The following is a 68193-nucleotide window of genomic DNA, read 5'->3' as shown; positions in this document are numbered from 1 at the left end:
TTAGGGTCCAGGTGAGGGTACGACAACGCTTTAGGGGGAGCGTACGTGTGAGGGCGCGGTTTAGCGTCAGCGTACGGGTTAGGATTAGGGGACGGGTGAGGGTCAGGCTTCGGGGAAGGATTAGGGTTAGGGTTCGGGCTAGGGTTAGGGGACGGGGACGGGGACGGTTTAGGGTCCAGCTGAGGGTACGACAACGCTTTAGGGGGAGCGTACGTGTGAGGGCGCGGGTTAGCGTCAGCGTACGGGTTAGGATTAGGGGACGGGTGAGGGTCAGGCTTCGGGGAAGGGTTAGGGTTAGGGTTCGGGCTAGGGTTAGGGTTAGGGGACGGGGAAGGTTTAGGGTCCAGGTGAGGGTACGACAACGCTTTAGGGGGAGCGTACGTGTGAGGGCGCGGGTTAGTGTCAGCGTACGGGTTAGGATTAGGGGACGGGTGAGGGTCAGGCTTCGGGGAAGTGTTAGGGTTAGGGTTCGGGCTAGGGTTAGGGTTAGGGGACGGGGACGGTTTAGGGTCCAGGTGAGGGTACGACAACGCTTTAGGGGGAGCGTACGTGTGAGGGCGTGGGTTAGTGTCAGTGTACGGGTTAGGATTAGGGGACGGGTGAGGGTCAGGCTTCGGGGAAGGGTTAGGGTTAGGGTTCGGGCTAGGGTTAGGGTTAGGGGACGGGGACGGTTTAGGGTCCAGGTGAGGGTACGACAACGATTTAGGGGGAGCATACGTGTGAGGGCGCGGGTTAGTGTCAGCGTACGGGTTAGGATTAGGGGACGGGTGAGGGTCAGGCTTCGGGGAAGTGTTAGGGATAGGGTTCGGGCTAGGGTTAGGGTTAGGGGACGGGGACGGTTTAGGGTCCAGGTGAGGGTACGACAACGATTTAGGGGGAGCGTACGTGTGAGGGCGCGGGTTAGTGTCAGCGTACGGGTTAGGATTAGGGGACGGGTGAGGGTCAGGCTTCGGGGAAGGGTTAGGGTTAGGGTTCGGCCTAGGGTTAGGGTTAGGGGACGGGGACGGTTTAGGGTCCAGGTGAGGGTACGACATCGCTTTAGGGGGAGCGTACGTGTGAGGGCGCGGGTTAGTGTCAGCGTACGGGTTTTGATTAGGGGACGGGTGAGGGTCAGGCTTCGGGGAAGGGTTAGGGTTAGGGTTCGGGCTAGGGTTAGGGTTAGGGGACGGGGACGGTTTAGGGTCCAGGTGAGGGTACGACAACGCTTTAGGGGGAGCGTACGTGTGAGGGCGCGGGTTAGTGTCAGCGTACGGGTTAGGATTAGGGGACGGGTGAGGGTCAGGCTTCGGGGAAGGGTTAGGGTTAGGGTTCGGGCTAGGGTTAGGGTTAGGGGACGGGGACGGTTTAGGGTCCAGGTGAGGGTACGACAACGCTTTAGGGGGAGCGTACGTGTGAGGGCGCGGGTTAGTGTCAGCGTACGGGTTAGGATTAGGGGACGGGTGAGGGTCAGGCTTCGGGGAAGGGTTAGGGCTAGGGTTCGGGCTAGGGTTAGGGTTAGGGGACGGGGACGGTTTAGGGTCCAGGTGAGGGTACGACAACGCTTTAGGGGGAGCGTACGTGTGAGGGCGCGGGTTAGTGTCAGCGTACGGGTTAGGATTAGGGGACGGGTCAGGGTCAGGCTTCGGGGAAGGGTTAGGTTTAGGGTTCAGGCTAGGGTTAGGGTTAGGGGACGGGGACGGTTTAGGGTCCAGGTGAGGGTACGACAACGCTTTAGGGGGAGCGTACGTGTGAGGGCGCGTGTTAGTCTCACCGTACGGGTTAGGATTAGGGGACGGGTGAGGGTCAGGCTTCGGGGAAGGGTTAGGGTTAGGGTTCGGGCTAGGGTTAGGGTTAGGGGACGGGGACGGTTTAGGGTCCAGGTGAGGGTATGACAACGCTTTAGGGGGAGCGTACGTGTGAGGGCGCGGGTTAGTGTCAGCGTACGGGTTAGGATTAGGGGACGGGTGAGGGTCAGGCTTCGGGGAAGCTTTAGGGTTAGGGTTCGGGCTAGGGTTAGGGTTAGGGGACGGGGACGGTTTAGGGTCCAGGTGAGGGTACGACAACGCTTTAGGGGGAGCGTACGTGTGAGGGCGCGGTTTAACGTCAGCGTACGGGTTAGGATTAGGGGACGGGTGAGGGTCAGGCTTCGGGGAAGGGTTAGGGTTAGGGTTCGGGCTAGGGTTAGGGTTAGGGGACGGGGACGGTTTAGGGTTCAGCTGAGGGTACGACAACGCTTTAGGGGGAGCGTACGTGTGAGGGCGCGGGTTAGCGTCAGCGTACGGGTTAGGATTAGGGGACGGGTGAGGGTCAGGCTTCGGGGAAGGGTTAGGGTTAGGGTTCGGGCTAGGGTTAGGGTTAGGGGACGGGGAAGGTTTAGGGTCCAGGTGAGGGTACGATAACGCTTTAGGGGGAGCGTACGTGTGAGGGCGCGGGTTAGTGTCAGCGTACGGGTTAGGATTAGGGGACGGGTGAGGGTCAGGCTTCGGGGAAGGGTTAGGGTTAGGGTTTGGGCTAGGGTTAGGGTTAGGGGACGGGGACGGTTTAGGGTCCAGGTGAGGGTACGACAACGCTTTAGGGGGAGCGTACGTGTGAGGGCGCGGTTTAGCGTCAGCGTACGGGTTAGGATTAGGGGACGGGTGAGGGTCAGGCTTCGGGGAAGGATTAGGGTTAGGGTTCGGGCTAGGGTTAGGGTTAGGGGACGGGGACGGTTTAGGGTCCAGCTGAGGGTACGACAACGCTTTAGGGGGAGCGTACGTGTGAGGGCGCGGGTTAGCGTCAGCGTACGGGTTAGGATTAGGGGATGGGTGAGGGTCAGGCTTCGGGGAAGTGTTAGGGTTAGGGTTCGGGCTAGGGTTAGGGTTAGGGGACGGGGACGGTTTAGGGTCCAGGTGAGGGTACGACAACGCTTTAGGGAGAGCGTACGTGTGAGGGCGTGGGTTAGTGTCAGTGTACGGGTTAGGATTAGGGGACGGGTGAGGGTCAGGCTTCGGGGAAGCGTTAGGGTTAGGGTTCGGGCTAGGGTTAGGGTTAGGGGACGGGGACGGTTTAGGGTCCAGGTGAGGGTACGACAACGATTTAGGGGGAGCATACGTGTGAGGGCGCGGGTTAGTGTCAGCGTACGGGTTAGGATTAGGGGACGGGTGAGGGTCAGGCTTCGGGGAAGGGTTAGGGTTAGGGTTCGGGCTAGGGTTAGGGTTAGGGGACGGGGACGGTTTAGGGTCCAGGTGAGGGTACGACAACGCTTTAGGGGGAGCGTACGTGTGAGGGCGCGTGTTAGTCTCAGCGTACGGGTTAGGATTAGGGGACGGGTGAGGGTCAGGCTTCGGGGAAGGGTTAGGGTTAGGGTTCGGGCTAGGGTTAGGGTTAGGGGACGGGGACGGTTTAGGGTCCAGGTGAGGGTATGACAACGCTTTAGGGGGAGCGTACGTGTGAGGGCGCGGGTTAGTGTCAGCGTACGGGTTAGGATTAGGGGACGGGTGAGGGTCAGGCTTCGGGGAAGCTTTAGGGTTAGGGTTCGGGCTAGGGTTAGGGTTAGGGGACGGGGACGGTTTAGGGTCCAGGTGAGGGTACGACAACGCTTTAGGGGGAGCGTACGTGTGAGGGCGCGGGTTAGTCTCAGCTTACGGGTTAGGATTAGGGGACGGGTGAGGGTCAGGGTTCGGGGAAGGGTTAGGGTTAGGGTTCGGGCTAGGGTTAGGGTTAGGGGACGGGGACGGTTTAGGGTCCAGGTGAGGGTACGACAACGCTTTAGGGGGAGCGTACGTGTGAGGGCGCGGTTTAGCGTCAGCGTACGGGTTAGGATTAGGGGACGGGTGAGGGTCAGGCTTCGGGGAAGGGTTAGGGTTAGGGTTCGGGCTAGGGTTAGGGTTAGGGGACGGGGACGGTTTAGGGTCCAGCTGAGGGTACGACAACGCTTTAGGGGGAGCGTACGTGTGAGGGCGCGGGTTAGCGTCAGCGTACGGGTTAGGATTAGGGGACGGGTGAGGGTCAGGCTTCGGGGAAGGGTTAGGGTTAGGGTTCGGGCTAGGGTTAGGGTTAGGGGACGGGGACGGTTTAGGGTCCAGGTGAGGGTACGACAACGATTTAGGGGGAGCGTACGTGTGAGGGCGCGGGTTAGTGTCAGCGTACGGGTTAGGATTAGGGGACGGGTGAGGGTCAGGCTTCGGGGAAGGTTTAGGGTTAGGGTTCGGGCTAGGGTTAGGGTTAGGGGACGGGGACGGTTTAGGGTCCAGGTGAGGGTACGACAACGCTTTAGGGGGAGCGTACGTGTGAGGGCGCGGGTTAGTGTCAGCGTACGGGTTAGGATTAGGGGACGGGTGAGGGTCAGGCTTCGGGGAAGGGTTAGGGTTAGGGTTCGGGCTAGGGTTAGGGTTAGGGGACGGGGACGGTTTAGGGTCCAGGTGAGGGTATGACAACGCTTTAGGGGGAGCGTACGTGTGAGGGCGCATGTTAGTCTCAGCATACGGGTTACGATTAGGGGACGGGTGAGGGTCAGGCTTCGGGGAAGGGTTAGGGTTAGGGTTCGGGCTAGGGTTAGGGTTAGGGTACGGGGACGGTTTAGGGTCCAGGTGAGGGTACGACAACGCTTTAGGGGGAGCGTACGTGTGAGGGCGCGAGTTAGTGTCAGCGTACGGGTTAGGATTAGGTGACGGGTGAGGGTCAGGCTTCGGGGAAGGGTTAGGGTTAGGGTTCGGGCTAGGGTTAGGGTTAGGGGACGGGGACGGTTTAGGGTCCAGGTGAGGGTACGACAGTGCTTTAGGGGGAGTGTACGTGTGAGGGCGTGGGTTAGCGTCAGCGTACGGGTTAGGATTAGGGGACGGGTGAGGGTCAGGCTTCGGGGAAGGGTTAGGTTTAGGTTTCGGGCTAGGGTTAGGGTTAGGGGACGGGGACGGTTTAGGGTCCAGGTGAGGGTACGACATCGCTTTAGGTGGAGCGTACGTGTGAGGGCGCGGGTTAGTGTCAGCGTACGGGTTAGGATTAGGGGACGGGTGAGGGTCAGGCTTCGGGGAAGGGTTAGGGTTAGGGTTCGGGCTAGGGTTAGGCTTAGGGGACGGGGACGGTTTAGGGTCCAGGTGAGGGTACGACAACGCTTTAGGGGGAGCGTACGTGTGAGGGCGTGGGTTAGTGTCAGTGTACGGGTTAGGATTAGGGGACGGGTGAGGGTCAGGCTTCGGGGAAGGGTTAGGGTTAGGGTTCGGGCTAGGGTTAGGGTTAGGGGACGGGGACGGTTTAGGGTCCAGGTGAGGGTACGACAACGCTTTAGGGGGAGCGTAAGTGTGAGGGCGCGGGTTAGTGTCAGCGTACGGGTTAGGATTAGGGGATGGGTGAGGGTCAGGCTTCGGGGAAGGTTTAGGGTTAGGGTTCGGGCTAGGGTTAGGGTCAGGGGACGGGGACGGTTTAGGGTCCAGGTGAGGGTACGACAACGCTTTAGGGGGAGCGTACGTGTGAGGGCGCGGGTTAGTGTCAGCGTACGGGTTAGGATTAGGGGACGGGTCAGGGTCAGGCTTCGGGGAAGGGTTAGGGTTAGGGTTCGGGCTAGGGTTAGAGTTAGGGGACGGGGACGGTTTAGGGTCCAGGTGAGGGTACGACAACGCTTTAGGGGGAGTGTACGTGTGAGTGCGCGTGTTAGTCTCAGCGTACGGGTTAGGATTAGGGGACGGGTGAGGGTCAGGCTTCGGGAAAGGGTTAGGGTTAGGGTTCGGGCTAGGGTTAGGGTTAGGGGACGGGGACAGTTTAGGGTCCAGGTGAGGGTACGACAACGGTTAAGGCGGAGCGTACGTGTGAGGGCGCGGATTAGCGTCAGCGTACGGGTTAGGATTAGGGGACGGGTGAGGGTCAGGCTTCGGGGAAGGGTTAGGGTTAGGGTTCGGGCTAGGGTTAGGGTTAGGGTACGGGGACGGTTTGGGTCCAGGTGAGGGTACGACAACGCTTTAGGGGGAGCGTACGTGTGAGGGCGCGAGTTAGCGTAAGCGTACGGGTTAGGATTAGGGGACGAGTGAGGGTCAGGCTTCGGGGAAGGGTTAGGGTTAGGGTTCAGGCTAGGGTTAGGGTTAGGTGACGGGGACGGTTTAGGGTCCAGGTGAGGGTACGACATCGCTTTAGGGGGAGCATACGTGTGAGGGCGCGGGTTAGTGTCAGCGTACGGGTTAGGATTAGGGGACGGGTGAGGGTCAGGCTTCGGGGAAGGGTTAGGGTTAGGGTTCGGGCTAGGGTTAGGGTTAGGGGACGGGGACGGTTTCGGGTCCAGGTGAGGGTACGACAACGCTTTAGGGGGAGCGTACGTGTGAGGGCGCGTGTTAGTCTCAGCGTAAGGGTTAGGATTAGGGGACGGGTGAGGGTCAGGCTTCGGGGAAGGGTTAGGGTTAGGGTTCGGGCTAGGGTTAGGGTTAGGGGACGGGGACGGTTTAGGGTCGAGGGGAGGGTACGACAACGCTTTTGGGGGAGCGTACGTGTGAGGGCGCGGGTTAGTGTCAGCGTACGGGTTAGGATTAGGGGACGGGTGAGGGTCAGGCTTCGGGAAAGGGTTAGGGTTAGGGTTCGGGCTAGGGTTAGGGTTAGGGGACGGGGACGGTTTAGGGTCCAGGTGAGGGTACGACAACGCTTTAGGGGGAGCGTACGTGTGAGGGCGCGGGTTAGTGTCAGCGTACGGGTTAGGATTAGGGGACGGGTGAGGTTCAGGCTTCGGGGAAGGGTTAGGTTTAGGGTTCGGGCTAGGGTTAGGGTTAGGGGACGGGGACGGTTTAGGGTCCAGGTGAGGGTACGACAACGTTTTAGGGGGAGCGTACCTGTGAGGGCGTGGGTTAGTGTCAGCGTACGGGTTAGGATTAGGGGACGGGTGAGGGTCAGGCTTCGGGGAAGGGTTAGGGTTAGGGTTCGGGCTAGGGTTAGGGTTAGGGGACGGGGACGCTTTAGGGTCCAGGTGAGGGTACGACAACACTTTAGGGGGAGCGTACGTGTGAGGGCGCGGGTTAGCGTCAGCGTACGGGTTAGGATTAGGGGACGGGTGAGGGTCAGGCTTCGGGGAAGGGTTAGGGTTAGGGTTCGGGCTAGGGTTAGGGTTAGGGGACGGGGACGGTTTAGGGTCCAGGTGAGGGTACGACAACGATTTAGGGGGAGCGTACGTGTGAGGGCGCGGGTTAGTGTCAGCGTACGGGTTAGGATTAGGGGACGGGTGAGGGTCAGGCTTCGGGGAAGGTTTAGGGTTAGGGTTCGGGCTAGGGTTAGGGTTAGGGGACGGGGACGGTTTAGGGTCCAGGTGAGGGTACGACAACGCTTTAGGGGGAGCGTACGTGTGAGGGCGCGGGTTAGTGTCAGCGTACGGGTTAGGATTAGGGGACGGGTGAGGGTCAGGCTTCGGGGAAGGGTTAGGGTTAGGGTTCGGGCTAGGGTTAGGGTTAGGGGACGGGGACGGTTTAGGGTCCAGGTGAGGGTACGACAACGCTTTAGGGGGAGCGTACGTGTGAGGGCGCATGTTAGTCTCAGCATACGGGTTACGATTAGGGGACGGGTGAGGGTCAGGCTTCGGGGAAGGGTTAGGGTTAGGGTTCGGGCTAGGGTTAGGGTTAGGGTACGGGGACGGTTTAGGGTCCAGGTGAGGGTACGACAACGCTTTAGGGGGAGCGTACGTGTGAGGGCGCGAGTTAGTGTCAGCGTACGGGTTAGGATTAGGTGACGGGTGAGGGTCAGGCTTCGGGGAAGGGTTAGGGTTAGGGTTCGGGCTAGGGTTAGGGTTAGGGGACGGGGACGGTTTAGGGTCCAGGTGAGGGTACGACAGTGCTTTAGGGGGAGTGTACGTGTGAGGGCGTGGGTTAGCGTCAGCGTACGGGTTAGGATTAGGGGACGGGTGAGGGTCAGGCTTCGGGGAAGGGTTAGGTTTAGGTTTCGGGCTAGGGTTAGGGTTAGGGGACGGGGACGGTTTAGGGTCCAGGTGAGGGTACGACATCGCTTTAGGGGGAGCGTACGTGTGAGGGCGCGGGTTAGTGTCAGCGTACGGGTTAGGATTAGGGGACGGGTGAGGGTCAGGCTTCGGGGAAGGGTTAGGGTTAGGGTTCGGGCTAGGGTTAGGCTTAGGGGACGGGGACGGTTTAGGGTCCAGGTGAGGGTACGACAACGCTTTAGGGGGAGCGTACGTGTGAGGGCGTGGGTTAGTGTCAGTGTACGGGTTAGGATTAGGGGACGGGTGAGGGTCAGGCTTCGGGGAAGGGTTAGGGTTAGGGTTCGGGCTAGGGTTAGGGTTAGGGGACGGGGACGGTTTAGGGTCCAGGTGAGGGTACGACAACGCTTTAGGGGGAGCGTAAGTGTGAGGGCGCGGGTTAGTGTCAGCGTACGGGTTAGGATTAGGGGATGGGTGAGGGTCAGGCTTCGGGGAAGGTTTAGGGTTAGGGTTCGGGCTAGGGTTAGGGTTAGGGGACGGGGACGGTTTAGGGTCCAGGTGAGGGTACGACAGCGCTTTAGGGGAGCGTACGTGTGAGGGCGCGGGTTAGTGTCAGCGTACGGGTTAGGATTAGGGGACGGGTGAGGGTCAGGCTTCGGGGAAGGGTTAGGGTTAGGGTTCGGGCTAGGGTTAGGGTTAGGGGACGGGGACGGTTTAGGGTCTAGGTGAGGGTACGACAACGCTTTAGGGGGAGCGTACGTGTGAGGGCGCGGTTTAGCGTCAGCGAACGGGTTAGGATTAGGGGACGGGTGAGGGTCAGGCTTCGGGGAAGGGTTAGGGTTAGGGTTCGGGCTAGGGTTAGGGTTAGGGGACGGGGACGGTTTAGGGTCCAGGTGAGGGTACGACAACGCTTTAGGGGGAGCGTACGTGTGAGGGCGTGGGTTAGCTTCAGCGTACGGGTTAGGATTAGGGGACGGGTGAGGGTCAGGCTTCGGGGAAGGGTTAGGGTTAGGGTTCGGGCTAGGGTTAGGGTTAGGGGACGGGGAAGGTTTAGGGTCCAGGTGAGGGTACGACAACGCTTTATGGGGAGCGTACGTGTGAGGGCGCGGGTTAGCGTCAGCGTACGGGTTAGGATTAGGGGACGGGTGAGGGTCAGGCTTCGGGGAAGGGTTAGGGTTAGGGTTCGGGCTAGGGTTAGGGTTAGGGCTAGGGTTAGGTTTAGGGGACGGGGACGGTTTAGGGTCCAGGTGAGGGTACGACAACGCTTTAGGGGGAGCGTACGTGTGAGGGCGCGGGTTAGTGTCAGCGTACGGGTTAGGATTAGGGGATCGGTGAGTGTCAGGCTTTGGGGAAGGTTTAGGGTTAGGGTTAGGGCTAGGGTTAGGGTTAGGGGACGGGGACGGTTTAGGGGCCAGGTGAGGGTACGACAACGCTTTAGGGGGAGCGTACGTGTGAGGGCGCGGGTTAGTCTCAGCGTACGGGTTAGGATTAGGGGACGGGTGAGGGTCAGGCTTCGGGGAAGGGTTAGGGTTAGGGTTCGGGCTAGGGTTAGGGGACGGGGACGGTTTAGGGTCCAGGTGAGGGTACCGCAGCGCTTTAGGGGGAGCGTACGTGTGAAGGCGCGGGTTAGTGTCAGCGTACGGGTTAGGATTAGGGGACGGGTGAGGGTCAGGCTTCGGGGAAGGGTTAGGGTTAGGGTTCGGGCTAGGGTTAGGGTTAGGGGACGGGGACGGTTTAGGGTCCAGGTGAGGGTACGACAACGCTTTAGGGGGAGCGTACGTGTGAGGGCGCGGGTTAGTGTCAGCGTACGGGTTAGAATTAGTGGACGGGTGAGGGTCAGGCTTCGGGGAAGGGTTAGGGTTAGTGTTCTGGCTAGGGTTAGGGTTAGGGGACGGGGACGGTTTAGAGTCCAGGTGAGGGTACGACAGCGCTTTAGGGGGAGCGTACGTGTGAGGGCGCGGGTTAGTGTCAGCGTACGGGTTAGGATTAGGGGACGGGTGAGGGTCAGGCTTCGGGGAAGGTTTAGGGTTAGGCTTCGGGCTAGGGTTAGGGTTAGGGGACGGGGACGGTTTAGGGTCCAGGTGAGGGTACGACAGCGCTTTAGGGGAGCGTACGTGTGAGGGCGCGGGTTAGTGTCAGCGTACGGGTTAGGATTAGGGGACGGGTGAGGGTCAGGCTTCGGGGAAGGGTTAGGGTTAGGGTTCGGGCTAGGGTTAGGGTTAGGGGACGGGGACGGTTTAGGGTCTAGGTGAGGGTACGACAACGCTTTAGGGGGAGCGTACGTGTGAGGGCGCGGTTTAGCGTCAGCGAACGGGTTAGGATTAGGGGACGGGTGAGGGTCAGGCTTCGGGGAAGGGTTAGGGTTAGGGTTCGGGCTAGGGTTAGGGTTAGGGGACGGGGACGGTTTAGGGTCCAGGTGAGGGTACGACAACGCTTTAGGGGGAGCGTACGTGTGAGGGCGTGGGTTAGCTTCAGCGTACGGGTTAGGATTAGGGGACGGGTGAGGGTCAGGCTTCGGGGAAGGGTTAGGGTTAGGGTTCGGGCTAGGGTTAGGGTTAGGGGACGGGGAAGGTTTAGGGTCCAGGTGAGGGTACGACAACGCTTTATGGGGAGCGTACGTGTGAGGGCGCGGGTTAGCGTCAGCGTTCGGGTTAGGATTAGGGGACGGGTGAGGGTCAGGCTTCGGGGAAGGGTTAGGGTTAGGGTTCGGGCTAGGGTTAGGGTTAGGGCTAGGGTTAGGGTTAGGGGACGGGGACAGTTTAGGGTCCAGGTGAGTGTACGACAACGCTTTAGGGGGAGCGTACGTGTGAGGGCGTGGGTTAGTGTCAGTGTACGGGTTAGGATTAGGGGACGGGTGAGGGTCAGGCTTCGGGGAAGTGTTAGGGTTAGGGTTCGGGCTAGGGTTAGGGTTAGGGGACGGGGACGGTTTAGGGTCCAGCTGAGGGTACGACAACTCTTTAGGTGGAGCGTACGTGTGAGGGCGCGGGTTAGCGTCAGCGTACGGGTTAGGATTAGGGGACGGGTGAGGGTCAGGCTTCGGGGAAGGGTTAGGGTTAGGGTTCGGGCTAGGGTTAGGGTTAGGGGACGGGGACGGTTTAGGGTCCAGGTGAGTGTACGACAACGCTTTAGGGGGAGCGTACGTGTGAGGGCGTGGGTTAGTGTCAGTGTACGGGTTAGGATTAGGGGACGGGTGAGGGTCAGGCTTCGGGGAAGGGTTAGGGTTAGGGTTCGGGCTAGGGTTAGGGTTAGGGGACGGGGACGGTTTAGGGTCCAGGTGAGGGTACGACAACGATTTAGGGGGAGCGTACGTGTGAGGGCGCGGGTTAGTGTCAGCGTACGGGTTAGGATTAGGGGACGGGTGAGGGTCAGGTTCGGTGAAGGTTTAGGGTTAGGGTTCGGGCTAGGGATAGGGTTAGGGGACGGGGACAGTTTAGGGTCCAGGTGAGGGTACGACCACGCATTAGGGGGAGCGTACGTGTGAGGGCGCGGATTAGCGTCAGCGTACGGGTTAGGATTAGGGGACGGGTGAGGGTCAGGCTTCGGGGAAGGGTTAGGGTTAGGGTTCGGGCTAGGGTTAGGGTTAGGGGACGGGGACGGTTTAGGGTCCAGGTGAGGGTACGACATCGCTTTAGGGGGAGCGTACGTGTGAGGGCGCGGGTTAGTGTCAGCGTACGGGTTTTGATTAGGGGACGGGTGAGGGTCAGGCTTCGGGGAAGGGTTAGGGTTAGGGTTCGGGCTAGGGTTAGGGTTAGGGGACGGGGACGGTTTAGGGTCCAGGTGAGGGTACGACAACGCTTTAGGGGGAGCGTACGTGTGAGGGCGCGGGTTAGTGTCAGCGTACGGGTTAGGATTAGGGGACGGGTGAGGGTCAGGCTTCGGGGAAGGGTTAGGGTTAGGGTTCGGGCTAGGGTTATGGTTAGGGGACGGGGACGGTTTAGGGTCCAGGTGAGGGTACGACAACGCTTTAGGGGGAGCGTACGTGTGAGGGCGCGGGTTAGTGTCAGCGTACGGGTTAGGATTAGGGGACGGGTGAGGGTCAGGCTTCGGGGAAGTGTTAGGGTTAGGGTTCGGGCTAGGGTTAGGGTTAGGGGACGGGGACGGTTTAGGGTCCAGGTGAGGGTACGACATCGCTTTAGGGGGAGCGTACGTGTGAGGGCGCGGGTTAGTGTCAGCGTACGGGTTTTGATTAGGGGACGGGTGAGGGTCAGGCTTCGGGGAAGGGTTAGGGTTAGGGTTCGGGCTAGGGTTAGGGTTAGGGGACGGGGACGGTTTAGGGTCCAGGTGAGGGTACGACAACGCTTTAGGGGGAGCGTACGTGTGAGGGCGCGGGTTAGTGTCAGCGTACGGGTTAGGATTAGGGGACGGGTGAGGGTCAGGCTTCGGGGAAGGGTTAGGGTTAGGGTTCGGGCTAGGGTTAGGGTTAGGGGACGGGGACGGTTTAGGGTCCAGGTGAGGGTACGACAACGCTTTAGGGGGAGCGTACGTGTGAGGGCGCGGGTTAGTGTCAGCGTACGGGTTAGGATTAGGGGACGGGTGAGGGTCAGGCTTCGGGGAAGGGTTAGGGTTAGGGTTCGGGCTAGGGTTAGGGTTAGGGGACGGGGACGGTTTAGGGTCCAGGTGAGGGTACGACAACGCTTTAGGGGGAGCGTACGTGTGAGGGCGCGGGTTAGTGTCAGCGTACGGGTTAGGATTAGGGGACGGGTCAGGGTCAGGCTTCGGGGAAGGGTTAGGTTTAGGGTTCAGGCTAGGGTTAGGGTTAGGGGACGGGGACGGTTTAGGGTCCAGGTGAGGGTACGACAACGCTTTAGGGGGAGCGTACGTGTGAGGGCGCGGGTTAGTCTCACCGTACGGGTTAGGATTAGGGGACGGGTGAGGGTCAGGCTTCGGGGAAGGGTTAGGGTTAGGGTTTGGGCAAGGGTTAGGGTTAGGGGACGGGGACGGTTTAGGGTCCAGGTGAGGGTATGACAACGCTTTAGGGGGAGCGTACGTGTGAGGGCGCGGGTTAGTGTCAGCGTACGGGTTAGGATTAGGGGACGGGTGAGGGTCAGGCTTCGGGGAAGCTTTAGGGTTAGGGTTCGGGCTAGGGTTAGGGTTAGGGGACGGGGACGGTTTAGGGTCCAGGTGAGGGTACGACAACGCTTTAGGGGGAGCGTACGTGTGAGGGCGCGGGTTAGTCTCAGCGTACGGGTTAGGATTAGGGGACGGGTGAGGGTCAGGGTTCGGGGAAGGGTTAGGGTTAGGGTTCGGGCTAGGGTTAGGGTTAGGGGACGGGGACGGTTTAGGGTCCAGGTGAGGGTACGACAACGCTTTAGGGGGAGCGTACGTGTGAGGGCGCGTTTTAACGTCAGCGTACGGGTTAGGATTAGGGGACGGGTGAGGGTCAGGCTTCGGGGAAGGGTTAGGGTTAGGGTTCGGGCTAGGGTTAGGGTTAGGGGACGGGGACGGTTTAGGGTTCAGCTGAGGGTACGACAACGCTTTAGGGGGAGCGTACGTGTGAGGGCGCGGGTTAGCGTCAGCGTACGGGTTAGGATTAGGGGACGGGTGAGGGTCAGGCTTCGGGGAAGGGTTAGGGTTAGGGTTCGGGCTAGGGTTAGGGTTAGGGGACGGGGAAGGTTTAGGGTCCAGGTGAGGGTACGACAACGCTTTAGGGGGAGCGTACGTGTGAGGGCGCGGGTTAGTGTCAGCGTACGGGTTAGGATTAGGGGACGGGTGAGGGTCAGGCTTCGGGGAAGGGTTAGGGTTAGGGTTTGGGCTAGGGTTAGGGTTAGGGGACGGGGACGGTTTAGGGTCCAGGTGAGGGTACGACAACGCTTTAGGGGGAGCGTACGTGTGAGGGCGCGGTTTAGCGTCAGCGTACGGGTTAGGATTAGGGGACGGGTGAGGGTCAGGCTTCGGGGAAGGGTTAGGGTTAGGGTTCGGGCTAGGGTTAGGGGACGGGGACGGGGACGGTTTAGGGTCCAGCTGAGGGTACGACAACGCTTTAGGGGGAGCGTACGTGTGAGGGCGCGGGTTAGCGTCAGCGTACGGGTTAGGATTAGGGGACGGGTGAGGGTCAGGCTTCGGGGAAGGGTTAGGGTTAGGGTTCGGGCTAGGGTTAGGGTTAGGGGACGGGGAAGGTTTAGGGTCCAGGTGAGGGTACGACAACGCTTTAGGGGGAGCGTACGTGTGAGGGCGCGGGTTAGCATCAGCGTACGGGTTAGGATTAGGGGACGGGTGAGGGTCAGGCTTCGGGGAAGTGTTAGGGTTAGGGTTCGGGCTAGGGTTAGGGTTAGGGGACGGGGACGGTTTAGGGTCCAGGTGAGGGTACGACAACGCTTTACGGGGAGCGTACGTGTGAGGGCATGGGTTAGTGTCAGTGTACGGGTTAGTATTAGGGGACGGGTGAGGGTCAGGCTTCGGGGAAGGGTTAGGGTTAGGGTTCGGGCTAGGGTTAGGGTTAGGGGACGGGGACGGTTTAGGGTCCAGGTGAGGGTACGACAACGATTTAGGGGGAGCATACGTGTGAGGGCGCGGGTTAGTGTCAGCGTACGGGTTAGGATTAGGGGACGGGTGAGGGTCAGGCTTCGGGGAAGGTTTAGGGTTAGGGTTCGGGCTAGGGTTAGGGTTAGGGGACGGGGACGGTTTAGGGTCCAGGTGAGGGTACGACAACGCTTTAGGGGGAGCGTACGTGTGAGGGCGCGTGTTAGTCTCAGCGTACGGGTTAGGATTAGGGGACGGGTGAGGGTCAGGCTTCGGGGAAGGGTTAGGGTTAGGGTTCGGGCTAGGGTTAGGGTTAGGGGACGGGGACGGTTTAGGGTCCAGGTGAGGGTATGACAACGCTTTAGGGGGAGCGTACGTGTGAGGGCGCGGGTTAGTGTCAGCGTACGGGTTAGGATTAGGGGACGGGTGAGGGTCAGGCTTCGGGGAAGCTTTAGGGTTAGGGTTCGGGCTAGGGTTAGGGTTAGGGGACGGGGACGGTTTAGGGTCCAGGTGAGGGTACGACAACGCTTTAGGGGGAGCGTACGTGTGAGGGCGCGGGTTAGTCTCAGCGTACGGGTTAGGATTAGGGGACGGGTGAGGGTCAGGGTTCGGGGAAGGGTTAGGGTTAGGGTTCGGGCTAGGGTTAGGGTTAGGGGACGGGGACGGTTTAGGGTCCAGGTGAGGGTACGACAACGCTTTAGGGGGAGCGTACGTGTGAGGGCGCGGTTTAGCGTCAGCGTACGGGTTAGGATTAGGGGACGGGTGAGGGTCAGGCTTCGGGGAAGGGTTAGGGTTAGGGTTCGGGCTAGGGTTAGGGTTAGGGGACGGGGACGGTTTAGGGTCCAGCTGAGGGTACGACAACGCTTTAGGGGGAGCGTACGTGTGAGGGCGCGGGTTAGCGTCAGCGTACGGGTTAGGATTAGGGGATGGGTGAGGGTCAGGCTTCGGGGAAGGGTTAGGGATAGGGTTCGGGCTAGGGTTAGGGTTAGGGGACGGGGACGGTTTAGGGTCCAGGTGAGGGTACGACAACGATTTAGGGGGAGCGTACGTGTGAGGGCGCGGGTTAGTGTCAGCGTACGGGTTAGGATTAGGGGACGGGTGAGGGTCAGGCTTCGGGGAAGGGTTAGGGTTAGGGTTCGGCCTAGGGTTAGGGTTAGGGGACGGGGACGGTTTAGGGTCCAGGTGAGGGTACGACATCGCTTTAGGGGGAGCGTACGTGTGAGGGCGCGGGTTAGTGTCAGCGTACGGGTTTTGATTAGGGGACGGGTGAGGGTCAGGCTTCGGGGAAGGGTTAGGGTTAGGGTTCGGGCTAGGGTTAGGGTTAGGGGACGGGGACGGTTTAGGGTCCAGGTGATGGTACGACAACGCTTTAGGGGGAGCGTACGTGTGAGGGCGCGGGTTAGTGTCAGCGTACGGGTTAGGATTAGGGGACGGGTGAGGGTCAGGCTTCGGGGAAGGGTTAGGGTTAGGGTTCGGGCTAGGGTTAGGGTTAGGGGACGGGGACGGTTTAGGGTCCAGGTGAGGGTACGACAACGCTTTAGGGGGAGCGTACGTGTGAGGGCGCGGGTTAGTGTCAGCGTACGGGTTAGGATTAGGGGACGGGTGAGGGTCAGGCTTCGGGGAAGGGTTAGGGCTAGGGTTCGGGCTAGGGTTAGGGTTAGGGGACGGGGACGGTTTAGGGTCCAGGTGAGGGTACGACAACGCTTTAGGGGGAGCGTACGTGTGAGGGCGCGGGTTAGTGTCAGCGTACGGGTTAGGATTAGGGGACGGGTCAGGGTCAGGCTTCGGGGAAGGGTTAGGTTTAGGGTTCAGGCTAGGGTTAGGGTTAGGGGACGGGGACGGTTTAGGGTCCAGGTGAGGGTACGACAACGCTTTAGGGGGAGCGTACGTGTGAGGGCGCGTGTTAGTCTCACCGTACGGGTTAGGATTAGGGGACGGGTGAGGGTCAGGCTTCGGGGAAGGGTTAGGGTTAGGGTTCGGGCTAGGGTTAGGGTTAGGGGACGGGGACGGTTTAGGGTCCAGGTGAGGGTATGACAACGCTTTAGGGGGAGCGTACGTGTGAGGGCGCGGGTTAGTGTCAGCGTACGGGTTAGGATTAGGGGACGGGTGAGGGTCAGGCTTCGGGGAAGCTTTAGGGTTAGGGTTCGGGCTAGGGTTAGGGTTAGGGGACAGGGACGGTTTAGGGTCCAGGTGAGGGTACGACAACGCTTTAGGGGGAGCGTACGTGTGAGGGCGCGGGTTAGTCTCAGCGTACGGGTTAGGATTAGGGGACGGGTGAGGGTCAGGGTTCGGGGAAGGGTTATGGTTAGGGTTCGGGATAGGGTTAGGGTTAGGGGACGGGGACGGTTTAGGGTCCAGGTGAGGGTACGACAACGCTTTAGGGGGAGCGTACGTGTGAGGGCGCGGTTTAACGTCAGCGTACGGGTTAGGATTAGGGGACGGGTGAGGGTCAGGCTTCGGGGAAGGGTTAGGGTTAGGGTTCGGGCTAGGGTTAGGGTTAGGGGACGGGGACGGTTTAGGGTTCAGCTGAGGGTACGACAACGCTTTAGGGGGAGCGTACGTGTGAGGGCGCGGGTTAGCGTCAACGTACGGGTTAGGATTAGGGGACGGGTGAGGGTCAGGCTTCGGGGAAGGGTTAGGGTTAGGGTTCGGGCTAGGGTTAGGGTTAGGGGACGGGGAAGGTTTAGGGTCCAGGTGAGGGTACGACAACGCTTTAGGGGGAGCGTACGTGTGAGGGCGCGGGTTAGTGTCAGCGTACGGGTTAGGATTAGGGGACGGGTGAGGGTCAGGCTTCGGGGAAGGGTTAGGGTTAGGGTTTGGGCTAGGGTTAGGGTTAGGGGACGGGGACGGTTTAGGGTCCAGGTGAGGGTACGACAACGCTTTAGGGGGAGCGTACGTGTGAGGGCGCGGTTTAGCGTCAGCGTACGGGTTAGGATTAGGGGACGGGTGAGGGTCAGGCTTCGGGGAAGGATTAGGGTTAGGGTTCGGGCTAGGGTTAGGGGACGGGGACGGGGACGGTTTAGGGTCCAGCTGAGGGTACGACAACGCTTTAGGGGGAGCGTACGTGTGAGGGCGCGGGTTAGCGTCAGCGTACGGGTTAGGATTAGGGGACGGGTGAGGGTCAGGCTTCGGGGAAGGGTTAGGGTTAGGGTTCGGGCTAGGGTTAGGGTTAGGGGACGGGGAAGGTTTAGGGTCCAGGTGAGGGTACGACAACGCTTTAGGGGGAGCGTACGTGTGAGGGCGCGGGTTAGTGTCAGCGTACGGGTTAGGATTAGGGGACGGGTGAGGGTCAGGCTTCGGGGAAGTGTTAGGGTTAGGGTTCGGGCTAGGGTTAGGGTTAGGGGACGGGGACGGTTTAGGGTCCAGGTGAGGGTACGACAACGCTTTAGGGGGAGCGTACGTGTGAGGGCGTGGGTTAGTGTCAGTGTACGGGTTAGGATTAGGGGACGGGTGAGGGTCAGGCTTCGGGGAAGGGTTAGGGTTAGGGTTCGGGCTAGGGTTAGGGTTAGGGGACGGGGACGGTTTAGGGTCCAGGTGAGGGTACGACAACGATTTAGGGGGAGCATACGTGTGAGGGCGCGGGTTAGTGTCAGCGTACGGGTTAGGATTAGGGGACGGGTGAGGGTCAGGCTTCGGGGAAGTGTTAGGGATAGGGTTCGGGCTAGGGTTAGGGTTAGGGGACGGGGACGGTTTAGGGTCCAGGTGAGGGTACGACAACGATTTAGGGGGAGCGTACGTGTGAGGGCGCGGGTTAGTGTCAGCGTACGGGTTAGGATTAGGGGACGGGTGAGGGTCAGGCTTCGGGGAAGGGTTAGGGTTAGGGTTCGGCCTAGGGTTAGGGTTAGGGGACGGGGACGGTTTAGGGTCCAGGTGAGGGTACGACATCGCTTTAGGGGGAGCGTACGTGTGAGGGCGCGGGTTAGTGTCAGCGTACGGGTTTTGATTAGGGGACGGGTGAGGGTCAGGCTTCGGGGAAGGGTTAGGGTTAGGGTTCGGGCTAGGGTTAGGGTTAGGGGACGGGGACGGTTTAGGGTCCAGGTGAGGGTACGACAACGCTTTAGGGGGAGCGTACGTGTGAGGGCGCGGGTTAGTGTCAGCGTACGGGTTAGGATTAGGGGACGGGTGAGGGTCAGGCTTCGGGGAAGGGTTAGGGTTAGGGTTCGGGCTAGGGTTAGGGTTAGGGGACGGGGACGGTTTAGGGTCCAGGTGAGGGTACGACAACGCTTTAGGGGGAGCGTACGTGTGATGGCGCGGGTTAGTGTCAGCGTACGGGTTAGGATTAGGGGACGGGTGAGGGTCAGGCTTCGGGGAAGGGTTAGGGCTAGGGTTCGGGCTAGGGTTAGGGTTAGGGGACGGGGACGGTTTAGGGTCCAGGTGAGGGTACGACAACGCTTTAGGGGGAGCGTACGTGTGAGGGCGCGGGTTAGTGTCAGCGTACGGGTTAGGATTAGGGGACGGGTCAGGGTCAGGCTTCGGGGAAGGGTTAGGTTTAGGGTTCAGGCTAGGGTTAGGGTTAGGGGACGGGGACGGTTTAGGGTCCAGGTGAGGGTACGACAACGCTTTAGGGGGAGCGTACGTGTGAGGGCGCGTGTTAGTCTCACCGTACGGGTTAGGATTAGGGGACGGGTGAGGGTCAGGCTTCGGGGAAGGGTTAGGGTTAGGGTTCGGGCTAGGGTTAGGGTTAGGGGACGGGGACGGTTTAGGGTCCAGGTGAGGGTATGACAACGCTTTAGGGGGAGCGTACGTGTGAGGGCGCGGGTTAGTGTCAGCGTACGGGTTAGGATTAGGGGACGGGTGAGGGTCAGGCTTCGGGGAAGCTTTAGGGTTAGGGTTCGGGCTAGGGTTAGGGTTAGGGGACGGGGACGGTTTAGGGTCCAGGTGAGGGTACGACAACGCTTTAGGGGGAGCGTACGTGTGAGGGCGCGGTTTAACGTCAGCGTACGGGTTAGGATTAGGGGACGGGTGAGGGTCAGGCTTCGGGGAAGGGTTAGGGTTAGGGTTCGGGCTAGGGTTAGGGTTAGGGGACGGGGACGGTTTAGGGTTCAGCTGAGGGTACGACAACGCTTTAGGGGGAGCGTACGTGTGAGGGCGCGGGTTAGCGTCAGCGTACGGGTTAGGATTAGGGGACGGGTGAGGGTCAGGCTTCGGGGAAGGGTTAGGGTTAGGGTTCGGGCTAGGGTTAGGGTTAGGGGACGGGGAAGGTTTAGGGTCCAGGTGAGGGTACGATAACGCTTTAGGGGGAGCGTACGTGTGAGGGCGCGGGTTAGTGTCAGCGTACGGGTTAGGATTAGGGGACGGGTGAGGGTCAGGCTTCGGGGAAGGGTTAGGGTTAGGGTTTGGGCTAGGGTTAGGGTTAGGGGACGGGGACGGTTTAGGGTCCAGGTGAGGGTACGACAACGCTTTAGGGGGAGCGTACGTGTGAGGGCGCGGTTTAGCGTCAGCGTACGGGTTAGGATTAGGGGACGGGTGAGGGTCAGGCTTCGGGGAAGGATTAGGGTTAGGGTTCGGGCTAGGGTTAGGGTTAGGGGACGGGGACGGTTTAGGGTCCAGCTGAGGGTACGACAACGCTTTAGGGGGAGCGTACGTGTGAGGGCGCGGGTTAGCGTCAGCGTACGGGTTAGGATTAGGGGATGGGTGAGGGTCAGGCTTCGGGGAAGTGTTAGGGTTAGGGTTCGGGCTAGGGTTAGGGTTAGGGGACGGGGACGGTTTAGGGTCCAGGTGAGGGTACGACAACGCTTTAGGGAGAGCGTACGTGTGAGGGCGTGGGTTAGTGTCAGTGTACGGGTTAGGATTAGGGGACGGGTGAGGGTCAGGCTTCGGGGAAGCGTTAGGGTTAGGGTTCGGGCTAGGGTTAGGGTTAGGGGACGGGGACGGTTTAGGGTCCAGGTGAGGGTACGACAACGATTTAGGGGGAGCATACGTGTGAGGGCGCGGGTTAGTGTCAGCGTACGGGTTAGGATTAGGGGACGGGTGAGGGTCAGGCTTCGGGGAAGGGTTAGGGTTAGGGTTCGGGCTAGGGTTAGGGTTAGGGGACGGGGACGGTTTAGGGTCCAGGTGAGGGTACGACAACGCTTTAGGGGGAGCGTACGTGTGAGGGTGCGTGTTAGTCTCAGCGTACGGGTTAGGATTAGGGGACGGGTGAGGGTCAGGCTTCGGGGAAGGGTTAGGGTTAGGGTTCGGGCTAGGGTTAGGGTTAGGGGACGGGGACGGTTTAGGGTCCAGGTGAGGGTATGACAACGCTTTAGGGGGAGCGTACGTGTGAGGGCGCGGGTTAGTGTCAGCGTACGGGTTAGGATTAGGGGACGGGTGAGGGTCAGGCTTCGGGGAAGCTTTAGGGTTAGGGTTCGGGCTAGGGTTAGGGTTAGGGGACGGGGACGGTTTAGGGTCCAGGTGAGGGTACGACAACGCTTTAGGGGGAGCGTACGTGTGAGGGCGCGGGTTAGTCTCAGCTTACGGGTTAGGATTAGGGGACGGGTGAGGGTCAGGGTTCGGGGAAGGGTTAGGGTTAGGGTTCGGGCTAGGGTTAGGGTTAGGGGACGGGGACGGTTTAGGGTCCAGGTGAGGGTACGACAACGCTTTAGGGGGAGCGTACGTGTGAGGGCGCGGTTTAGCGTCAGCGTACGGGTTAGGATTAGGGGACGGGTGAGGGTCAGGCTTCGGGGAAGGGTTAGGGTTAGGGTTCGGGCTAGGGTTAGGGTTAGGGGACGGGGACGGTTTAGGGTCCAGCTGAGGGTACGACAACGCTTTAGGGGGAGCGTACGTGTGAGGGCGCGGGTTAGCGTCAGCGTACGGGTTAGGATTAGGGGACGGGTGAGGGTCAGGCTTCGGGGAAGGGTTAGGGTTAGGGTTCGGGCTAGGGTTAGGGTTAGGGGACGGGGACGGTTTAGGGTCCAGGTGAGGGTACGACAACGATTTAGGGGGAGCGTACGTGTGAGGGCGCGGGTTAGTGTCAGCGTACGGGTTAGGATTAGGGGACGGGTGAGGGTCAGGCTTCGGGGAAGGTTTAGGGTTAGGGTTCGGGCTAGGGTTAGGGTTAGGGGACGGGGACGGTTTAGGGTCCAGGTGAGGGTACGACAACGCTTTAGGGGGAGCGTACGTGTGAGGGCGCGGGTTAGTGTCAGCGTACGGGTTAGGATTAGGGGACGGGTGAGGGTCAGGCTTCGGGGAAGGGTTAGGGTTAGGGTTCGGGCTAGGGTTAGGGTTAGGGGACGGGGACGGTTTAGGGTCCAGGTGAGGGTATGACAACGCTTTAGGGGGAGCGTACGTGTGAGGGCGCATGTTAGTCTCAGCATACGGGTTACGATTAGGGGACGGGTGAGGGTCAGGCTTCGGGGAAGGGTTAGGGTTAGGGTTCGGGCTAGGGTTAGGGTTAGGGTACGGGGACGGTTTAGGGTCCAGGTGAGGGTACGACAACGCTTTAGGGGGAGCGTACGTGTGAGGGCGCGAGTTAGTGTCAGCGTACGGGTTAGGATTAGGTGACGGGTGAGGGTCAGGCTTCGGGGAAGGGTTAGGGTTAGGGTTCGGGCTAGGGTTAGGGTTAGGGGACGGGGACGGTTTAGGGTCCAGGTGAGGGTACGACAGTGCTTTAGGGGGAGTGTACGTGTGAGGGCGTGGGTTAGCGTCAGCGTACGGGTTAGGATTAGGGGACGGGTGAGGGTCAGGCTTCGGGGAAGGGTTAGGTTTAGGTTTCGGGCTAGGGTTAGGGTTAGGGGACGGGGACGGTTTAGGGTCCAGGTGAGGGTACGACATCGCTTTAGGTGGAGCGTACGTGTGAGGGCGCGGGTTAGTGTCAGCGTACGGGTTAGGATTAGGGGACGGGTGAGGGTCAGGCTTCGGGGAAGGGTTAGGGTTAGGGTTCGGGCTAGGGTTAGGCTTAGGGGACGGGGACGGTTTAGGGTCCAGGTGAGGGTACGACAACGCTTTAGGGGGAGCGTACGTGTGAGGGCGTGGGTTAGTGTCAGTGTACGGGTTAGGATTAGGGGACGGGTGAGGGTCAGGCTTCGGGGAAGGGTTAGGGTTAGGGTTCGGGCTAGGGTTAGGGTTAGGGGACGGGGACGGTTTAGGGTCCAGGTGAGGGTACGACAACGCTTTAGGGGGAGCGTAAGTGTGAGGGCGCGGGTTAGTGTCAGCGTACGGGTTAGGATTAGGGGATGGGTGAGGGTCAGGCTTCGGGGAAGGTTTAGGGTTAGGGTTCGGGCTAGGGTTAGGGTCAGGTGACGGGGACGGTTTAGGGTCCAGGTGAGGGTACGACAACGCTTTAGGGGGAGCGTACGTGTGAGGGCGCGGGTTAGTGTCAGCGTACGGGTTAGGATTAGGGGACGGGTCAGGGTCAGGCTTCGGGGAAGGGTTAGGGTTAGGGTTCGGGCTAGGGTTAGAGTTAGGGGACGGGGACGGTTTAGGGTCCAGGTGAGGGTACGACAACGCTTTAGGGGGAGCGTACGTGTGAGTGCGCGTGTTAGTCTCAGCGTACGGGTTAGGATTAGGGGACGGGTGAGGGTCAGGCTTCGGGAAAGGGTTAGGGTTAGGGTTCGGGCTAGGGTTAGGGTTAGGGGACGGGGACAGTTTAGGGTCCAGGTGAGGGTACGACAACGGTTAAGGCGGAGCGTACGTGTGAGGGCGCGGATTAGCGTCAGCGTACGGGTTAGGATTAGGGGACGGGTGAGGGTCAGGCTTCGGGGAAGGGTTAGGGTTAGGGTTCGGGCTAGGGTTAGGGTTAGGGTACGGGGACGGTTTGGGTCCAGGTGAGGGTACGACAACGCTTTAGGGGGAGCGTACGTGTGAGGGCGCGAGTTAGCGTAAGCGTACGGGTTAGGATTAGGGGACGAGTGAGGGTCAGGCTTCGGGGAAGGGTTAGGGTTAGGGTTCAGGCTAGGGTTAGGGTTAGGTGACGGGGACGGTTTAGGGTCCAGGTGAGGGTACGACATCGCTTTAGGGGGAGCATACGTGTGAGGGCGCGGGTTAGTGTCAGCGTACGGGTTAGGATTAGGGGACGGGTGAGGGTCAGGCTTCGGGGAAGGGTTAGGGTTAGGGTTCGGGCTAGGGTTAGGGTTAGGGGACGGGGACGGTTTCGGGTCCAGGTGAGGGTACGACAACGCTTTAGGGGGAGCGTACGTGTGAGGGCGCGTGTTAGTCTCAGCGTAAGGGTTAGGATTAGGGGACGGGTGAGGGTCAGGCTTCGGGGAAGGGTTAGGGTTAGGGTTCGGGCTAGGGTTAGGGTTAGGGGACGGGGACGGTTTAGGGTCGAGGGGAGGGTACGACAACGCTTTTGGGGGAGCGTACGTGTGAGGGCGCGGGTTAGTGTCAGCGTACGGGTTAGGATTAGGGGACGGGTGAGGGTCAGGCTTCGGGAAAGGGTTAGGGTTAGGGTTCGGGCTAGGGTTAGGGTTAGGGGACGGGGACGGTTTAGGGTCCAGGTGAGGGTACGACAACGCTTTAGGGGGAGCGTACGTGTGAGGGCGCGGGTTAGTGTCAGCGTACGGGTTAGGATTAGGGGACGGGTGAGGTTCAGGCTTCGGGGAAGGGTTAGGTTTAGGGTTCGGGCTAGGGTTAGGGTTAGGGGACGGGGACGGTTTAGGGTCCAGGTGAGGGTACGACAACGTTTTAGGGGGAGCGTACCTGTGAGGGCGTGGGTTAGTGTCAGCGTACGGGTTAGGATTAGGGGACGGGTGAGGGTCAGGCTTCGGGGAAGGGTTAGGGTTAGGGTTCGGGCTAGGGTTAGGGTTAGGGGACGGGGACGCTTTAGGGTCCAGGTGAGGGTACGACAACACTTTAGGGGGAGCGTACGTGTGAGGGCGCGGGTTAGCATCAGCGTACGGGTTAGGATTAGGGGACGGGTGAGGGTCAGGCTTCGGGGAAGGGTTAGGGTTAGGGTTCGGGCTAGGGTTAGGGTTAGGGGACGGGGACGGTTTAGGGTCCAGGTGAGGGTACGACAACGATTTAGGGGGAGCGTACGTGTGAGGGCGCGGGTTAGTGTCAGCGTACGGGTTAGGATTAGGGGACGGGTGAGGGTCAGGCTTCGGGGAAGGTTTAGGGTTAGGGTTCGGGCTAGGGTTAGGGTTAGGGGACGGGGACGGTTTAGGGTCCAGGTGAGGGTACGACAACGCTTTAGGGGGAGCGTACGTGTGAGGGCGCGGGTTAGTGTCAGCGTACGGGTTAGGATTAGGGGACGGGTGAGGGTCAGGCTTCGGGGAAGGGTTAGGGTTAGGGTTCGGGCTAGGGTTAGGGTTAGGGGACGGGGACGGTTTAGGGTCCAGGTGAGGGTACGACAACGCTTTAGGGGGAGCGTACGTGTGAGGGCGCATGTTAGTCTCAGCATACGGGTTACGATTAGGGGACGGGTGAGGGTCAGGCTTCGGGGAAGGGTTAGGGTTAGGGTTCGGGCTAGGGTTAGGGTTAGGGTACGGGGACGGTTTAGGGTCCAGGTGAGGGTACGACAACGCTTTAGGGGGAGCGTACGTGTGAGGGCGCGAGTTAGTGTCAGCGTACGGGTTAGGATTAGGTGACGGGTGAGGGTCAGGCTTCGGGGAAGGGTTAGGGTTAGGGTTCGGGCTAGGGTTAGGGTTAGGGGACGGGGACGGTTTAGGGTCCAGGTGAGGGTACGACAGTGCTTTAGGGGGAGTGTACGTGTGAGGGCGTGGGTTAGCGTCAGCGTACGGGTTAGGATTAGGGGACGGGTGAGGGTCAGGCTTCGGGGAAGGGTTAGGTTTAGGTTTCGGGCTAGGGTTAGGGTTAGGGGACGGGGACGGTTTAGGGTCCAGGTGAGGGTACGACATCGCTTTAGGTGGAGCGTACGTGTGAGGGCGCGGGTTAGTGTCAGCGTACGGGTTAGGATTAGGGGACGGGTGAGGGTCAGGCTTCGGGGAAGGGTTAGGGTTAGGGTTCGGGCTAGGGTTAGGCTTAGGGGACGGGGACGGTTTAGGGTCCAGGTGAGGGTACGACAACGCTTTAGGGGGAGCGTACGTGTGAGGGCGTGGGTTAGTGTCAGTGTACGGGTTAGGATTAGGGGACGGGTGAGGGTCAGGCTTCGGGGAAGGGTTAGGGTTAGGGTTCGGGCTAGGGTTAGGGTTAGGGGACGGGGACGGTTTAGGGTCCAGGTGAGGGTACGACAACGCTTTAGGGGGAGCGTAAGTGTGAGGGCGCGGGTTAGTGTCAGCGTACGGGTTAGGATTAGGGGATGGGTGAGGGTCAGGCTTCGGGGAAGGTTTAGGGTTAGGGTTCGGGCTAGGGTTAGGGTTAGGGGACGGGGACGGTTTAGGGTCCAGGTGAGGGTACGACAACGCTTTAGGGGGAGCGTACGTGTGAGGGCGCGGGTTAGTGTCAGCGTACGGGTTAGGATTAGGGGACGGGTCAGGGTCAGGCTTCGGGGAAGGGTTAGGGTTAGGGTTCGGGCTAGGGTTAGAGTTAGGGGACGGGGACGGTTTAGGGTCCAGGTGAGGGTACGACAACGCTTTAGGGGGAGCGTACGTGTGAGGGCGCGTGTTAGTCTCAGCGTACGGGGTAGGATTAGGGGACGGGTGAGGGTCAGGCTTCGGGGAAGGGTTAGGGTTAGGGTTCGGGCTAGGGTTAGGGTTAGGGGACGGGGACGGTTTAGGGTCGAGGGGACGGTACGACAACGCTTTAGGGGGAGCGTACGTGTGAGGGCGCGGGTTAGTGTCAGCGTACGGGTTAGGATTAGGGGACGGGTGAGGGTCAGGCTTCGGGAAAGGGTTAGGGTTAGGGTTCGGGCTAGGGTTAGGGTTAGGGGACGGGGACGGTTTAGGGTCCAGGTGAGGGTACGACAACGCTTTAGGGGGAGCGTACGTGTGAGGGCGCGGGTTAGTGTCAGCGTACGGGTTAGGATTAGGGGACGGGTGAGGTTCAGGCTTCGGGGAAGGGTTAGGTTTAGGGTTCGGGCTAGGGTTAGGGTTAGGGGACGGGGACGGTTTAGGGTCCAGGTGAGGGTACGACAACGTTTTAGGGGGAGCGTACCTGTGAGGGCGCGGGTTAGTGTCAGCGTACGGGTTAGGATTAGGGGACGGGTGAGGGTCAGGCTTCGGGGAAGGGTTAGGGTTAGGGTTCGGGCTAGGGTTAGGGTTAGGGGACGAGGACGCTTTAGGGTCCAGGTGAGGGTACGACAACACTTTAGGGGGAGCGTACGTGTGAGGGCGCGGGTTAGCGTCAGCGTACGGGTTAGGATTAGGGGACGGGTGAGGGTCAGGCTTCGGGGAAGGGTTAGGTTTAGGGTTCGGGCTAGGGTTAGGGTTAGGGGACGGGGACGGTTTAGGGTCCAGGTGAGGGTACGACAACGCTTTAGGGGGAGCGTACGTGTGAGGGCGCGGGTTAGTGTCAGCGTACGGGTTAGGATTAGGGGACGGGTGAGGGTCAGGCTTCGGGGAAGGGTTAGGTTTAGGGTTCGGGCTAGGGTTAGGGTTAGGGGACGGGGACGGTTTAGGGTCCAGGTGAGGGTATGACAACGCTTTAGGGGGAGCGTACGTGTGAGGGCGCATGTTAGTCTCAGCATACGGGTTACGATTAGGGGACGGGTGAGGGTCAGGCTTCGGGGAAGGGTTAGGGTTAGGGTTCGGGCTAGGGTTAGGGTTAGGGTACGGGGACGGTTTAGGGTCCAGGTGAGGGTACGACAACGCTTTAGGGGGAGCGTACGTGTGAGGGCGCGAGTTAGTGTCAGCGTACGGGTTAGGATTAGGGGACGGGTGAGGGTCAGGCTTCGGGGAAGGGTTAGGGTTAGGGTTCGGGCTAGGGTTAGGGTTAGGGGACGGGGACGGTTTAGGGTCCAGGTGAGGGTACGACAGTGCTTTAGGGGGAGTGTACGTGTGAGGGCGTCGGTTAGCGTCAGCGTACGGGTTAGGATTAGGGGACGGGTGAGGGTCAGGCTTCGGGGAAGGGTTAGGTTTAGGTTTCGGGCTAGGGTTAGGGTTAGGGGACGGGGACGGTTTAGGGTCCAGGTGAGGGTACGACATCGCTTTAGGTGGAGCGTACGTGTGAGGGCGCGGGTTAGTGTCAGCGTACGGGTTAGGATTAGGGGACGGGTGAGGGTCAGGCTTCGGGGAAGGGTTAGGGTTAGGGTTCGGGCTAGGGTTAGGCTTAGGGGACGGGGACAGTTTAGGGTCCAGGTGAGGGTACGACAACGCTTTAGGGGGAGCGTACGTGTGAGGGCGTGGGTTAGTGTCAGTGTATGGGTTAGGATTAGGGGACGGGTGAGGGTCAGGCTTCGGGGAAGGGTTAGGGTTAGGGTTCGGGCTAGGGTTAGGGTTAGGGGACGGGGACGGTTTAGGGTCCAGGTGAGGGTACGACAACGCTTTAGGGGGAGCGTAAGTGTGAGGGCGCGGGTTAGTGTCAGCGTACGGGTTAGGATTAGGGGATGGGTGAGGGTCAGGCTTCGGGGAAGGTTTAGGGTTAGGGTTCGGGCTAGGGTTAGGGTTAGGGGACGGGGACGGTTTAGGGTCCAGGTGAGGGTACGACAACGCTTTAGGGGGAGCGTACGTGTGAGGGCGCGGGTTAGTGTCAGCGTACGGGTTAGGATTAGGGTACGGGTCAGGGTCAGGCTTCGGGGAAGGGTTAGGGTTAGGGTTCGGGCTAGGGTTAGAGTTAGGGGACGGGGACGGTTTAGGGTCCAGGTGAGGGTACGACAACGCTTTAGGGGGAGCGTACGTGTGAGGGCGCGTGTTAGTCTCAGCGTACGGGTTAGGATTAGGGGACGGGTGAGGGTCAGGCTTCGGGAAAGGGTTAGGGTTAGGGTTCGGGCTAGGGTTAGGGTTAGGGGACGGGGACAGTTTAGGGTCCAGGTGAGGGTACGACAACGGTTAAGGCGGAGCGTACGTGTGAGGGCGCGGATTAGCGTCAGCGTACGGGTTAGGATTAGGGGACGGGTGAGGGTCAGGCTTCGGGGAAGGGTTAGGGTTAGGGTTCGGGCTAGGGTTAGGGTTAGGGTACGGGGACGGTTTGGGTCCAGGTGAGGGTACGACAACGCTTTAGGGGGAGCGTACGTGTGAGGGCGCGAGTTAGCGTAAGCGTACGGGTTAGGATTAGGGGACGGGTGAGGGTCAGGCTTCGGGGAAGGGTTAGGGTTAGGGTTCGGGCTAGGGTTAGGGTTAGGTGACGGGGACGGTTTAGGGTCCAGGTGAGGGTACGACATCGCTTTAGGGGGAGCATACGTGTGAGGGCGCGGGTTAGTGTCAGCGTACGGGTTAGGATTAGGGGACGGGTGAGGGTCAGGCTTCGGGGAAGGGTTAGGGTTCGGGCTAGGGTTAGGGTTAGGGGACGGGGACGGTTTCGGGTCCAGGTGAGGGTACGACAACGCTTTAGGGGGAGCGTACGTGTGAGGGCGCGTGTTAGTCTCAGCGTAAGGGTTAGGATTAGGGGACGGGTGAGGGTCAGGCTTCGGGGAAGGGTTAGGGTTAGGGTTCGGGCTAGGGTTAGGGTTAGGGGACGGGGACGGTTTAGGGTCGAGGGGAGGGTACGACAACGCTTTAGGGGGAGCGTACGTGTGAGGGCGCGGGTTAGTGTCAGCGTACGGGTTAGGATTAGGGGACGGGTGAGGGTCAGGCTTCGGGAAAAGGTTAGGGTTAGGGTTCGGGCTAGGGTTAGGGTTAGGGGACGGGGACGGTTTAGGGTCCAGGTGAGGGTACGACAACGCTTTAGGGGGAGCGTACGTGTGAGGGCGCGGGTTAGTGTCAGCGTACGGGTTAGGATTAGGGGACGGGTGAGGTTCAGGCTTCGGGGAAGTGTTAGGTTTAGGGTTCGGGCTAGGGTTAGGGTTAGGGGACGGGGACGGTTTAGGGTCCAGGTGAGGGTACGACAACGTTTTAGGGGGAGCGTACCTGTGAGGGCGCGGGTTAGTGTCAGCGTACGGGTTAGGATTAGGGGACGGGTGAGGGTCAGGCTTCGGGGAAGGGTTAGGGTCAGGGTTCGGGCTAGGGTTAGGGTTAGGGGACGGGGACGCTTTAGGGTCCAGGTGAGGGTACGACAACACTTTAGGGGGAGCGTACGTGTGAGGGCGCGGGTTAGTGTCAGCATACGGGTTAGGATTAGGGGACGGGTGAGTTTCAGGCTTCGGGGAAGGGTTAGGTTTAGGGTTCAGGCTAGGGTTAGGGTTAGGGGACGGGGACGGTTTAGGGTCCAGGTGAGGGTACGACAACGTTTTAGGGGGAGCGTACCTGTGAGGGCACGGGTTAGTGTCAGCGTACGGGTTAGGATTAGGGGACGGGTGAGGGTCAGGCTTCGGGGAAGGGTTAGGGTTAGGGTTCGGGCTAGGGTTAGGGTTAGGGGACGGGGACGGTTTAGGGTCCAGGTGAGGGTATGACAACACTTTAGGGGGAGCGTACGTGTGAGGGCACGTGTTAGTCTCAGCGTACGGGTTAGGATTGGGGACGGGTGAGGGTCAGGGTTCGGGGAAGGGTTAGGGTTAGGGTTCGGGCTAGGGTTAGGGTTAGGGGACGGGGACGGTTTAGGGTCCAGGTGAGGGTACGACAACGCTTTAGGGGGAGCGTACGTGTGAGGGCGCGGGTTAGTGTCAGCGTATGGGTTAGGATTAGGGGACGGGTGAGGGTCAGGCTTCGGGGAAGGGTTAGGGTTATGGTTCGGGCTAGGGTTAGGGTTAGGGGACGGGGACGGTTTAGGGTCCAGGTGAGGGTACGACAACGCTTTAGGGGGAGCGTACGTGTGAGGGCGCGGGTTAGTGTCAGCGTACGGGTTAGGATTAGGGGACGGGTCAGGGTCAGGCTTCGGGGAAGGGTTAGGGTTAGGGTTCAGGCTAGGGTTAGGGTTAGGGGACGGGGACGGTTTAGGGTCCAGGTGAGGGTACGACAACGCATTAGGGGGAGCGTACGTGTGAGGGCGTGGGTTAGTGTCAGTGTACGGGTTAGGATTAGGGGACGGGTGAGGGTCAGGCTTCGGGGAAGGGTTAGGGTTACGGTTCGGGCTAGGGTTAGGGGACGGGGACGGGGACGGTTTAGGGTCCAGGTGAGGGTACGACAACGCTTTAGGGGGAGCGTACGTGTGAGGTCGCGGGTAGTCTCACCGTACGGGTTAGGATTAGGGGACGGGTGAGGGTCAGGCTTCGGGGAAGGGTTAGGGTTAGGGTGCGGGCTAGGGTTAGGGTTAGGGGACGGGGACGGATTAGGGTCCAGGTGAGGGTATGACAACGCTTTAGGGGGAGCGTACGTGTGAGGGCGTGGGTTAGTGTCAGCGTACGGGTTAGGATTAGGGGACGGGTGAGGGTCAGGCTTCGGGGAAGCTTTAGGGTTAGGGTTCGGGCTAGGGTTAGGGTTAGGGGACGGGGACGGTTTAGGGTCCAGGTGAGCGTACGACAACGCTTTAGGGGGAGCGTACGTGTGAGGGCGCGGGTTAGTGTCAGCGTACGGGTTAGGATTAGGGGACGGGTGAGGGTCAGGCTTCGGGGAAGGGTTAGAGTTAGGGTTTGGGCTAGGGTTAGGGTTAGGGGACGGGGACGGTTTAGTGTCCAGGTGAGGGTACGACAACGCTTTAGGGGGAGCGTACGTGTGAGGGCGCGGTTTAGCGTCAGCGTATGGGTTAGGATTAGGGGACGGGTGAGGGTCAGGCTTCGGGGAAGGGTTAGGGTTAGGGTTCGGGCTAGGGTTAGGGTTAGGGGACGGGGACGGTTTAGGGTCCAGCTGAGGGTACGACAACGCTTTAGGGGGAGCGTACGTGTGAGGGCGTGGGTTAGCGTCAGCGTACGGGTTAGGATTAGGGGACGGGTGAGGGTCAGGCTTCGGGGAAGGGTTAGGGTTAGGGTTCGGGCTAGGGTTAGGGTTAGGGGACGGGGACGGTTTAGGGTCCAGGTGAGGGTACGACAACGCTTTAGGGGGAGCGTACGTGTGAGGGCGTGGGTTAGTGTCAGCGTACGGGTTAGGATTAGGGGACGGGTGAGGGTCAGGCTTCGGGGAAGGGTTAGGGTTAGGGTTCGGGCTAGGGTTAGGGTTAGGGGACGGGGACGGTTTAGGGTCCAGGTGAGGGTACGACAACGCTTTAGGGGGAGCGTACGTGTGAGGGCGCGGGTTAGTGTCAGCGTACGGGTTAGGATTAGGGGACGGGTGAGGGTCAGGCTTCGGGGAAGGGTTAGGGTTAGGGTTCGGCCTAGGGTTAGGGTTAGGGGACGGGGACGGTTTAGGGTCCAGGTGAGGGTACGACAACGCTTTAGGGGGAGCGTACGTGTGAGGGCGCGTGTTAGTCTCAGCGTACGGTTTAGGATTAGGGGACGGGTGAGGGTCAGGCTTCGGGGAAGGGTTAGGGTTAGGGTTCGGGATAGGGTTAGGGTTAGGGGACGGGGACGGTTTAGGGTCCAGGTGAGGGTACGACCACGCATTAGGGGGAGCGTACGTGTGAGGGCGCGGATTAGCGTCAGCGTACGGATTAGGATTAGGGGACGGGTGAGGGTCAGGCTTCGGGGAAGGGTTAGGGTTAGGGTTTGGGCTAGGGTTAGGGTTAGGGGACGGGGACGGTTTAGGGTCCAGGTGAGAGTACGACAACGCTTTAGGGGGAGCGTACGTGTGAGGGCGCGGGTTAGCGTCAGCGTACGGGTTAGGATTAGGGGACGGGTGAGGGTCAGGCTTCGGGGAAGGGTTAGGGTTAGGGTTTGGGCTAGGGTTAGGGTTAGGGGACGGGGACGGTTTAGGGTCCAGGTGAGGGTACGACAACGCTTTAGGGGGAGCGTACCTGTGAGGGCGCGGTTTAGCGTCAGCGTACGGGTTAGGATTAGGGGACGGGTGAGGGTCAGGCTTCGGGGAAGGGTTAGGGTTAGGGTTCGGGCTAGGGTTAGGGTTAGGGGACGGGGACGGTTTAGGGTCCAGCTGAGGGTACGACAACGCTTTAGGGGTAGCGTACGTGTGAGGGCGCGGGTTAGCGTCAGCGTACGGGTTAGGATTAGGGGACGGGTGAGGGTCAGGCTTCGGGGAAGGGTTAGGGTTAGGGTTCGGGCTAGGGTTAGGGTTAGGGGACGGGGAAGGTTTAGGGTCCAGGTGAGGGTACGACAATGCTTTAGGGGGAGCGTACGTGTGAGGGCGCGGGTTAGCGTCAGCGTACGGGTTAGGATTAGGGGACGGGTGAGGGTCAGGCTTCGGGGAAGGGTTAGGGTTAGGGTTCGGGCTAGGGTTAGGGTTAGGGGACGGGGACGGTTTAGGGTCCAGGTGAGGGTACGACAACGCTTTAGGGGGAGCGTACGTGTGAGGGCGTGGGTTAGTGTCAGCGTACGGGTTAGGATTATGGGACGGGTGAGGGTCAGGCTTCGGGGAAGGGTTAGGGTTACGGTTCGGGCTAGGGTTAGGGTTAGGGGACGGGGACGGTTTAGGGTCCAGGTGAGGGTACGACAACGCTTTAGGGGGAGCGTACGTGTGAGGGCGCGTGTTAGTCTCAGCGTACGGTTTAGGATTAGGGGACGGGTGAGGGTCAGGCTTCGGGGAAGGGTTAGGGTTAGGGTTCGGGATAGGGTTAGGGTTAGGGGACGGGGACGGTTTAGGGTCCAGGTGAGGGTACGACCACGCATTAGGGGGAGCGTACGTGTGAGGGCGCGGATTAGCGTCAGCGTACGGATTAGGATTAGGGGACGGGTGAGGGTCAGGCTTCGGGGAAGGGTTAGGGTTAGGGTTCGGGCTAGGGTTAGGGTTAGGGGACGGGGACGGTTTAGGGTCCAGGTGAGGGTACGACATCGCTTTAGGGGGAGCGTACGTGTGAGGGCGCGGGTTAGTGTCAGCGTACGGGTTTTGATTAGGGGACGGGTGAGGGTCAGGCTAAGGGGAAGGGTTAGGGTTAGGGTTCGGGCTAGGGTTAGGGTTAGGGGACGGGGACGGTTTAGGGTCCAGGTGAGGGTACGACAACGCTTTAGGGGGAGCGTACGTGTGAGGGCGCGGGTTAGTGTCAGCGTACGGGTTAGGATTAGGGGACGGGTGAGGGTCAGGCTTCGGGGAAGGGTTAGGGTTAGGGTTCGGGCTAGGGTTAGGGTTAGGGGACGGGGACGGTTTAGGGTCCAGGTGAGGGTACGACAACGCTTTAGGGGGAGCGTACGTGTGAGGGCGCGGGTTAGTGTCAGCGTACGGGTTAGGATTAGGGGACGGGTCAGGGTCAGGCTTCGGGGAAGTGTAAGGGTTAGGGTTCAGGCTACGGTTAGGGTTAGGGGACGGGGACGGTTTAGGGTCCAGGTGAGGGTACGACAACGCTTTAGGGGGAGCGTACGTGTGAGGGCGCGGGTTAGTGTCAGCGTACGGGTTAGGATTAGGGGACGGGTCAGGGTCAGGCTTCGGGGAAGGGTTAGGGTTAGGGTTCAGGCTAGGGTTAGGGTTAGGGGACGGGGACGGTTTAGGGTCCAGGTGAGGGTACGACAACGCTTTAGGGGGAGCGTACGTGTGAGGGCGTGGGTTAGTGTCAGTGTACGGGTTAGGATTAGGGGACGGGTGAGGGTCAGGCTTCGGGGAAGGGTTAGGGTTACGGTTCGGGCTAGGGTTAGGGTTAGGGGACGGGGACGGTTTAGGGTCCAGGTGAGGGTATGACAACGCTTTAGGGGGAGCGTACGTGTGAGGGCACGGGTTAGTGTCAGCGTACGGGTTAGGATTAGGGGACGGGTGAGGGTCAGGCTTCGGGGAAGGTTTAGGGTTAGGGTTCGGGCTAGGGTTAGGGTTAGGGGACGGGGACGGTTTAGGGTCCAGGTGAGGGTACGACAACGCTTTAGGGGGAGCGTACGTGTGAGGGCGCGGGTTAGTCTCACCGTACGGGTTAGGATTAGGGGACGGGTGAAGGTCAGGCTTCGGGGAAGTGTTAGGGTTAGGGTTCGGGCTAGGGTTAGGGTTAGGGGACGGGGACGGTTTAGGGTCCAGGTGAGGGTACGACAACGCTTTAGGGGGAGCGTACGTGTGAGGGCGTGGGTTAGTGTCAGTGTACGGGTTAGGATTAGGGGACGGGTGAGGGTCAGGCTTCGGGGAAGGGTTAGGGTTAGGGTTCGGGCTAGGGTTAGGGTTAGGGGACGGGGACGGTTTAGGGTCCAGGTGAGGGTACGACAACGATTTAGGGGGAGCGTACGTGTGAGGGCGCGGGTTAGTGTCAGCGTACGGGTTAGGATTAGGGGACGGGTGAGGGTCAGGCTTCGGGGAAGGTTTAGGGTTAGGGTTCGGGCTAGGGTTAGGGTTAGGGGACGGGGACGGTTTAGGGTCCAGGTGAGGGTACGACAACGCTTTAGGGGGAGCGTACGTGTGAGGGCGCGTGTTAGTCTCAGCGTACGGGTTAGGATTAGGGGACGGGTGAGGGTCAGGCTTCGGGGAAGGGTTAGGGTTAGGGTTCGGGCTAGGGTTAGGGTTAGGGGACGGGGACGGTTTAGGGTCCAGGTGAGGGTATGACAACGCTTTAGGGGGAGCGTACGTGTGAGGGCGCGGGTTAGTGTCAGCGTACGGGTTAGGATTAGGGGACGGGTGAGGGTCAGGCTTCGGGGAAGCTTTAGGGTTAGGGTTCGGGCTAGGGTTAGGGTTAGGGGACGGGGACGGTTTAGGGTCCAGGTGAGGGTAAGACAACGCTTTAGGGGGAGCGTACGTGTGAGGGCGCGGGTTAGTCTCAGCTTACGGGTTAGGATTAGGGGACGGGTGAGGGTCAGGGTTCGGGGAAGGGTTAGGGTTAGGGTTCGGGCTAGGGTTAGGGTTAGGGGACGGGGACGGTTTAGGGTCCAGGTGAGGGTACGACAACGCTTTAGGGGGAGCGTACGTGTGAGGGCGCAGTTTAGCGTCAGCGTACGGGTTAGGATTAGGGGACGGGTGAGGGTCAGGCTTCGGGGAAGGGTTAGGGTTAGGGTTCGGGCTAGGGTTAGGGTTAGGGGACGGGGACGGTTTAGGGTCCAGCTGAGGGTACGACAACGCTTTAGGGGGAGCGTACGTGTGAGGGCGCGGGTTAGCGTCAGCGTACGGGTTAGGATTAGGGGACGGGTGAGTGTCAGGCTTCGGGGAAGGGTTAGGGTTAGGGTTCGGGCTAGGGTTAGGGTTAGGGGACGGGGACGGTTTAGGGTCCAGGTGAGGGTACGACAACGATTTAGGGGGAGCGTACGTGTGAGGGCGCGGGTTAGTGTCAGCGTACGGGTTAGGATTAGGGGACGGGTGAGGGTCAGGCTTCGGGGAAGGTTTAGGGTTAGGGTTCGGGCTAGGGTTAGGGTTAGGGGACGGGGACGGTTTAGGGTCCAGGTGAGGGTACGACAACGCTTTAGGGGGAGCGTACGTGTGAAGGCGCGGGTTAGTGTCAGCGTACGGGTTAGGATTAGGGGACGGGTGAGGGTCAGGCTTCGGGGAAGGGTTAGGGTTAGGGTTCGGGCTAGGGTTAGGGTTAGGGGACGGGGACGGTTTAGGGTCCAGGTGAGGGTATGACAACGCTTTAGGGGGAGCGTACGTGTGAGGGCGCGTGTTAGTCTCAGCATACGGGTTATGATTAGGGGACGGGTGAGGGTCAGGCTTCGGGGAAGGGTTAGGGTTAGGGTTCGGGCTAGGGTTAGGGTTAGGGTACGGGGACGGTTTAGGGTCCAGGTGAGGGTACGACAACGCTTTAGGGGGAGCGTACGTGTGAGGGCGCGAGTTAGTGTCAGCGTACGGGTTAGGATTAGGTGACGGGTGAGGGTCAGGCTTCGGGGAAGGGTTAGGGTTAGGGTTCGGGCTAGGGTTAGGGTTAGGGGACGGGGACGGTTTAGGGTCCAGGTGAGGGTACGACAGTGCTTTAGGGGGAGTGTACGTGTGAGGGCGTGGGTTAGCGTCAGCGTACGGGTTAGGATTAGGGGACGGGTGAGGGTCAGGCTTCGGGGAAGGGTTAGGTTTAGGTTTCGGGCTAGGGTTAGGGTTAGGGGACGGGGACGGTTTAGGGTCCAGGTGAGGGTACGACATCGCTTTAGGTGGAGCGTACGTGTGAGGGCGCGGGTTAGTGTCAGCGTACGGGTTAGGATTAGGGGACGGGTGAGGGTCAGGCTTCGGGGAAGGGTTAGGGTTAGGGTTCGGGCTAGGGTTAGGCTTAGGGGACGGGGACGGTTTAGGGTCCAGGTGAGGGTACGACAACGCTTTAGGGGGAGCGTACGTGTGAGGGCGTGGGTTAGTGTCAGTGTACGGGTTAGGATTAGGGGACGGGTGAGGGTCAGGCTTCGGGGAAGGGTTAGGGTTAGGGTTCGGGCTAGGGTTAGGGTTAGGGGACGGGGACGGTTTAGGGTCCAGGTGAGGGTACGACAACGCTTTAGGGGGAGCGTAAGTGTGAGGGCGCGGGTTAGTGTCAGCGTACGGGTTAGGATTAGGGGATGGGTGAGGGTCAGGCTTCGGGGAAGGTTTAGGGTTAGGGTTCGGGCTAGGGTTAGGGTTAGGGGACGGGGACGGTTTAGGGTCCAGGTGAGGGTACGACAACGCTTTAGGGGGAGCGTACGTGTGAGGGCGCGGGTTAGTGTCAGCGTACGGGTTAGGATTAGGGGACGGGTCAGGGTCAGGCTTCGGGGAAGGGTTAGGGTTAGGGTTCGGGCTAGGGTTAGAGTTAGGGGACGGGGACGGTTTAGGGTCCAGGTGAGGGTACGACAACGCTTTAGGGGGAGCGTACGTGTGAGGGCGCGTGTTAGTCTCAGCGTACGGGTTAGGATTAGGGGACGGGTGAGGGTCAGGCTTCGGGGAAGGGTTAGGGTTAGGGTTCGGGCTAGGGTTAGGGTTAGGGGACGGGGACGGTTTAGGGTCCAGGTGAGGGTACGACAACGGTTAAGGCGGAGCGTACGTGTGAGGGCGCGGATTAGCGTCAGCGTACGGGTTAGGATTAGGGGACGGGTGAGGGTCAGGCTTCGGGGAAGGGTTAGGGTTAGGGTTCGGGCTAGGGTTAGGGTTAGGGTACGGGGACGGTTTGGGTCCAGGTGAGGGTACGACAACGCTTTAGGGGGAGCGTACGTGTGAGGGCGCGAGTTAGCGTAAGCGTACGGGTTAGGATTAGGGGACGGGTGAGGGTCAGGCTTCGGGGAAGGGTTAGGGTTAGGGTTCGGGCTAGGGTTAGGGTTAGGTGACGGGGACGGTTTAGGGTCCAGGTGAGGGTACGACATCGCTTTAGGGGGAGCATACGTGTGAGGGCGCGGGTTAGTGTCAGCGTACGGGTTAGGATTAGGGGACGGGTGAGGGTCAGGCTTCGGGGAAGGGTTAGGGTTAGGGTTCGGGCTAGGGTTAGGGTTAGGGGACGGGGACGGTTTCGGGTCCAGGTGAGGGTACGAGAACGCTTTAGGGGGAGCGTACGTGTGAGGGCGCGTGTTAGTCTCAGCGTAAGGGTTAGGATTAGGGGACGGGTGAGGGTCAGGCTTCGGGGAAGGGTTAGGGTTAGGGTTCGGGCTAGGGTTAGGGTTAGGGGACGGGGACGGTTTAGGGTCGAGGGGAGGGTACGACAACGCTTTAGGGGGAGCGTACGTGTGAGGGCGCGGGTTAGTGTCAGCGTACGGGTTAGGATTAGGGGACGGGTGAGGGTCAGGCTTCGGGAAAGGGTTAGGGTTAGGGTTCGGGCTAGGGTTAGGGTTAGGGGACGGGGACGGTTTAGGGTCCAGGTGAGGGTACGACAACGCTTTAGGGGGAGCGTACGTGTGAGGGCGCGGGTTAGTGTCAGCGTACGGGTTAGGATTAGTGGACGGGTGAGGTTCAGGCTTCGGGGAAGTGTTAGGTTTAGGGTTCAGGCTAGGGTTAGGGTTAGGGGACGGGGACGGTTTAGGGTCCAGGTGAGGGTACGACAACGTTTTAGGGGGAGCGTACCTGTGAGGGCACGGGTTAGTGTCAGCGTACGGGTTAGGATTAGGGGACGGGTGAGGGTCAGGCTTCGGGGAAGGGTTAGGGTTAGGGTTCGGGCTAGGGTTAGGGTTAGGGGACGGGGACGGTTTAGGGTCCAGGTGAGGGTATGACAACACTTTAGGGGGAGCGTACGTGTGAGGGCACGTGTTAGTCTCAGCGTACGGGTTAGGATTGGGGACGGGTGAGGGTCAGGGTTCGGGGAAGGGTTAGGGTTAGGGTTCGGGCTAGGGTTAGGGCTAGGGGACGGGGACGGTTTAGGGTACAGGTGAGGGTACGACAACGCTTTAGGGGGAGCGTACGTGTGAGGGCGCGGGTTAGTGTCAGCGTATGGGTTAGGATTAGGGGACGGGTGAGGGTCAGGCTTCGGGGAAGGGTTAGGGTTATGGTTCGGGCTAGGGTTAGGGTTAGGGGACGGGGACGGTTTAGGGTCCAGGTGAGGGTACGACAACGCTTTAGGGGGAGCGTACGTGTGAGGGCGCGGGTTAGTGTCAGCGTACGGGTTAGGATTAGGGGACGGGTCAGGGTCAGGCTTCGGGGAAGGGTTAGGGTTAGGGTTCAGGCTAGGGTTAGGGTTAGGGGACGGGGACGGTTTAGGGTCCAGGTGAGGGTACGACAACGCTTTAGGGGGAGCGTACGTGTGAGGGCGTGGGTTAGTGTCAGTGTACGGGTTAGGATTAGGGGACGGGTGAGGGTCAGGCTTCGGGGAAGGGTTAGGGTTACGGTTCGGGCTAGGGTTAGGGTTAGGGGACGGGGACGGTTTAGGGTCCAGGTGAGGGTACGACAATGCTTTAGGGGGAGCGTACGTGTGAGGTCGCGGGTTAGTCTCACCGTACGGGTTAGGATTAGGGGACGGGTGAGGGTCAGGCTTCGGGGAAGGGTTAGGGTTAGGGTGCGGGCTAGGGTTAGGGTTAGGGGACGGGGACGGATTAGGGTCCAGGTGAGGGTATGACAACGCTTTAGGGGGAGCGTACGTGTGAGGGCGTGGGTTAGTGTCAGCGTACGGGTTAGGATTAGGGGACGGGTGAGGGTCAGGCTTCGGGGAAGCTTTAGGGTTAGGGTTCGGGCTAGGGTTAGGGTTAGGGGACGGGGACGGTTTAGGGTCCAGGTGAGGGTACGACAACGCTTTAGGGGGAGCGTACGTGTGAGGGCGCGGGTTAGTGTCAGCGTACGGGTTAGGATTAGGGGACGGGTGAGGGTCAGGCTTCGGGGAAGGGTTAGGGTTAGGGTTTGGGCTAGGGTTAGGGTTAGGGGACGGGGACGGTTTAGGGTCCAGGTGAGGGTACGACAACGCTTTAGGGGGAGCGTACGTGTGAGGGCGCGGCTTAGCGTCAGCGTATGGGTTAGGATTAGGGGACGGGTGAGGGTCAGGCTTCGGGGAAGGGTTAGGGTTAGGGTTCGGGCTAGGGTTAGGGTTAGGGGACGGGGACGGTTTAGGGTCCAGCTGAGGGTACGACAACGCTTTAGGGGGAGCGTACGTGTGAGGGCGCGGGTTAGCGTCAGCGTACGGGTTAGGATTAGGGGACGGGTGAGGGTCAGGCTTCGGGGAAGGGTTAGGGTTAGGGTTCGGGCTAGGGTTAGGGTTAGGGGACGGGGACGGTTTAGGGTCCAGGTGAGGGTACGACAACGCTTTAGGGGGAGCGTACGTGTGAGGGCGTGGGTTAGTGTCAGCGTACGGGTTAGGATTAGGGGACGGGTGAGGGTCAGGCTTCGGGGAAGGGTTAGGGTTAGGGTTCGGGCTAGGGTTAGGGTTAGGGGATGGGGACGGTTTAGGGTCCAGGTGAGGGTACGACAACGCTTTAGGGGGAGCGTACGTGTGAGGGCGCGGGTTAGTGTCAGCGTACGGGTTAGGATTAGGGGACGGGTGAGGGTCAGGCTTCGGGGAAGGGTTAGGGTTAGGGTTCGGCCTAGGGTTAGGGTTAGGGGACGGGGACGGTTTAGGGTCCAGGTGAGGGTACGACAACGCTTTAGGGGGAGCGTACGTGTGAGGGCGCGTGTTAGTCTCAGCGTACGGTTTAGGATTAGGGGACGGGTGAGGGTCAGGCTTCGGGGAAGGGTTAGGGTTAGGGTTCGGGATAGCGTTAGGGTTAGGGGACGGGGACGGTTTAGGGTCCAGGTGAGGGTACGACCACGCATTAGGGGGAGCGTACGTGTGAGGGCGCGGATTAGCGTCAGCGTACGGATTAGGATTAGGGGACGGGTGAGGGTCAGGCTTCGGGGAAGGGTTAGGGTTAGGGTTTGGGCTAGGGTTAGGGTTAGGGGACGGGGACGGTTTAGGGTCCAGGTGAGGGTACGACAACGCTTTAGGGGGAGCGTACGTGTGAGGGTGCGGGTTAGTGTCAGCGTACGGGTTAGGATTAGGGGACGGGTGAGGGTCAGGCTTCGGGGAAGGGTTAGGGTTAGGGTTTGGGCTAGGGTTAGGGTTAGGGGACGGGGACGGTTTAGGGTCCAGGTGAGGGTACGACAACGCTTTAGGGGGAGCGTACGTGTGAGGGCGCGGTTTAGCGTCAGCGTACGGGTTAGGATTAGGGGACGGGTGAGGGTCAGGCTTCGGGGAAGGGTTAGGGTTAGGGTTCGGGCTAGGGTTAGGGTTAGGGGACGGGGACGGTTTAGGGTCCAGCTGAGGGTACGACAACGCTTTAGGGGTAGCGTACGTGTGAGGGCGCGGGTTAGCGTCAGCGTACGGGTTAGGATTAGGGGACGGGTGAGGGTCAGGCTTCGGGGAAGGGTTAGGGTTAGGGTTCGGGCTAGGGTTAGGGTTAGGGGACGGGGAAGGTTTAGGGTCCAGGTGAGGGTACGACAATGCTTTAGGGGGAGCGTACGTGTGAGGGCGCGGGTTAGCGTCAGCGTACGGGTTAGGATTAGGGGACGGGTGAGGGTCAGGCTTCGGGGAAGGGTTAGGGTTAGGGTTCGGGCTAGGGTTAGGGTTAGGGGACGGGGACGGTTTAGGGTCCAGGTGAGGGTACGACAACGCTTTAGGGGGAGCGTACGTGTGAGGGCGTGGGTTAGTGTCAGCGTACGGGTTAGGATTAGGGGACGGGTGAGGGTCAGGCTTCGGGGAAGGGTTAGGGTTAGGGTTCGGGCTAGGGTTAGGGTTAGGGGACGGGGACGGTTTAGGGTCCAGGTGAGGGTACGACAACGCTTTAGGGGGAGCGTACGTGTGAGGGCGCGGGTTAGTGTCAGCGTACGGGTTAGGATTAGGGGACGGGTGAGGGTCAGGCTTCGGGGAAGGGTTAGGGTTAGGGTTCGGGCTAGGGTTAGGGTTAGGGGACGGGGACGGTTTAGGGTCCAGGTGAGGGTACGACAACGCTTTAGGGGGAGCGTACGTGTGAGGGCGCGTGTTAGTCTCAGGGTACGGTTTAGGATTAGGGGACGGGTGAGGGTCAGGCTTCGGGGAAGGGTTAGGGTTAGGGTTCGGGATAGGGTTAGGGTTAGGGGACGGGGACGGTTTAGGGTCCAGGTGAGGGTACGACCACGCATTAGGGGGATCGTACGTGTGAGGGCGCGGATTAGCGTCAGCGTACGGATTAGGATTAGGGGACGGGTGAGGGTCAAGCTTAGGGGAAGGGTTAGGGTTAGGGTTCGGGCTAGGGTTAGGGTTAGGGGACGGGGACGGTTTAGGGTCCAGGTGAGGGTACGACATCGCTTTAGGGGGAGCGTACGTGTGAGGGCGCGGGTTAGTGTCAGCGTACGGGTTTTGATTAGGGGACGGGTGAGGGTCAGGCTAAGGGGAAGGGTTAGGGTTAGGGTTCGGGCTAGGGTTAGGGTTAGGGGACGGGGACGGTTTAGGGTCCAGGTGAGGGTACGACAACGCTTTAGGGGGAGCGTACGTGTGAGGGCGCGGGTTAGTGTCAGCGTACGGGTTAGGATTAGGGGACGGGTCAGGGTCAGGCTTCGGGGAAGTGTAAGGGTTAGGGTTCAGGCTACGGTTAGGGTTAGGGGACGGGGACGGTTTAGGGTCCAGGTGAGGGTACGACAACGCTTTAGGGGGAGCGTACGTGTGAGGGCGCGGGTTAGTGTCAGCGTACGGGTTAGGATTAGGGGACGGGTCAGGGTCAGGCTTCGGGGAAGGGTTAGGGTTAGGGTTCAGGCTAGGGTTAGGGTTAGGGGACGGGGACGGTTTAGGGTCCAGGTGAGGGTACGACAACGCTTTAGGGGGAGCGTACGTGTGAGGGCGTGGGTTAGTGTCAGTGTACGGGTTAGGATTAGGGGACGGGTGAGGGTCAGGCTTCGGGGAAGGGTTAGGGTTACGGTTCGGGCTAGGGTTAGGGTTAGGGGACGGGGACGGTTTAGGGTCCAGGTGAGGGTATGACAACGCTTTAGGGGGAGCGTACGTGTGAGGGCACGGGTTAGTGTCAGCGTACGGGTTAGGATTAGGGGACGGGTGAGGGTCAGGCTTCGGGGAAGGTTTAGGGTTAGGGTTCGGGCTAGGGTTAGGGTTAGGGGACGGGGACGGTTTAGGGTCCAGGTGAGGGTACGACAACGCTTTAGGGGGAGCGTACGTGTGAGGGCGCGGGTTAGTCTCACCGTACGGGTTAGGATTAGGGGACGGGTGAGGGTCAGGCTTCGGGGAAGGGTTAGGGTTAGGGTTCGGGCTAGGGTTAGGGTTAGGGGACAGGGACGGATTAGGGTCCAGGTGAGGGTATGACAACGCTTTAGGGGGAGCGTACGTGTGAGGGCGCGGGTTAGTGTCAGCGTACGGGTTAGGATTAGGGGACGGGTGAGGGTCAGGCTTCGGGGAAGCTTTAGGGTTAGGGTTCGGGCTAGGGTTAGGGTTAGGGGACGGGGACGGTTTAGGGTCCAGGTGAGGGTACGACAACGCTTTAGGGGGAGTGTACGTGTGAGGGGGCGGGTTAGTGTCAGCGTACGGGTTAGGATTAGGGGACGGGTGAGGGTCAGGCTTCGGGGAAGGGTTAGGGTTAGGGTTTGGGCTAGGGTTAGGGTTAGGGAACGGGGACGGTTTAGGGTCCAGGTGAGGGTACGACAACGCTTTAGGGGGAGCGTACGTGTGAGGGCGCGGTTTAGCGTCAGCGTACGGGTTAGGATTAGGGGACGGGTGAGGGTCAGGCTTCGGGGAAGGGTTAGGGTTAGGGTTCGGGCTAGGGTTAGGGGACGGGGACGGGGACGTTTTAGGGTCCAGTTGAGGGTACGACAACGCTTTAGGGGGAGCGTACGTGTGAGGGCGCGGGTTAGCGTCAGCGTACGGGTTAGGATTAGGGGACGGGTGAGGGTCAGGCTTCGGGGAAGGGTTAGGGTTAGGGTTCGGGCTAGGGTTAGGGTTAGGGGACGGGGAAGGTTTAGGGTCCAGGTGAGGGTACGACAACGCTTTAGGGGGAGCGTACGTGTGAGGGCGCGGGTTAGCGTCAGCGTACGGGTTAGGATTAGGGGACGGGTGAGGGTCAGGCTTCGGGGAAGGGTTAGGGTTAGGGTTCGGGCTAGGGTTAGGGTTAGGGGACGGGGACGGTTTAGGGTCCAGGTGAGGGTACGACAACGCTTTAGGGGGTGCGTACGTGTGAGGGCGCGGGTTAGTGTCAGCGTACGGGTTAGGATTAGGGGACGGGTGAGGGTCAGGCTTCGGGGAAGGGTTAGGGTTAGGGTTTGGGCTAGGGTTAGGGTTAGGGGACAGGGACGGTTTAGGGTCCAGGTGAGGGTACGACAACGCTTTAGGGGGAGCGTACGTGTGAGGGCGCGGTTTAGCGTCAGCGTACGGTTTAGGATTAGGGGACGGGTGAGGGTCAGGCTTCGGGGAAGGGTTAGGGTTAGGGTTCGGGCTAGGGTTAGGGTTAGGGGACGGGGACGGTTTAGGGTCCAGGTGAGGGTACGACAACGCTTTAGGGGGAGCGTACGTGTGAGGGCGCGGGTTAGCGTCAGCGTACGGGTTAGGATTAGGGGACGGGTGAGGGTCAGGCTTCGGGGAAGGGTTAGGGTTAGGGTTCGGGCTAGGGTTAGGGTTAGGGGACGGGGAAGGTTTAGGGTCCAGGTGAGGGTACGACAATGCTTTAGGGGGAGCGTACGTGTGAGGGCGCGGGTTAGCGTCAGCGTACGGGTTAGGATTAGGGGACGGGTGAGGGTCAGGCTTCGGGGAAGGGTTAGGGTTAGGGTTCGGGCTAGGGTTAGGGTTAGGGGACGGGGACGGTTTAGGGTCCAGGTGAGGGTACGACAACGCTTTAGGGGGAGCGTACGTGTGAGGGCGTGGGTTAGTGTCAGCGTACGGGTTAGGATTAGGGGACGGGTGAGGGTCAGGCTTCGGGGAAGGGTTAGGGTTAGGGTTCGGGCTAGGGTTAGGGTTAGGGGACGGGGACGGTTTAGGGTCCAGGTGAGGGTACGACAACGATTTAGGGGGAGCGTACGTGTGAGGGCGCGGGTTAGTGTCAGCGTACGGGTTAGGATTAGGGGACGGGTGAGGGTCAGGCTTCGGGGAAGCCTTAGGGTTAGGGTTCGGGCTAGGGTTAGGGTTAGGGGACGGGGACGGTTTAGGGTCCAGGTGAGGGTACGACAACGCTTTAGGGGGATCGTACGTGTGAGGGCGCGGGTTAGTGTCAGCGTACGGGTTAGGATTAGGGGACGGGTGAGGGTCAGGCTTCGGGGAAGGGTTAGGGTTAGGGTTCGGGCTAGGGTTAGGGTTAGGGGACGGGGACGGTTTAGGGTCCAGGTGAGGGTACGACAACGCTTTAGGGGGAGCGTACGTGTGAGGGCGCGTGTTAGTCTCAGCGTACGGTTTAGGATTAGGGGACGGGTGAGGGTCAGGCTTCGGGGAAGTGTTAGGGTTAGGGTTCGGGATAGGGTTAGGGTTAGGGGACGGGGACGGTTTAGGGTCCAGGTGAGGGTACGACCACGCATTAGGGGGAGCGTACGTGTGAGGGCGCGGATTAGCGTCAGCGTACGGATTAGGATTAGGGGACGGGTGAGGGTCAGGCTTCGGGGAAGGGTTAGGGTTAGGGTTCGGGCTAGGGTTAGGGTTAGGGGACGGGGACGGTTTAGGGTCCAGGTGAGGGTACGACATCGCTTTAGGGGGAGCGTACGTGTGAGGGCGCGGGTTAGTGTCAGCGTACGGGTTTTGATTAGGGGACGGGTGAGGGTCAGGCTAAGGGGAAGGGTTAGGGTTAGGGTTCGGGCTAGGGTTAGGGTTAGGGGACGGGGACGGTTTAGGGTCCAGGTGAGGGTACGACAACGCTTTAGGGGGAGCGTACGTGTGAGGGCGCGGGTTAGTGTCAGCGTACGGGTTAGGATTAGGGGACGGGTGAGGGTCAGGATTCGGGGAAGGGTTAGGGTTAGGGTTCGGGCTAGGGTTAGGGTTAGGGGACGGGGACGGTTTAGGGTCCAGGTGAGGGTACGACAACGCTTTAGGGGGAGCGTACGTTTGAGGGCGCAGGTTAGTGTCAGCGTACGGGTTAGGATTAGGGGACGGGTCAGGGTCAGGCTTCGGGGAAGGGTTAGGGTTAGGGTTCAGGCTAGGGTTAGGGGTAGGGGACGGGGACGGTTTAGGGTCCAGGTGAGGGTACGACAACGCTTTAGGGGGAGCGTACGTGTGAGGGCGTGGGTTAGTGTCAGTGTACGGGTTAGGATTAGGGGACGGGTGAGGGTCAGGCTTCGGGGAAGGGTTAGGGTTAGGGTTCGGGCTAGGGTTAGGGTTAGGGGACGGGGACGGTTTAGGGTCCAGGTGAGGGTATGACAACGCTTTAGGGGGAGCGTACGTGTGAGGGCACGGGTTAGTGTCAGCGTACGGGTTAGGATTAGGGGACGGGTGAGGGTCAGGCTTCGGGGAAGGTTTAGGGTTAGGGTTCGGGCTAGGGTTAGGGTTAGGGGACGGGGACGGTTTAGGGTCCAGGTGAGGGTACGACAACGCTTTAGGGGGAGCGTACGTGTGAGGGCGTGGGTTAGTGTCAGTGTACGGGTTAGGATTAGGGGACGGGTGAGGGTCAGGCTTCGGGGAAGGGTTAGGGTTAGGGTTCGGGCTAGGGTTAGGGTTAGGGGACGGGGACGGTTTAGGGTCCAGGTGAGGGTACGACAACGATTTAGGGGGAGCGTACGTGTGAGGGCGCGGGTTAGTGTCAGCGTACGGGTTAGGATTAGGGGACGGGTGAGGGTCAGGCTTCGGGGAAGGTTTAGGGTTAGGGTTCGGGCTAGGGTTAGGGTTAGGGGACGGGGACGGTTTAGGGTCCAGGTGAGGGTACGACAACGCTTTAGGGGGAGCGTACGTGTGAGGGCGCGGGTTAGTGTCAGCGTACGGGTTAGGATTAGGGGACGGGTGAGGGTCAGGCTTCGGGGAAGGGTTAGGGTTAGGGTTCGGGCTAGGGTTAGGGTTAGGGGACGGGGACGGTTTAGGGTCCAGGTGAGGGTACGACAACGCTTTAGGGGGAGCGTACGTGTGAGGGCGCGTGTTAGTCTCAGCGTACGGTTTAGGATTAGGGGACGGGTGAGGGTCAGGCTTCGGGGAAGTGTTAGGGTTAGGGTTCGGGATAGGGTTAGGGTTAGGGGACGGGGACGGTTTAGGGTCCAGGTGAGGGTACGACCACGCATTAGGGGGAGCGTACGTGTGAGGGCGCGGATTAGCGTCAGCGTACGGATTAGGATTAGGGGACGGGTGAGGGTCAGGCATCGGGGAAGGGTTAGGGTTAGGGTTCGGGCTAGGGTTAGGGTTAGGGGATGGGGACGGTTTAGGGTCCAGGTGAGGGTACGACCACGCATTAGGGGGAGCGTACGTGTGAGGGCGCGGATTAGCGTCAGCGTACGGATTAGGATTAGGGGACGGGTGAGGGTCAGGCTTCGGGGAAGGGTTAGGGTTAGGGTTCGGGCTAGGGTTAGGGTTAGGGGATGGGGACGGTTTAGGGTCCAGGTGAGGGTACGACATCGCTTTAGGGGGATCGTACGTGTGAGGGCGCGGGTTAGTGTCAGCGTACGGGTTTTGATTAGGGGACGGGTGAGGGTCAGGCTTCGGGGAAGGGTTAGGGTTAGGGTTCGGGCTAGGGTTAGGGTTAGGGGACGGGGACGGTTTAGGGTCCAGGTGAGGGTACGACAACGCTTTAGGGGGAGCGTACGTGTGAGGGCGCGGGTTAGTGTCAGCGTACGGGTTAGGATTAGGGGACGGGTGAGGGTCAGGCTTCGGGGAAGGTTTAGGGTTAGGGTTCGGGCTAGGGTTAGGGTTAGGGGACGGGGACGGTTTAGGGTCCAGGTGAGGGTACGACAACGCTTTAGGGGGAGCGTACGTGTGAGGGCGCGGGTTAGTGTCAGAGTACGGGTTAGAATTAGGGGACGGGTCAGGGTCAGGCTTCGGGGAAGGGTTAGGGTTAGGGTTCAGGCTAGGGTTAGGGTTAGGGGACGGGGACGGTTTAGGGTCCAGGTGAGGGTACGACAACGCTTTAGGGGGAGCGTACGTGTGAGGGCGTGGGTTAGTGTCAGTGTACGGGTTAGGATTAGGGGACGGGTGAGGGTCAGGCTTCGGGGAAGGGTTAGGGTTAGGGTTCGGGCTAGGGTTAGGGTTAGGGGACGGGGACGGTTTAGGGTCCAGGTGAGGGTATGACAACGCTTTAGGGGGAGCGTACGTGTGAGGGCACGGGTTAGTGTCAGCGTACGGGTTAGGATTAGGGGACGGGTGAGGGTCAGGCTTCGGGGAAGGTTTAGGGTTAGGGTTCGGGCTAGGGTTAGGGTTAGGGGACGGGGACGGTTTAGGGTCCAGGTGAGGGTACGACAACGCTTTAGGGGGAGCGTACGTGTGAGGGCGCGTGTTACTCTCAGCGTACGGGTTAGGATTAGGGGACGGGTGAGGGTCAGGCTTCGGGGAAGGGTTAGGGTTAGGGTTCGGGCTAGGGTTAGGGTTAGGGGTCGGGGACGGTTTAGGGTCCAGGTGAGGGTACGACAACGCTTTAGGGGGAGCGTACGTGTGAGGGCGCGGGTTAGTGTCAGCGTACGGGTTAGGATTAGGGGACGGGTGAGGGTCAGGCTTCGGGGAAGCTTTAGGGTTAGGGTTCGGGCTAGGGTTAGGGTTAGGGGACGGGGACGATTTAGGGTCCAGGTGAGGGTACGACAACGCTTTAGGGGGAGCGTACGTGTGAGGGCGCGGGTTAGTCTCAGCGTACGGGTTAGGATTAGGGGACGGGTGAGGGTCAGGGTTCGGGGAAGGGTTAGGGTTAGGGTTCGGGCTAGGGTTAGGGTTAGGGGACGGGGACGGTTTAGGGTCCAGGTGAGGGTACGACAACGCTTTAGGGGGAGCGTACGTGTGAGGGCGCGGTTTAGCGTCAGCGTACGGGTTAGGATTAGGGGACGGGTGAGGGTCAGGCTTCGGGGAAGGGTTAGGGTTAGGGTTCGGGCTAGGGTTAGGGTTAGGGGACGGGGACGGTTTAGGGTCCAGCTGAGGGTACGACAACGCTTTAGGGGGAGCGTACGTGTGAGGGCGCGGGTTAGCGTCAGCGTACGGGTTAGGATTAGGGGACGGGTGAGGGTCAGGCTTCGGGGAAGGGTTAGGGTTAGGGTTCGGGCTAGGGTTAGGGTTAGGGGACGGGGACGGTTTAGGGTCCAGGTGAGGGTACGACAACGCTTTAGGGGGAGCGTACGTGTGAGGGCGCGGGTTAGTGTCAGCGTACGGGTTAGGATTAGGGGACGGGTCAGGGTCAGGCTTCGGGGAAGGGTTAGGGTTAGGGTTCAGGCTAGGGTTAGGGTTAGGGGACGGGGACGGTTTAGGGTCCAGGTGAGGGTACGACAACGCTTTAGGGGGAGCGTACGTGTGAGGGCGTGGGTTAGTGTCAGTGTACGAGTTAGGATTAGGGGACGGGTGAGGGTCAGGCTTCGGGGAAGGGTTAGGGTTAGGGTTCGGGCTAGGGTTAGGGTTAGGGGACGGGGACAGTTTAGGGTCCAGGTGAGGGTATGACAACGCTTTAGGGAGAGCGTACGTGTGAGGGCACGGGTTAGTGTCAGTGTACGGGTTAGGATTAGGGGACGGGTGAGGGTCAGGCTTCGGGGAAGGTTTAGGGTTAGGGTTCGGGCTAGGGTTAGGGTTAGGGGACGGGGACGGTTTAGGGTCCAGGTTAGGGTACGACAACGCTTTAGGGGGAGCGTACGTGTGAGGGCGCGGGTTAGTCTCAGCGTACGGGTTAGGATTAGGGGACGGGTGAGGGTCAGGCTTCGTGGAAGGGTTAGGGTTAGGGTTCGGGCTAGGGTTAGGGTTAGGGGACGGGGACGGTTTAGGGTCCAGCTGAGGGTACGACAACGCTTTAGGGGGAGCGTACGTGTGAGGGCGCGGGTTAGCGTCAGCGTACGGGTTAGGATTAGGGGACGGGTGAGGGTCAGGCTTTGGGGAAGGGTTAGGGTTAGGGTTCGCGCTAGGGTTAGGGTTAGGGGACGGGGACGGTTTAGGGTCCAGGTGAGGGTACGACAACGCTTTAGGGGGAGCGTACGTGTGAGGGCGCGTGTTAGTCTCAGCGTACGGTTTAGGATTAGGGGACGGGTGAGGGTCAGGCTTCGGGGAAGGGTTAGGGTTAGGGTTCGGGATAGGGTTAGGGTTAGGGGACGGGGACGGTTTAGGGTCCAGGTGAGGGTACGACCACGCATTAGGGGGAGCGTACGTGTGAGGGCGCGGATTAGCGTCAGCGTACGGATTAGGATTAGGGGACGGGTGAGGGTCAGGCTTCGGGGAAGGGTTAGGGTTAGGGTTCGGGCTAGGGTTAGGGTTAGGGGACGGGGACGGTTTAGGGTCCAGGTGAGGGTACGACATCGCTTTAGGGGGAGCGTACGTGTGAGGGCGCGGGTTAGTGTCAGCGTACGGGTTTTGATAGGGGACGGGTGAGGGTCAGGCTAAGGGGAAGGGTTAGGGTTAGGGTTCGGGCTAGGGTTAGGGTTAGGGGACGGGGACGGTTTAGGGTCCAGGTGAGGGTACGACAACGCTTTAGGGGGAGCGTACGTGTGAGGGCGCGGGTTAGTGTCAGCGTACGGGTTAGGATTAGGGGACGGGTGAGGGTCAGGCTTCGGGGAAGGGTTAGGGTTAGGGTTCGGGCTAGGGTTAGGGTTAGGGGACGGGGACGGTTTAGGGTCCAGGTGAGGGTACGACAACGCTTTAGGGGGAGCGTACGTGTGAGGGCGCGGGTTAGTGTCAGCGTACGGGTTAGGATTAGGGGACGGGTCAGGGTCAGGCTTCGGGGAAGTGTAAGGGTTAGGGTTCAGGCTACGGTTAGGGTTAGGGGACGGGGACGGTTTAGGGTCCAGGTGAGGGTACGACAACGCTTTAGGGGGAGCGTACATGTGAGGGCGCGGGTTAGTGTCAGCGTACGGGTTAGGATTAGGGCACGGGTGAGGGTCAGGCTTCGGGGAAGGGTTAGGGTTAGGGTTCAGGCTAGGGTTAGGGTTAGGGGACGGGGACGGTTTAGGGTCCAGGTGAGGGTACGACAACGCTTTAGGGGGAGCGTACGTGTGAGGGCGTGGGTTAGTGTCAGTGTACGGGTTAGGATTAGGGGACGGGTGAGGGTCAGGCTTCGGGGAAGGGTTAGGGTTACGGTTCGGGCTAGGGTTAGGGTTAGGGGACGGGGACGGTTTAGGGTCCAGGTGAGGGTACGACAACGCTTTAGGGGGAGCGTACGTGTGAGGGCGCGAGTTAGTGTCAGCGTACGGGTTAGGATTAGGTGACGGGTGAGGGTCAGGCTTCGGGGAAGGGTTAGGGTTAGGGTTCGGGCTAGGGTTAGGGTTAGGGGACGGGGACGGTTTAGGGTCCAGGTGAGGGTACGACAGTGCTTTAGGGGGAGTGTACGTGTGAGGGCGTGGGTTAGCGTCAGCGTACGGGTTAGGATTAGGGGACGGGTGAGGGTCAGGCTTCGGGGAAGGGTTAGGTTTAGGTTTCGGGCTAGGGTTAGGGTTAGGGGACGGGGACGGTTTAGGGTCCAGGTGAGGGTACGACATCGCTTTAGGTGGAGCGTACGTGTGAGGGCGCGGGTTAGTGTCAGCGTACGGGTTAGGATTAGGGGACGGGTGAGGGTCAGGCTTCGGGGAAGGGTTAGGGTTAGGGTTCGGGCTAGGGTTAGGCTTAGGGGACGGGGACGGTTTAGGGTCCAGGTGAGGGTACGACAACGCTTTAGGGGGAGCGTACGTGTGAGGGCGTGGGTTAGTGTCAGTGTACGGGTTAGGATTAGGGGACGGGTGAGGGTCAGGCTTCGGGGAAGGGTTAGGGTTAGGGTTCGGGCTAGGGTTAGGGTTAGGGGACGGGGACCGTTTAGGGTCCAGGTGAGGGTACGACAACGCTTTAGGGGGAGCGTAAGTGTGAGGGCGCGGGTTAGTGTCAGCGTACGGGTTAGGATTAGGGGATGGGTGAGGGTCAGGCTTCGGGGAAAGTTTAGGGTTAGGGTTCGGGCTAGGGTTAGGGTTAGGGGACGGGGACGGTTTAGGGTCCAGGTGAGGGTACGACAACGCTTTAGGGGGAGCGTACGTGTGAGGGCGCGGGTTAGTGTCAGCGTACGGGTTAGGATTAGGAGACGGGTCAGGGTCAGGCTTCGGGGAAGGGTTAGGGTTAGGGTTCGGGCTAGGGTTAGAGTTAGGGGACGGGGACGGTTTAGGGTCCAGGTGAGGGTACGACAACGCTTTAGGGGGAGCGTACGTGTGAGGGCGCGTGTTAGTCTCAGCGTACGGGTTAGGATTAGGGGACGGGTGAGGGTCAGGCTTCGGGGAAGGGTTAGGGTTAGGGTTCGGGCTAGGGTTAGGGTTAGGGGACGGGGACGGTTTAGGGTCCAGGTGAGGGTACGACAACGGTTAAGGCGGAGCGTACGTGTGAGGGCGCGGATTAGCGTCAGCGTACGGGTTAGGATTAGGGGACGGGTGAGGGTCAGGCTTCGGGGAAGGGTTAGGGTTAGGGTTCGGGCTAGGGTTAGGGTTAGGGTACGGGGACGGTTTGGGTCCAGGTGAGGGTACGACAACGCTTTAGGGGGAGCGTACGTGTGAGGGCGCGAGTTAGCGTAAGCGTACGGGTTAGGATTAGGGGACGGGTGAGGGTCAGCCTTCGGGGAAGGGTTAGGGTTAGGGTTCGGGCTAGGGTTAGGGTTAGGTGACGGGGACGGTTTAGGGTCCAGGTGAGGGTACGACATCGCTTTAGGGGGAGCATACGTGTGAGGGCGCGGGTTAGTGTCAGCGTACGGGTTAGGATTAGGGGACGGGTGAGGGTCAGGCTTCGGGGAAGGGTTAGGGTTAGGGTTCGGGCTAGGGTTAGGGTTAGGGGACGGGGACGGTTTCGGGTCCAGGTGAGGGTACGACAACGCTTTAGGGGGAGCGTACGTGTGAGGGCGCGTGTTAGTCTCAGCGTAAGGGTTAGGATTAGGGGACGGGTGAGGGTCAGGCTTCGGGGAAGGGTTAGGGTTAGGGTTCGGGCTAGGGTTAGGGTTAGGGGACGGGGACGGTTTAGGGTCGAGGGGAGGGTACGACAACGCTTTAGGGGGAGCGTACGTGTGAGGGCGCGGGTTAGTGTCAGCGTACGGGTTAGGATTAGGGGACGGGTGAGGGTCAGGCTTCGGGAAAGGGTTAGGGTTAGGGTTCGGGCTAGGGTTAGGGTTAGGGGACGGGGACGGTTTAGGGTCCAGGTGAGGGTACGACAACGCTTTAGGGGGAGCGTACGTGTGAGGGCGCGGGTTAGTGTCAGCGTACGGGTTAGGATTAGGGGACGGGTGAGGTTCAGGCTTCGGGGAAGGGTTAGGTTTAGGGTTCAGGCTAGGGTTAGGGTTAGGGGACGGGGACGGTTTAGGGTCCAGGTGAGGGTACGACAACGTTTTAGGGGGAGCGTACCTGTGAGGGCACGGGTTAGTGTCAGCGTACGGGTTAGGATTAGGGGACGGGTGAGGGTCAGGCTTCGGGGAAGGGTTAGGGTTAGGGTTCGGGCTAGGGTTAGGGTTAGGGGACGGGGACGGTTTAGGGTCCAGGTGAGGGTATGACAACACTTTAGGGGGAGCGTACGTGTGAGGGCACGTGTTAGTCTCAGCGTACGGGTTAGGATTGGGGACGGGTGAGGGTCAGGGTTCGGGGAAGGGTTAGGGTTAGGGTTCGGGCTAGGGTTAGGGTTAGGGGACGGGGACGGTTTAGGGTCCAGGTGAGGGTACGACAACGCTTTAGGGGGAGCGTACGTGTGAGGGCGCGGGTTAGTGTCAGCGTACGGGTTAGGATTAGGGGACGGGTGAGGGTCAGGCTTCGGGGAAGGGTTAGGGTTAGGGTTCGGCCTAGGGTTAGGGTTAGGGGACGGGGACGGTTTAGGGTCCAGGTGAGGGTACGACAACGCTTTAGGGGGAGCGTACGTGTGAGGGCGCGTGTTAGTCTCAGCGTACGGTTTAGGATTAGGGGACGGGTGAGGGTCAGGCTTCGGGGAAGGGTTAGGGTTAGGGTTCGGGATAGCGTTAGGGTTAGGGGACGGGGACGGTTTAGGGTCCAGGTGAGGGTACGACCACGCATTAGGGGGAGCGTACGTGTGAGGGCGCGGATTAGCGTCAGCGTACGGATTAGGATTAGGGGACGGGTGAGGGTCAGGCTTCGGGGAAGGGTTAGGGTTAGGGTTTGGGCTAGGGTTAGGGTTAGGGGACGGGGACGGTTTAGGGTCCAGGTGAGGGTACGACAACGCTTTAGGGGGAGCGTACGTGTGAGGGCGCGGGTTAGTGTCAGCGTACGGGTTAGGATTAGGGGACGGGTGAGGGTCAGGCTTCGGGGAAGGGTTAGGGTTAGGGTTTGGGCTAGGGTTAGGGTTAGGGGACGGGGACGGTTTAGGGTCCAGGTGAGGGTACGACAACGCTTTAGGGGGAGCGTACGTGTGAGGGCGCGGTTTAGCGTCAGCGTACGGGTTAGGATTAGGGGACGGGTGAGGGTCAGGCTTCGGGGAAGGGTTAGGGTTAGGGTTCGGGCTAGGGTTAGGGTTAGGGGACGGGGACGGTTTAGGGTCCAGCTGAGGGTACGACAACGCTTTAGGGGTAGCGTACGTGTGAGGGCGCGGGTTAGCGTCAGCGTACGGGTTAGGATTAGGGGACGGGTGAGGGTCAGGCTTCGGGGAAGGGTTAGGGTTAGGGTTCGGGCTAGGGTTAGGGTTAGGGGACGGGGAAGGTTTAGGGTCCAGGTGAGGGTACGACAATGCTTTAGGGGGAGCGTACGTGTGAGGGCGCGGGTTAGCGTCAGCGTACGGGTTAGGATTAGGGGACGGGTGAGGGTCAGGCTTCGGGAAAGGGTTAGGGTTAGGGTTCGGGCTAGGGTTAGGGTTAGGGGACGGGGACGGTTTAGGGTCCAGGTGAGGGTACGACAACGCTTTAGGGGGAGCGTACGTGTGAGGGCGTGGGTTAGTGTCAGCGTACGGGTTAGGATTAGGGGACGGGTGAGGGTCAGGCTTCGGGGAAGGGTTAGGGTTAGGGTTCGGGCTAGGGTTAGGGTTAGGGGACGGGGACGGTTTAGGGTCCAGGTGAGGGTACGACAACGCTTTAGGGGGAGCGTACGTGTGAGGGCACGGGTTAGTGTCAGCGTACGGGTTAGGATTAGGGGACCGGTGAGGGTCAGGCTTCGGGGAAGGGTTAGGGTTAGGGTTCGGGCTAGGGTTAGGGTTAGGGGACGGGGACGGTTTAGGGTCCAGGTGAGGGTACGACAACGCTTTAGGGGGAGCGTACGTGTGAGGGCGCGTGTTAGTCTCAGGGTACGGTTTAGGATTAGGGGACGGGTGAGGGTCAGGCTTCGGGGAAGGGTTAGGGTTAGGGTTTCGGGATAGGGTTAGGGTTAGGGGACGGGGACGGTTTAGGGTCCAGGTGAGGGTACGACCACGCATTAGGGGGAGCGTACGTGTGAGGGCGCGGATTAGCGTCAGCGTACGGATTAGGATTAGGGGACGGGTGAGGGTCAAGCTTCGGGGAAGGGTTAGGGTTAGGGTTCGGGCTAGGGTTAGGGTTAGGGGACGGGGACGGTTTAGGGTCCAGGTGAGGGTACGACATCGCTTTAGGGGGAGCGTACGTGTGAGGGCGCGGGTTAGTGTCAGCGTACGGGTTTTGATTAGGGGACGGGTGAGGGTCAGGCTAAGGGGAAGGGTTAGGGTTAGGGTTCGGGCTAGGGTTAGGGTTAGGGGACGGGGACGGTTTAGGGTCCAGGTGAGGGTACGACAACGCTTTAGGGGGAGCGTACGTGTGAGGGCGCGGGTTAGTGTCAGCGTACGGGTTAGGATTAGGGGACGGGTGAGGGTCAGGCTTCGGGGAAGGGTTAGGGTTAGGGTTCGGGCTAGGGTTAGGGTTAGGGGACGGGGACGGTTTAGGGTCCAGGTGAGGGTACGACAACGCTTTAGGGGGAGCGTACGTGTGAGGGCGCGGGTTAGTGTCAGCGTACGCGTTAGGATTAGGGGACGGGTCAGGGTCAGGCTTCGGGGAAGTGTAAGGGTTAGGGTTCAGGCTACGGTTAGGGTTAGGGGACGGGGACGGTTTAGGGTCCAGGTGAGGGTACGACAACGCTTTAGGGGGAGCGTACGTGTGAGGGCGCGGGTTAGTGTCAGCGTACGGGTTAGGATTAGGGGACGGGTCAGGGTCAGGCTTCGGGGAAGGGTTAGGGTTAGGGTTCAGGCTAGGGTTAGGGTTAGGGGACGGGGACGGTTTAGGGTCCAGGTGAGGGTACGACAACGCTTTAGGGGGAGCGTACGTGTGAGGGCGTGGGTTAGTGTCAGTGTACGGGTTAGGATTAAGGGACGGGTGAGGGTCAGGCTTCGGGGAAGGGTTAGGGTTACGGTTCGGGCTAGGGTTAGGGTTAGGGGACGGGGACGGTTTAGGGTCCAGGTGAGGGTATGACAACGCTTTAGGGGGAGCGTACGTGTGAGGGCACGGGTTAGTGTCAGCGTACGGGTTAGGATTAGGGGACGGGTGAGGGTCAGGCTTCGGGGAAGGTTTAGGGTTAGGGTTCGGGCTAGGGTTAGGGTTAGGGGACGGGGACGGTTTAGGGTCCAGGTGAGGGTACGACAACGCTTTAGGGGGAGCGTACGTGTGAGGGCGCGGGTTAGTCTCACCGTACGGGTTAGGATTAGGGGACGGGTGAGGGTCAGGCTTCGGGGAAGGGTTAGTGTTAGGGTTCGGGCTAGGGTTAGGGTTAGGGGACAGGGACGGATTAGGGTCCAGGTGAGGGTATGACAACGCTTTAGGGGGAGCGTACGTGTGAGGGCGCGGGTTAGTGTCAGCGTACGGGTTAGGATTAGGGGACGGGTGAGGGTCAGGCTTCGGGGAAGCTTTAGGGTTAGGGTTCGGGCTAGGGTTAGGGTTAGGGGACGGGGACGGTTTAGGGTCCAGGTGAGGGTACGACAACGCTTTAGGGGGAGTGTACGTGTGAGGGCGCGGGTTAGTGTCAGCGTACGGGTTAGGATTAGGGGACGGGTGAGGGTCAGGCTTCGGGGAAGGGTTAGGGTTAGGGTTTGGGCTAGGGTTAGGGTTAGGGGACGGGGACGGTTTAGGGTCCAGGTGAGGGTACGACAACGCTTTAGGGGGAGCGTACGTGTGAGGGCGCGGGTTAGCGTCAGCGTACGGGTTAGGATTAGGGGACGGGTGAGGGTCAGGCTTCGGGGAAGGGTTAGGGTTAGGGTTCGGGCTAGGGTTAGGGTTAGGGGACGGGGAAGGTTTAGGGTCCAGGTGAGGGTACGACAACGCTTTAGGGGGAGCGTACGTGTGAGGGCGCGGGTTAGCGTCAGCGTACTGGTTAGGATTAGGGGACGGGTGAGGGTCAGGCTTCGGGGAAGGGTTAGGGTTAGGGTTCGGGCTAGGGTTAGGGTTAGGGGACGGGGACGGTTTAGGGTCCAGGTGAGGGTACGACAACGCTTTAGGGGGAGCGTACGTGTGAGGGCGTGGGTTAGTGTCAGCGTACGGGTTAGGATTAGGGGACGGGTGAGGGTCAGGCTTCGGGGAAGGGTTAGGGTTAGGGTTCGGGCTAGGGTTAGGGTTAGGGGACGGGGACGGTTTAGGGTCCAGGTGAGGGTACGACAACGATTTAGGGGGAGCGTACGTGTGAGGGCGCGGGTTAGAGTCAGCGTACGGGTTAGGATTAGGGGACGGGTGAGGGTCAGGCTTCGGGGAAGCCTTAGGGTTAGGGTTCGGGCTAGGGTTAGGGTTAGGGGACGGGGACGGTTTAGGGTCCAGGTGAGGGTACGACAACGCTTTAGGGGGAGCGTACGTGTGAGGGCGCGGGTTAGTGTCAGCGTACGGGTTAGGATTAGGGGACGGGTGAGGGTCAGGCTTCGGGGAAGGGTTAGGGTTAGGGTTCGGGCTAGGGTTAGGGTTAGGGGACGGGGACGGTTTAGGGTCCAGGTGAGGGTACGACAACGCTTTAGGGGGAGCGTACGTGTGAGGGCGCGTGTTAGTCTCAGCGTACGGTTTAGGATTAGGGGACGGGTGAGGGTCAGGCTTCGGGGAAGTGTTAGGGTTAGGGTTCAGGATAGGCTTAGGGTTATGGGACGGGGACGGTTTAGGGTCCAGGTGAGGGTACGACCACGCATTAGGGGGAGCGTACGTGTGAGGGCGCGGATTAGCGTCAGCGTACGGATTAGGATTAGGGGATGGGTGAGGGTCAGGCTTCGGGGAAGGGTTAGGGTTAGGGTTCGGGCTAGGGTTAGGGTTAGGGGACGGGGACGGTTTAGGGTCCAGGTGAGGGTACGACATCGCTTTAGGGGGAGCGTACGTGTGAGGGCGCGGGTTAGTGTCAGCGTACGGGTTTTGATTAGGGGACGGGTGAGGGTCAGGCTAAGGGGAAGGGTTAGGGTTAGGGTTCGGGCTAGGGTTAGGGTTAGGGGACGGGGACGGTTTAGGGTCCAGGTGAGGGTACGAGAACGCTTTAGGGGGAGCGTACATGTGAGGGCGCGGGTTAGTGTCAGCGTACGGGTTAGGATTAGGGGACGGGTGAAGGTCAGGATTCGGGGAAGGGTTAGGGTTAGGGTTCGGGCTAGGGTTAGGGTTAGGGGACGGGGACGGTTTAGGGTCCAGGTGAGGGTACGACAACGCTTTAGGGGGAGCGTACGTTTGAGGGCGCGGGTTAGTGTCAGCGTACGGGTTAGGATTAGGGGACGGGTCAGGGTCAGGCTTCGGGGAAGGGTTAGGGTTAGGGTTCAGGCTAGGGTTAGGGGTAGGGGACGGGGACGGTTTAGGGTCCAGGTGAGGGTAGGACAACGCTTTAGGGGGAGCGTACGTGTGAGGGCACGGGTTAGTGTCAGCGTACGGGTTAGGATTAGGGGACGGGTGAGGGTCAGGCTTCGGGGAAGGTTTAGGGTTAGGGTTCGGGCTAGGGTTAGGGTTAGGGGACGGGGACGGTTTAGGGTCCAGGTGAGGGTACGACAACGCTTTAGGGGGAGCGTACGTGTGAGGGCGTGGGTTAGTGTCAGTGTACGGGTTAGGATTAGGGGACGGGTGAGGGTCAGGCTTCGGGGAAGGGTTAGGGTTAGGGTTCGGGCTAGGGTTAGGGTTAGGGGACGGGGACGGTTTAGGGTCCAGGTGAGGGTACGACAACGCTTTAGGGGGAGCGTACGTGTGAGGGCGCGGGTTAGTGTCAGCGTACGGGTTAGGATTAGGGGACGGGTGAGGTTCAGGCTTCGGGGAAGGGTTAGGTTTAGGGTTCAGGCTAGGGTTAGGGTTAGGGGACGGGGACGGTTTAGGGTCCAGGTGAGGGTACGACAACGTTTTAGGGGGAGCGTACCTGTGAGGGCACGGGTTAGTGTCAGCGTACGGGTTAGGATTAGGGGACGGGTGAGGGTCAGGCTTCGGGGAAGGGTTAGGGTTAGGGTTCGGGCTAGGGTTAGGGTTAGGGGACGGGGACGGTTTAGGGTCCAGGTGAGGGTATGACAACACTTTAGGGGGAGCGTACGTGTGAGGGCACGTGTTAGTCTCAGCGTACGGGTTAGGATTGGGGACGGGTGAGGGTCAGGGTTCGGGGAAGGGTTAGGGTTAGGGTTCGGGCTAGGGTTAGGGTTAGGGGACGGGGACGGTTTAGGGTCCAGGTGAGGGTACGACAACGCTTTAGGGGGAGCGTACGTGTGAGGGCGCGGGTTAGTGTCAGCGTATGGGTTAGGAAATGGGGACAGGTGAGGGTCAGGCTTCGGGGAAGGGTTAGGGTTATGGTTCGGGCTAGGGTTAGGGTTAGGGGACGGGGACGGTTTAGGGTCCAGGTGAGGGTACGACAACGCTTTAGGGGGAGCGTACGTGTGAGGGCGCGGGTTAGTGTCAGCGTACGGGTTAGGATTAGGGGACGGGTCAGGGTCAGGCTTCGGGGAAGGGTTAGGGTTAGGGTTCAGGCTAGGGTTAGGGTTAGGGGACGGGGACGGTTTAGGGTCCAGGTGAGGGTACGACAACGCTTTAGGGGGAGCGTACGTGTGAGGGCGTGGGTTAGTGTCAGTGTACGGGTTAGGATTAGGGGACGGGTGAGGGTCAGGCTTCGGGGAAGGGTTAGGGTTACGGTTCGGGCTAGGGTTAGGGTTAGGGGACGGGGACGGTTTAGGGTCCAGGTGAGGGTACGACAATGCTTTAGGGGGAGCGTACGTGTGAGGTCGTGGGTTAGTCTCACCGTACGGGTTAGGATTAGGGGACGGGTGAGGGTCAGGCTTCGGGGAAGGGTTAGGGTTAGGGTGCGGGCTAGGGTTAGGGTTAGGGGACGGGGACGGATTAGGGTCCAGGTGAGGGTATGACAACGCTTTAGGGGGAGCGTACGTGTGAGGGCGTGGGTTAGTGTCAGCGTACGGGTTAGGATTAGGGGACGGGTGAGGGTCAGGCTTCGGGGAAGCTTTAGGGTTAGGGTTCGGGCTAGGGTTAGGGTTAGGGGACGGGGACGGTTTAGGGTCCAGGTGAGGGTACGACAACGCTTTAGGGGGAGCGTACGTGTGAGGGCGCGGGTTAGTGTCAGCGTACGGGTTAGGATTAGGGGACGGGTGAGGGTCAGGCTTCGGGGAAGGGTTAGGGTTAGGGTTTGGGCTAGGGTTAGGGTTAGGGGACGGGGACGGTTTAGGGTCCAGGTGAGGGTACGACAACGCTTTAGGGGGAGCGTACGTGTGAGGGCGCGGCTTAGCGTCAGCGTATGGGTTAGGATTAGGGGACGGGTGAGGGTCAGGCTTCGGGGAAGGGTTAGGGTTAGGGTTCGGGCTAGGGTTAGGGTTAGGGGACGGGGACGGTTTAGGGTCCAGCTGAGGGTACGACAACGCTTTAGGGGGAGCGTACGTGTGAGGGCGCGGGTTAGCGTCAGCGTACGGGTTAGGATTAGGGGACGGGTGAGGGTCAGGCTTCGGGGAAGGGTTAGGGTTAGGGTTCGGGCTAGGGTTAGGGTTAGGGGACGGGGACGGTTTAGGGTCCAGGTGAGGGTACGACAACGCTTTAGGGGGAGCGTACGTGTGAGGGCGTGGGTTAGTGTCAGCGTACGGGTTAGGATTAGGGGACGGGTGAGGGTCAGGCTTCGGGGAAGGGTTAGGGTTAGGGTTCGGGCTAGGGTTAGGGTTAGGGGATGGGGACGGTTTAGGGTCCAGGTGAGGGTACGACAACGCTTTAGGGGGAGCGTACGTGTGAGGGCGCGGGTTAGTGTCAGCGTACGGGTTAGGATTAGGGGACGGGTGAGGGTCAGGCTTCGGGGAAGGGTTAGGGTTAGGGTTCGGCCTAGGGTTAGGGTTAGGGGACGGGGACGGTTTAGGGTCCAGGTGAGGGTACGACAACGCTTTAGGGGGAGCGTACGTGTGAGGGCGCGTGTTAGTCTCAGCGTACGGTTTAGGATTAGGGGACGGGTGAGGGTCAGGCTTCGGGGAAGGGTTAGGGTTAGGGTTCGGGATAGCGTTAGGGTTAGGGGACGGGGACGGTTTAGGGTCCAGGTGAGGGTACGACCACGCATTAGGGGGAGCGTACGTGTGAGGGCGCGGATTAGCGTCAGCGTACGGATTAGGATTAGGGGACGGGTGAGGGTCAGGCTTCGGGGAAGGGTTAGGGTTAGGGTTTGGGCTAGGGTTAGGGTTAGGGGACGGGGACGGTTTAGGGTCCAGGTGAGGGTACGACAACGCTTTAGGGGGAGCGTACGTGTGAGGGCGCGGGTTAGTGTCAGCGTACGGGTTAGGATTAGGGGACGGGTGAGGGTCAGGCTTCGGGGAAGGGTTAGGGTTAGGGTTTGGGCTAGGGTTAGGGTTAGGGGACGGGGACGGTTTAGGGTCCAGGTGAGGGTACGACAACGCTTTAGGGGGAGCGTACGTGTGAGGGCGCGGTTTAGCGTCAGCGTACGGGTTAGGATTAGGGGACGGGTGAGGGTCAGGCTTCGGGGAAGGGTTAGGGTTAGGGTTCGGGCTAGGGTTAGGGTTAGGGGACGGGGACGGTTTAGGGTCCAGCTGAGGGTACGACAACGCTTTAGGGGTAGCGTACGTGTGAGGGCGCGGGTTAGCGTCAGCGTACGGGTTAGGATTAGGGGACGGGTGAGGGTCAGGCTTCGGGGAAGGGTTAGGGTTAGGGTTCGGGCTAGGGTTAGGGTTAGGGGACGGGGAAGGTTTAGGGTCCAGGTGAGGGTACGACAATGCTTTAGGGGGAGCGTATGTGTGAGGGCGCGGGTTAGCGTCAGCGTACGGGTTAGGATTAGGGGACGGGTGAGGGTCAGGCTTCGGGGAAGGGTTAGGGTTAGGGTTCGGGCTAGGGTTAGGGTTAGGGGACGGGGACGGTTTAGGGTCCAGGTGAGGGTACGACAACGCTTTAGGGGGAGCGTACGTGTGAGGGCGCGTGTTAGTCTCAGGGTACGGTTTAGGATTAGGGGACGGGTGAGGGTCAGGCTTCGGGGAAGGGTTAGGGTTAGGGTTCGGGCTAGGGTTAGGGTTAGGGGACGGGGACGGTTTAGGGTCCAGGTGAGGGTATGACAACACTTTAGGGGGAGCGTACGTGTGAGGGCACGTGTTAGTCTCAGCGTACGGGTTAGGATTGGGGACGGGTGAGGGTCAGGGTTCGGGGAAGGGTTAGGGTTAGGGTTCGGGCTAGGGTTAGGGTTAGGGGACGGGGACGGTTTAGGGTCCAGGTGAGGGTACGACAACGCTTTAGGGGGAGCGTACGTGTGAGGGCGCGGGTTAGTGTCAGCGTATGGGTTAGGATTAGGGGACGGGTGAGGGTCAGGCTTCGGGGAAGGGTTAGGGTTATGGTTCGGGCTAGGGTTAGGGTTAGGGGACGGGGACGGTTTAGGGTCCAGGTGAGGGTACGACAACGCTTTAGGGGGAGCGTACGTGTGAGGGCGCGGGTTAGTGTCAGCGTACGGGTTAGGATTAGGGGACGGGTCAGGGTCAGGCTTCGGGGAAGGGTTAGGGTTAGGGTTCAGGCTAGGGTTAGGGTTAGGGGACGGGGACGGTTTAGGGTCCAGGTGAGGGTACGACAACGCTTTAGGGGGAGCGTACGTGTGAGGGCGTGGGTTAGTGTCAGTGTACGGGTTAGGATTAGGGGACGGGTGAGGGTCAGGCTTCGGGGAAGGGTTAGGGTTACGGTTCGGGCTAGGGTTAGGGTTAGGGGACGGGGACGGTTTAGGGTCCAGGTGAGGGTACGACAATGCTTTAGGGGGAGCGTACGTGTGAGGTCGCGGGTTAGTCTCACCGTACGGGTTAGGATTAGGGGACGGGTGAGGGTCAGGCTTCGGGGAAGGGTTAGGGTTAGGGTGCGGGCTAGGGTTAGGGTTAGGGGACGGGGACGGATTAGGGTCCAGGTGAGGGTATGACAACGCTTTAGGGGGAGCGTACGTGTGAGGGCGTGGGTTAGTGTCAGCGTACGGGTTAGGATTAGGGGACGGGTGAGGGTCAGGCTTCGGGGAAGCTTTAGGGTTAGGGTTCGGGCTAGGGTTAGGGTTAGGGGACGGGGACGGTTTAGGGTCCAGGTGAGGGTACGACAACGCTTTAGGGGGAGCGTACGTGTGAGGGCGCGGGTTAGTGTCAGCGTACGGGTTAGGATTAGGGGACGGGTGAGGGTCAGGCTTCGGGGAAGGGTTAGGGTTAGGGTTTGGGCTAGGGTTAGGGTTAGGGGACGGGGACGGTTTAGGGTCCAGGTGAGGGTACGACAACGCTTTAGGGGGAGCGTACGTGTGAGGGCGCGGCTTAGCGTCAGCGTATGGGTTAGGATTAGGGGAAGGGTGAGGGTCAGGCTTCGGGGAAGGGTTAGGGTTAGGGTTCGGGCTAGGGTTAGGGTTAGGGGACGGGGACGGTTTAGGGTCCAGCTGAGGGTACGACAACGCTTTAGGGGGAGCGTACGTGTGAGGGCGCGGGTTAGCGTCAGCGTACGGGTTAGGATTAGGGGACGGGTGAGGGTCAGGCTTCGGGGAAGGGTTAGGGTTAGGGTTCGGGCTAGGGTTAGGGTTAGGGGACGGGGACGGTTTAGGGTCCAGGTGAGGGTACGACAACGCTTTAGGGGGAGCGTACGTGTGAGGGCGTGGGTTAGTGTCAGCGTACGGGTTAGGATTAGGGGACGGGTGAGGGTCAGGCTTCGGGGAAGGGTTAGGGTTAGGGTTCGGGCTAGGGTTAGGGTTAGGGGATGGGGACGGTTTAGGGTCCAGGTGAGGGTACGACAACGCTTTAGGGGGAGCGTACGTGTGAGGGCGCGGGTTAGTGTCAGCGTACGGGTTAGGATTAGGGGACGGGTGAGGGTCAGGCTTCGGGGAAGGGTTAGGGTTAGGGTTCGGCCTAGGGTTAGGGTTAGGGGACGGGGACGGTTTAGGGTCCAGGTGAGGGTACGACAACGCTTTAGGGGGAGCGTACGTGTGAGGGCGCGTGTTAGTCTCAGCGTACGGTTTAGGATTAGGGGACGGGTGAGGGTCAGGCTTCGGGGAAGGGTTAGGGTTAGGGTTCGGGATAGCGTTAGGGTTAGGGGACGGGGACGGTTTAGGGTCCAGGTGAGGGTACGACCACGCATTAGGGGGAGCGTACGTGTGAGGGCGCGGATTAGCGTCAGCGTACGGATTAGGATTAGGGGACGGGTGAGGGTCAGGCTTCGGGGAAGGGTTAGGGTTAGGGTTTGGGCTAGGGTTAGGGTTAGGGGACGGGGACGGTTTAGGGTCCAGGTGAGGGTACGACAACGCTTTAGGGGGAGCGTACGTGTGAGGGCGCGGGTTAGTGTCAGCGTACGGGTTAGGATTAGGGGACGGGTGAGGGTCAGGCTTCGGGGAAGGGTTAGGGTTAGGGTTTGGGCTAGGGTTAGGGTTAGGGGACGGGGACGGTTTAGGGTCCAGGTGAGGGTACGACAACGCTTTAGGGGGAGCGTACGTGTGAGGGCGCGGTTTAGCGTCAGCGTACGGGTTAGGATTAGGGGACGGGTGAGGGTCAGGCTTCGGGGAAGGGTTAGGGTTAGGGTTCGGGCTAGGGTTAGGGTTAGGGGACGGGGACGGTTTAGGGTCCAGCTGAGGGTACGACAACGCTTTAGGGGTAGCGTACGTGTGAGGGCGCGGGTTAGCGTCAGCGTACGGGTTAGGATTAGGGGACGGGTGAGGGTCAGGCTTCGGGGAAGGGTTAGGGTTAGGGTTCGGGCTAGGGTTAGGGTTAGGGGACGGGGAAGGTTTAGGGTCCAGGTGAGGGTACGACAATGCTTTAGGGGGAGCGTACGTGTGAGGGCGCGGGTTAGCGTCAGCGTACGGGTTAGGATTAGGGGACGGGTGAGGGTCAGGCTTCGGGGAAGGGTTAGGGTTAGGGTTCGGGCTAGGGTTAGGGTTAGGGGACGGGGACGGTTTAGGGTCCAGGTGAGGGTACGACAACGCTTTAGGGGGAGCGTACGTGTGAGGGCGCGTGTTAGTCTCAGGGTACGGTTTAGGATTAGGGGACGGGTGAGGGTCAGGCTTCGGGGAAGGGTTAGGGTTAGGGTTCGGGATAGGGTTAGGGTTAGGGGACGGGGACGGTTTAGGGTCCAGGTGAGGGTACGACCACGCATTAGGGGGAGCGTACGTGTGAGGGCGCGGATTAGCGTCAGCGTACGGATTAGGATTAGGGGACGGGTGAGGGTCAAGCTTCGGGGAAGGGTTAGGGTTAGGGTTCGGGCTAGGGTTAGGGTTAGGGGACGGGGACGGTTTAGGGTCCAGGTGAGGGTACGACATCGCTTTAGGGGGAGCGTACGTGTGAGGGCGCGGGTTAGTGTCAGCGTACGGGTTTTGATTAGGGGACGGGTGAGGGTCAGGCTAAGGGGAAGGGTTAGGGTTAGGGTTCGGGCTAGGGTTAGGGTTAGGGGACGGGGACGGTTTAGGGTCCAGGTGAGGGTACGACAACGCTTTAGGGGGAGCGTACGTGTGAGGGCGCGGGTTAGTGTCAGCGTACGGGTTAGGATTAGGGGACGGGTGAGGGTCAGGCTTCGGGGAAGGGTTAGGGTTAGGGTTCGGGCTGGGGTTAGGGTTAGGGGACGGGGACGGTTTAGGGTCCAGGTGAGGGTACGACAACGCTTTAGGGGGAGCGTACGTGTGAGGGCGCGGGTTAGTGTCAGCGTACGGGTTAGGATTAGGGGACGGGTCAGGGTCAGGCTTCGGGGAAGGGTTAGGGTTAGGGTTCAGGCTAGGGTTAGGGGTAGGGGACGGGGACGGTTTAGGGTCCAGGTGAGGGTACGACAACGCTTTAGGGGGAGCGTACGTGTGAGGGCGTGGGTTAGTGTCAGTGTACGGGTTAGGATTAGGGGACGGGTGAGGGTCAGGCTTCGGGGAAGGGTTAGGGTTAGGGTTCGGGCTAGGGTTAGGGTTAGGGGACGGGGACGGTTTAGGGTCCAGGTGAGGGTATGACAACGCTTTAGGGGGAGCGTACGTGTGAGGGCACGGGTTAGTGTCAGCGTACGGGTTAGGATTAGGGGACGGGTGAGGGTCAGGCTTCGGGGAAGGTTTAGGGTTAGGGTTCGGGCTAGGGTTAGGGTTAGGGGACGGGGACGGTTTAGGGTCCAGGTGAGGGTACGACAACGCTTTAGGGGGAGCGTACGTGTGAGGGCGTGGGTTAGTGTCAGCGTACGGGTTAGGATTAGGGGACGGGTGAGGGTCAGGCTTCGGGGAAGGGTTAGGGTTAGGGTTCGGGCTAGGGTTAGGGTTAGGGGACGGGGACGGTTTAGGGTCCAGGTGAGGGTACGACAACGCTTTAGGGGCAGCGTACGTGTGAGGGTGCGGGTTAGTGTCAGCGTACGGGTTAGGATTAGGGGACGGGTGAGGTTCAGGCTTCGGGGAAGGGTTAGGTTTAGGGTTCAGGCTAGGGTTAGGGTTAGGGGACGGGGACGGTTTAGGGTCCAGGTGAGGGTACGACAACGTTTTAGGGGGAGCGTACCTGTGAGGGCACGGGTTAGTGTCAGCGTACGGGTTAGGATTAGGGGACGGGTGAGGGTCAGGCTTCGGGGAAGGGTTAGGGTTAGGGTTCGGGCTAGGGTTAGGGTTAGGGGACGGGGACGGTTTAGGGTCCAGGTGAGGGTATGACAACACTTTAGGGGGAGCGTACGTGTGAGGGCACGTGTTAGTCTCAGCGTACGGGTTAGGATTGGGGACGGGTGAGGGTCAGGGTTCGGGGAAGGGTTAGGGTTAGGGTTCGGGCTAGGGTTAGGGTTAGGGGACGGGGACGGTTTAGGGTCCAGGTGAGGGTACGACAACGCTTTAGGGGGAGCGTACGTGTGAGGGCGCGGGTTAGTGTCAGCGTATGGGTTAGGATTAGGGGACGGGTGAGGGTCAGGCTTCGGGGAAGGGTTAGGGTTAGGGTTCGGGCTAGGGTTAGGGTTAGGGGACGGGGACGGTTTAGGGTCCAGGTGAGGGTACGACAACGCTTTAGGGGGAGCGTACGTGTGAGGGCGCGGGTTAGTGTCAGCGTACGGGTTAGGATTAGGGGACGGGTCAGGGTCAGGCTTCGGGGAAGGGTTAGGGTTAGGGTTCAGGCTAGGGTTAGGGTTAGGGGACGGGGACGGTTTAGGGTCCAGGTGAGGGTACGACAACGCTTTAGGGGGAGCGTACGTGTGAGGGCGTGGGTTAGTGTCAGTGTACGCGTTAGGATTAGGGGACGGGTGAGGGTCAGGCTTCGGGGAAGGGTTAGGGTTACGGTTCGGGCTAGGGTTAGGGTTAGGGGACGGGGACGGTTTAGGGTCCAGGTGAGGGTACGACAATGCTTTAGGGGGAGCGTACGTGTGAGGTCGCGGGTTAGTCTCACCGTACGGGTTAGGATTAGGGGACGGGTGAGGGTCAGGCTTCGGGGAAGGGTTAGGGTTAGGGTGCGGGCTAGGGTTAGGGTTAGGGGACGGGGACGGATTAGGGTCCAGGTGAGGGTATGACAACGCTTTAGGGGGAGCGTACGTGTGAGGGCGTGGGTTAGTGTCAGCGTACGGGTTAGGATTAGGGGACGGGTGAGGGTCAGGCTTCGGAGAAGCTTTAGGGTTAGGGTTCGGGCTAGGGTTAGGGTTAGGGGACGGGGACGGTTTAGGGTCCAGGTGAGGGTACGACAACGCTTTAGGGGGAGCGTACGTGTGAGGGCGCGGGTTAGTGTCAGCGTACGGGTTAGGATTAGGGGACGGGTGAGGGTCAGGCTTCGGGGAAGGGTTAGGGTTAGGGTTTGGGCTAGGGTTAGGGTTAGGGGACGGGGACGGTTTAGGGTCCAGGTGAGGGTACGACAACGCTTTAGAGGGAGCGTACGTGTGAGGGCGCGGCTTAGCGTCAGCGTATGGGTTAGGATTAGGGGACGGGTGAGGGTCAGGCTTCGGGGAAGGGTTAGGGTTAGGGTTCGGGCTAGGGTTAGGGTTAGGGGACGGGGACGGTTTAGGGTCCAGCTGAGGGTACGACAACGCTTTAGGGGGAGCGTACGTGTGAGGGCGCGGGTTAGCGTCAGCGTACGGGTTAGGATTAGGGGACGGGTGAGGGTCAGGCTTCGGGGAAGGGTTAGGGTTAGGGTTCGGGCTAGGGTTAGGGTTAGGGGACGGGGACGGTTTAGGGTCCAGGTGAGGGTACGACAACGCTTTAGGGGGAGCGTACGTGTGAGGGCGTGGGTTAGTGTCAGCGTACGGGTTAGGATTAGGGGACGGGTGAGGGTCAGGCTTCGGGGAAGGGTTAGGGTTAGGGTTCGGGCTAGGGTTAGGGTTAGGGGATGGGGACGGTTTAGGGTCCAGGTGAGGGTACGACAACGCTTTAGGGGGAGCGTACGTGTGAGGGCGCGGGTTAGTGTCAGCGTACGGGTTAGGATTAGGGGACGGGTGAGGGTCAGGCTTCGGGGAAGGGTTAGGGTTAGGGTTCGGCCTAGGG

The sequence above is a fragment of the Globicephala melas genome, chromosome 15 (assembly GCF_963455315.2).
Source record: "Globicephala melas chromosome 15, mGloMel1.2, whole genome shotgun sequence".
NCBI classification, from domain to species: Eukaryota; Metazoa; Chordata; class Mammalia; order Artiodactyla; family Delphinidae; genus Globicephala; species Globicephala melas.
The sequence above is the reverse complement of the archived record's forward strand: the minus strand, read 5'-3'. Positions refer to the sequence as shown.